This window comes from Catharus ustulatus, chromosome 4 (assembly GCF_009819885.2).
Source record: "Catharus ustulatus isolate bCatUst1 chromosome 4, bCatUst1.pri.v2, whole genome shotgun sequence".
NCBI classification, from domain to species: Eukaryota; Metazoa; Chordata; class Aves; order Passeriformes; family Turdidae; genus Catharus; species Catharus ustulatus.
The window spans coordinates 43,899,065-43,971,153 of NC_046224.1; the positions used below are offsets into that span (position 1 = coordinate 43,899,065).

General features: G+C 36.7%; 1 protein-coding gene across 1 annotated transcript; it reads left to right on the plus strand.

Moving 5' to 3' along the window:
- Positions 1 to 8,228: 8,228 nt before the first annotated feature.
- Positions 8,229 to 44,399, plus strand: SLC6A15 (solute carrier family 6 member 15). The gene is made up of 12 exons (XM_033058223.2): positions 8,229 to 8,430; positions 18,432 to 18,899; positions 27,519 to 27,676; positions 28,148 to 28,274; positions 30,065 to 30,246; positions 31,459 to 31,569; positions 35,020 to 35,261; positions 35,365 to 35,557; positions 36,415 to 36,607; positions 39,085 to 39,244; positions 41,492 to 41,654; positions 43,038 to 44,399. Exons 2-12 carry the CDS (start codon positions 18,611 to 18,613, stop codon positions 43,407 to 43,409), a joined length of 2,190 nt encoding a protein of 729 aa, XP_032914114.1. The 5' UTR covers positions 8,229 to 8,430; positions 18,432 to 18,610; the 3' UTR covers positions 43,410 to 44,399.
- Positions 44,400 to 72,089: the final 27,690 nt, after the last annotated feature.

A 72,089-nucleotide genomic window follows, 5' to 3' on the forward strand; every position in this document is an offset into this window, starting at 1 on the left:
CTAGAATCCAAAGTCAATTTTTCTACAGCCTGTTATTTTTAAACTAGCATTTGTACATAGCCTAAGAAGTAAGTTGTCGTTCAAACACTGTCATTTTCAAACATTTATTCATCACAGATTCTAATAATATAGATTTAGGCAAAGTGTATAACTAGTTAGCTTGAATCTCAAACTTATGTCAAAATATTTCTGTCATAATGTGACCAATTTAATAAGTTGGGATCTCATATCTCTACCTAAGTAAAATGCCTGGGCAAGAAATGGAATTCTTTCAGCTGCCTCAAAATTAGGAGTCTGGATTAAACTAAGGTTCTTTCCAGATGCTGGACAGAACAAATGGCCAGAAACAAACTTATCACATCCCCCTAAAGAAATCTAATTAACAATTGTGTTGGGCTGGATGACACTGTGTTAGGTAAATCATGTCTGTGAAGTAACTGTGATACACCAATATGTATTTTCGCATTTAGTATAGCTAAACCAACCAACCAACCAAACCCCCTAAAACCCAATCTAACAAAAAAAAACCCCAAAACAAACAAACAAACAAACAAACAAACAAACAAACAAACAAACAAACAAACAAACAAACAAACAAAACCAAGCTGAATTTCATAAGTGCGTTAGTTTGGTATTTGAAGGAATTATTAATTTTTCTAGTCCAAACTAAAGGCACCATTGCAAATTTGAACCTGGTCTACATAAACATAGAGGTTAAGTAATTCTGTAAATAGCATTTTTGGTTTCAGAGGAACCTAGACTAAGAAGTTAGGAAACTTATTACAGAAGTTTGTGGACTTATGCAATAAGTAATTACGGAATGTCCTTAAGTAAAATATGCAAAAATTTAGAGAGCTTGTTAGAGCCTTCTCTAGAGTCTTCAAGCAAAATTGGTAGTGCAAGTCTTGGTGACAGAGGCAGTTTCGCTAATGAGAATTATTAAAATTGATCAAATCTCAATAATAAAACTTCAATTTCTGAAAGTGTAGCTGGAGACAGTCAAGAGAGGAAAAAGTCATATGATTTCCATCCCAGAATACCAAGAAGTACTACAGATTATAAATTCTAATACATGTTTCTAAGATGTTCCTTAATAATTTTTGACAATGAATAAATTAAATCAAGAATTGTAAATATGTCTGAAAATAAATATATTTAAGATGAACAGTGGGACTACTCATTTGACTTCAGTCATATGCTGATTTTTCAATCAAATTGAAATAAAAAGTAGCCAAAGAAAAATAAAAATTGGTAAGCTCTGTATGGATTTGCTAATGATAATTCATGCATAGTAGCTATTTTTATTGAAAAAACTAGTATTTTCTCTTAATTATAGGAAATGTAGGAAAATAATTAAACATTTGCTATAATAACAGAAGTCATACTTGCACTGTTCATCATGATTTTCTGTAAACCTCTAGTATATAGCACTGCTGAAGATAGATACTGTCCAGCTGGAACTTTGTTCTGGTCCTGTATTTAACTGGAAACACTGTGTACTACATGGGCACTGTACTGTGCTACATGGGAGCTACTTCTTGTTTCACACAGATGTAACAGATTAACTCAGGAAAAACGGTTCTCTAGCACAATATTGGATTAAACTGTCACATGCCTGCTCCTTTTAAGACTCAAGCTAATATATTTTCATGATGTGCAGGATTAATATGCATGAGGTTAGTTTGTATTATCTTTCGCTGCTCTAAAAACCCTCAGTTTTATACCCTACTAAAACAAAGGGAGGGAATGATGGAGAAACCCTCCAAAATTACGTAATGATACATAAAATAGAAAGGCAGAAAGCAGAAAGGCAGAAAGTTTTAAAACCTTTTGGCACAAGAAAAAATAATGATGTGACTGTGGCTGTGACTGTTCAAAGGAGGTTTTAAACAATCACAGAAGGGAAGTTCCAGAGAAACTTCAGCAAGATGCAGTGGTGAAACCTACTTAGCTTTAAGAATGAACATGATAAATATAGGGACAAGTGTATACAGGCAGGTTAACTAGGATATCACAGAGCTAGATTTGCTAATGCCAGTTGTCCCCTCCCGTCTCTTATTCCTGTGAATGCAACACACATCCTGATCCTCACTCCCTGGCCTTAAATGATGGCTGACAACTAAATTCTAATTCTATCAATGCACTATAAGCTTACATATCCTCATTTCTTTACAATTGCAATGTATTAAAATAAAACTATTTCACATTAATTGTTTGTGAGTTTTGACACAAGGGTCAAGTTGTGGTTGATTCTTAAGGGTTTCAGCTTGAAGCATGTGGGATATACCAGTCCCTTGTACACATATTTTAGAGAAAATTGCATGTAGGAGAGAAAAAAGTAATTTCTACCCTTGACACAGCATATGTAAGACATGGGCAAAATCTAACATGGATTTCATGTTATTCTAGAATAACCCAGTTATTAGGCTGCAAGTAGAGAATGATAGCTTCTGTGGGCAGTGATGACTCACAGGATTGCATACATTAGTGGAGCCTTACATTTGCCCTTGCCAGTCCCGGGATTAAGAAATACGCTTGGATTTTCTCAGACCAGAAGCCTGTCATCTCAGGACATATGTTAAAATACACTGGCAAACTGTCTTGCTCTGAAATCTCATGAGACAAGAGAGTCAGAGACATTGTGTAACTTTTCTTTAAACCACTTTTCTTCATGCAATGTACAGATTAACACAGCTCATGTTATCCTAGAGCCATGAATTTTAGAATTAATTTTGAGGAGACTAGGGTTCCATTTTGGCTCACTTCTTTAAACAATGATAAAAAACCCCCAAAGCATAGTAAAACTTTATAATTCTCCTAGCTCAAACATAAGGAACAATTCTGAGTATCATGTGCACTTTCAGGTAGGAGCTTAACATGAAGGCTATTCTGTACTGAGACTTCAGTATAATATTTAAAATGTGACACATTGTTCTACACACAAAAATAATTTTTAGATGACTACTCTGCAAGCTTTGAAAAAAAGAACAAACTTCCATTTTATCGTCATTCAGGACATAGTACATCTATGAAGAAATCACTGAGTGCAGCTGTATGTTGAACTATTATGTGATGCCTATGTGTCCATATATATAATGGTTTATATCAATATAAAATGTTCAAAAGCTGAGTATATGACAATTTGAAAATATTAGACTTCTATGTAAACATTTTATTTTTTGAATGCTATGTTGCAATACAGATCTATTTTTGATGTAAAGAAAACAACTCAGTAAACTACTGGCTTCTTAATTTTCAAATTAAGTATTTTTTAGCAAAGCTGTAGCAGTGATAACCACACCTGAGACCTTTTTTCTTTGAGCAGAGTACTTGTTATTTTCCCTGTGTCCTGGAGGCCACATAGAGCAGCCTTCCTTATGTTAGGACTTCAGATCTGGATGCAGCACTCCAGGTTAGGTCTCATGAGAACTCAGTAGAGGGTCAGAACCACTTCCCTCACCCTGCTGGGCACTGCTTTTGATGCAGTCTGGGATGCAGTTGGCCTTCTGGGCTGCAAAACTCACATTGCCAATTTGTGTCACTCTCCTCATCCACAAACGGCCCAAAGTTCTTTCTCTGGGGCTCTTCTTGATCCATTCTCCACTCAGCCTGTACTTGTGCTTTGGATTGCCCTGACTTCGCGAGGTTTGCATTGGCCCACTAGTCACACCTGTTCAGGTCCCTCTGGATGGCATCCCTTCCAACATGTCCATCACACCTCACAGTTTGCTGTCATCTGCAAATTTGCTGAGGGTCCACTTGATCCCACTGTCCATGCCACCAGCAAAAATGTAAAGCAGTGCCAGTCCCAATACCAGCCCCTGAAGGGAACACTCGCCACTGGTCTCCACTTGGACTTCCAGCTGTAACTCTGGGCAGCCAATTCCATATCCACTGAGTGTTCCATCACCAAATCTATGTCTCTCCAGTCTGGAGACTAGACTACATGCAGGACAGTGTCAAATATTTTGTACAGTTCTAACAGGAATACTAGCTCCAGGTAGGTGATTTCAGGCACAATTTGCCTTTAGTGAAGTCATATTGGCAATACCCATCACCTCCTTATTTTTCATGTGCCTTAGCACAGTTCCAGACGTTCCTTTGATAGTCTCAAACACGCTATAGAAATGTCCATTTTACATGCCTAAATACATTTAAGTATTTCTCATGCATGGCTTGCAATTGAACATCTTATGCTTTTTATTCCTTGCTGCCAGAGAAATTATTTTGTCATTGATTAAATCTGTAAAAGTCTTTTGGGGATTTCTGAAAATAAATGCTCTTCTTTTGTCTCTATATTAGATTCTGTTATTTATATGGTATTATGAATTGTAGTAATTGAAATAACAATTCATACTTGCTTCATTCTATCATAGAAGTATTAATTTATTTAAAAAATATATCCCCAACAATTTTCTGGAAAATGCAGCATCTCAGATAGAATATATCATGAGAGGAAATTATTTTTAACTTATGCAGCATTTTGAGTTGATATAATCTTTTTTTTTCTAGTCTCAGTGAATTTTGGGGATCAGAAAGAACTTTCCCTGGGTATGATTTTATTGCTATGACTTTATGATAAGCGCTGGATTTCAGAGGAGAATATAGCTTCTGAGGCTCTCAATGTGTTACATAGATGAACATAACACATAGAAGCATTCCTTAATGAACAGTAAGTTCTGTATTTCAAATACCAAAATTCATAGGTTTATGGCTACACTTATACTTTACATGATACTCTGTATCTATCTGAATATTTTGAATGTTAATTCTTTCTCCTCTGCTAATGAAATTATGGTCACTATAACATTCCATCAATAACATCTACACTTTCAATTTAGGGAAAATTAAACTTCAAACACATATCTCAAACCCTAACTAGCCATACCCTCAACTGACAGTGTTCCTGGAACTCAGTATTTTACTCTCTGTGCTGGTCCAAAGCTTGCAATATGCTCTGATTTGCCCCAGTCTGGAAGAATAAGGCGCCTTTCTCAGTGTCTCCAGAACATAAAAACAGGTGCTGCAGTCAGAAAATCCATGTTTAGTGTGCTTGCTATGTCCAAAGGGACAATTTGTGTCTTGAGCAATAAGGTAAAATCTCCTTCAGAATCTTGACCAGATGCATCTCCTGAAGAACTAAGAGCAGCCAGAATGATGCAGCAATAAGATGGTACAGTGACTTGTCAGTGGTTCTGTTCAGCTGAAGTTCCCCAACTTCAGAAGTATTCATAATCATAAAATCAGTGCTAATAGGCAGCTTTTATAAAACATTTTTACTCTTTTTTTTTAATTAATCCTACTGCTTCTGTTGGAAACAAATCGTATATTTGTTTTCCTGAATAGATTACCACAGTTCTTAAACAAAGAGGCTACATTTAATAAAATAAAAATAAAATAATTATGTTGAAAAGGATCATAGAATTACTAGATCATGAAGTGGAAAAAATAGGAATGGCTGTTTCTTACACAAACTGGTATAGCTGGTAATTACTGCTATCACTTAGTTTATAATCCACAATATTCTGGAGTGCAATATCTTAAGGTAAAATTCAGTGCTGAGCTAACATTAAGACAAAGAGTGAATATTAACAAAAGTGACAGATTCAAAGGGTGTAAAATGCAATACTAATTCTACTTTTACCCAGCATGTGAAAAAGTGTCATTTATATGTACTGAGAATATTAATGATACTTGGATGCATAAGGCCTAAGTGTCAGATTCTGTACCTGGGATGGGGCAACCTTGGATGTATGGACAGACTGGGAAATGAGAAACTGGAAAGCACCACCACAGAAAAGGAGACGTGGGGGCCCTGGTCCATGGCAAGTTGAACATGAGCCAGCAGCGCTCTGGTAGCCAGGAGGAACAACCTGGCGTGTCCTGGGGTACATCAGGCACAGCACTGTCCCCTCTGCTCTGAGCTGGGGCAGCCTAACCTCGAGTGCTGGGGGCAGTTTGGGTGCCACCATCTAGGAAAGACATCAAGCTCTTAGAGAGCATCCGGAGTAAGGATATGAGGATGGTGAAGGGCTTTGAGGAGAAGCCATCTGAGGAGTGGCTGAGGTCAGTTGGTCTGTTCAGCCTGGAGGAGACTGAGGGGATACCCCACTGCAGTCTGCAACTTCCTTGTGAGGGGAAGAGGAGAGGCAAGCACTGATCTCTTCTCTGTGCTGTTCAGTGACAGGACCTGAAGTTGTGTCAGGGGAGATTTAGGTTGGATATTATGAGAAGACTCTTCACCCAAAGGGTGGCTGGGCACTGGAACAGCCTTTCCAGGGTAGTGGTCACAGCATCAAGCCTGACAGAGTTTGTGAAGTGTTCAGTGCTCTCATACACACAGTGTGGTGAGGGGTTGTCCTGTGCAGAGCCAGGACTTTGGACTTTGATGATGCTTGTGGGTCTCTTCCAACTGACAATATTTAAAAATCTCTGCAAGTGACAAGACAGCAAAACATAGCAGAAAAAATAAAATTGGCATAACTGTTTTTCTTCCAGTTGTTTTCTCTCCTTCAGCATTTTTTTTTTCTTAAGGTTTGATGGTGTAGAGCTTTTTACATCAGCATTTAGGCTTTGCTTTTTAGGATAACAACTTTTGTTATGCTGGCATTTCTTGCTTTCCACTTAGATTTTTTTCTCTCTATCCTCAAATCTCCTGAGTCACAAGCAGCGACACTTGGATAGTTTGACCAGCAAATGAGGTTTTCTCTATGTCTGTGCATGTGTAGCTCCCTACCTCAGATCTAAGCTCACCATTAACAGTACAAAGAATTAAAAGGGATCCAGAAATGACTTCTTCCTGTTTCAATTAACAATGCAGTCATCTGATAACATTACTAGTTAATTTACTAAATAAAAAGTATCACTCATGATCTGGCAAATGAAAGCAAAAATTCTTCACAGTTAGAAACTTATTCGAGGCAAGTTAATTTTTCCTGAGTTGCAGACAATATTCAATCAGTGAGTGGAAAATCTATTTTGTCTACAGGGTTGTTTTTATACATAATTGAAATAAATTGTGGAAATTATTAGTTAAGTGAACTATCACCAATATCAAGAAATGCACAATGTTGCGATGAATTACTTTTAATAATGAAGCAGAAATGAAAATAAGTTTATATCACAGGTTTCTCAGTAAAAGATGAAGGAAGTGCAAATCATCTAGGCAGACTATCTTCTGTATTCTGAAGGAAAATCTCTCCTTGATTCACGAGGTGTAATAAGGTAATAAGTATGGTAAAGAAGGTAATAAGGTGTAATAAGGTATGTTAATACTGAAGCTATTGCAATAACTGTTCACACAGCGAGCATTAAAACCAGTTCATTCTCCATTCGATCGTGCCTATCCTCAGCAAAGCCAGCGCACCTCTCCCACCTGGCTGCCGGACATTTGAACAGCTCACTTCCTCATCTTTACTGCAAGTCTTCCTTGCTAGGCAGGATCGATCTGCATTTTTCTTTTTTTCCTATTATTTTCTTTTTTTTTTTTTTTTCCCAAAGAGAAATGCAACAGAGAAAAAACTGACAGAAGGGCAGTGAACACTTAATGACAGGATGTTAAGGGGAGGCGTTGAAGCAAAGCATCTCCTTCCTGCGACTGAAGCAGCTGTAGGAGTCGGGGCTACAAGACCTGTGCACCATCACCACGGGGATGGTCGGTGCCTTCCACTCTTTACCCCCACTCTCTCCATCCCTTCTGCCCCCAAGCTCACTCCCAGCCGCCTGCCCACCTCCAGCAGGTGTACTCGCTGCGGCTGCCCCCCTGCCTCCTCTCTTCCTTCCGATCTCTCTTCCTTCCTAGGTCCCACACACCTCATACCTACTAATCCCCTTCTTTTGGAAAACCTACGTGTTGCCCAAGGAAGCTCCCACCTGTGCACCTGCTTCCCTTCTGCAGGCCGCCCCGGAGGCCGCCCCCCGCCCGTGTGCCGCTACCGCACCGACAGGAAGGGCAGGGCGGGCCGCTGGCAGCCCGAGAGAGCGGCACAAGGGACCTGGGGACCGTCAGGAGCCTGGCGCAGAGGCGGCAGGGGATGGGGATGAGGACAGAAATGAGGCATCCGCCGTGCCTAAGCGTGGCCGCGGGGATGCTGGCGGTGCGGACGGGCCCCCTCCCTGCCGGTCCTCCCGCTGCCGCGTCTGCCTCCTCCCGCCCGCCTCCGGCAGAGAGATGCTGCTGCAGGCGGGTGGGTGGGCGCTCCTCCCTGCGTCAGGAGGTGCGGCTCCCCCGGCCCGGCGCTGCCCTCCCCTTTCCTCTCCCCCCGCCGCTTTTATGTCTGTCTTTAAACGCCGTCGCAGTGAGGGTTGGGCACATGTGGCTGCCACCGCCTGCCCGCCGCTGAGCCCCGCGCCCACACGGCCCCGCTCGCCATCCTCGCCCCTGGGGGCAGCCGGGACCCCCTTTCGGCAGCTGGCGCCCGGCGGGTGGAGGTAAGGCACGGCCCGGCCCGGCCCGGCACGGCAGGGCAGAGCATGGCACGGAGCGGTGCTGAGCGTGGGTGCGCGGGGCGGCCGCGCTTCCCCAGCCCTGCCATGCGGTCGGGGCCGCGGCCGCCCCGCGTGTGCCGCCGGGCGGGAAGGGGCAGGATGTGTGCGGGGTTCCTTTCCTCCCGGTGTCCGCCCTCCTGCGGGTCGGGGTCCCCCCAGCCCACCCGGGGAGGCTGCTTTCGCCCTGGCGCCAGCCTCTCGCTGGCGGGGAGAGAGCTGGCCCCCCGGGAAACAATAGCGAGCGCCGGGTAGAAGCCGCCCATGTGCTTTAACTGCGCCGTAGGTTAAAAGGATGCACGGGGCTGCTTTAATAGGCGTTATTATTATTATTGCTATTGTGAAGGGCGAGGAACTTCTATCCTTTTCCGAGTGAAAGAAGTCTCATTCATCTCCCGCGTGTTGCGTAAAACATCTCAGATTCGTGTGTAGCGCGTGTTCCGCGAGCAGCGGGGCTGCCTCCCCGCCGGAGCTCCGCGGTGATGTGCCGCGCCGCACGGACGAGCCCTCTCGGGGAGAGCGGGGCGAGCCGGCTGCCCAGGGAGCCGGGTACCACCGGGAGCGGCCCGCGGGGCGCATCCCCAGCGTGTGCCGCGGGGCGAGGCCGGGCCCGGCGCTGCATTGTTGCTGCGGAGCGTGGGCGGCGCCCGGCGGGGCCGCTCGGTGCCGCGCCTCGGTGCCTCGCAGCGCCGCTCGCGTCTCTCGCCCCGCGGAGGCGGGGGCAGCCCGGCGGCCGGGGGCTGGTGCGCCCCGGTGTCAGCCATGTTTGGGTGGGTATGGTAATGAGGACCTTCTGCCGACCTTTGCGCCTCTTGCATTTATTTTCTGTGCGGGATTTTAGTGGTTGCAGCCCGCCGTGTGCTACGGCGTGTCCACAGAGTAGATTCATACCTAGTTTTTTTCTAGAGTGATTCTTGTCTTCCTTATTAATCCTTCTAATTTTCTATGTCCGTATTGCCTATTTTTGTTCTCATTCTGCTAGTGTTAGAGCGAACTGGAATTTCTTCGCAAGGTTTTGCTTTTGTTGTGGAAGTAAATGAGATGATTGTAATATGTCTGCACAGTCACACTGACCTGGCATGCATGAGAGTTGTGATGGGGTTTCATCCATTTAAGTAAATTACTCTTTGTTTTACTTGTAAAGACCACATTATCATCGACTATTTTATTTTCAGTGTGATGCTGCTACATAACAAGCTCACTGCTGTAGTGTTGTTTTCTAAGATATGCCTAATAATTTTTAGATAGTATGTTACTATCTGTGTGTCACTGTGCCATACTATAGGATATGGACCCAATTTCCCCCCTGCAAAGAAAACTGTAAATGAAGTAAAGATTTTGTTATCTGATGTCATTTAAAGGTACGCTGAATGTATTATGCAGGCAGCTTTCTCCATTTGATTATGAACCAATGACAACATAATCACTTTCTTTCTATTTAGCAGTATATTTCCCATTATATCAGCATCACATTAGAAAGGAAACCATGAAAAATACTTAGGAAAGATTGCTTAATTTTGTTTTCGCTACTATACAAGTTTTTTGTTTACCCACTCTCCATATTAAGATAACCATAGAATCACAGCCTGCATGCAGTGCATATCAGACACTCCCTTTGGGCTCAGCTCTGCACTTCAGACTCAAGAACAAAAACTCCCATTGGTTTTGATCTGTGCATGAAAAACCAAACCGTTTCATAGCTGTTCAGATGTGTCACCAGTACAGAAAACTGAGCGTGTGAAACTGCCAAGGCATCCTGAAGCTAGTTTTATAGCATAATCTGATTCCTGTTGACCTTTCATGTCTTGTCATTCTTACAGTTGTCTTCTTTCCACATTGCAAAAGCCCGTATGCACAAAACTTTCCAAACGCTGAATTAGTGAGACCAAAAATCACATTCAGAAGCACAATCTACTCATTGCAGCTATTCCTTTTGATTTATATTACATTGTTAAGGAGTAGTCACTGCTCAAGTGGTATGGAATTACCGTTTGAAGTATTTGTGGTAGAATTTTTCTTGGAAGATTTTTTTTGGAAATTCTCTAAGTTAGTGTACCAGAAGTATACACAACATAAAGGACATTTTTACCTGCTTTCCCAACTACTCTCCATTGTGCTGACCATTTCACTTATGTCCGTGAGTAATGTTCTTAAATAAAAGAAAATACCTGTTGATTGGAAGAACAGTTTTCAGTCCCAAATTTTATAGATCAGCATAGCAATAGCAGCAGCTTTTCCATATGACTTTAGAGGTCTCTGAATTCTCAGTTGCAGAATAACTTTGATATATCAGCCGGTGGCTGGTTAAAACTCCAGCAACCCCATTTGACCTTGAAAATTGATTCAAGGTAACCTTGCTCAGGAAATGTATCGAAATTATTTGGGAAAATGGCAGCCAAATGCTATTCCACTGAAGAGCCAGAAGCACAAATCCTGGCGACACGGTGTACAAGGTGGTGTGAAAATGCTGTGGTAACTGCCGGAGCGGTTGCATCAGGCAGTGGCAGTAACTGGACTGAGCTTCCTGTAAGCCTACACTGAAATAGAGCTGTACATTCTTATCCTTTGCTCCTGAGGCTAGGGATTCCTTGTTTGTATGGGAGAAAGCAAAGAAAAGGTTTGTGTAATGCTGTGGACAGCAATGCCTCGAGTCATGGTGCCAGTAGTCTATTTCCCACTTTGGGAAAAGAGTTTCTTGCTGCTGCCAAATGATAGTTTTGCATTTCAAGTGTCAGAAATGTGTACTGCAATATTTATAGTTCAGCATGCTCTCCTTAAACCAAAATGGAGAAGGAATGAAAACTGTAATAGGAAATTTACAGTGTTTGATTTTTTATAGTGGAATTAGTATTAATAATTTTCTTTTTAAAGACATAGGCATTCTTTGGAACATAACTTGTGAGCTGATTCTTATAATGAAATCTAATAATTAGATATGATGAGAAGTCAGATTTCCACTAACCTGTGTGTTCAGTTCAGCTTTTTGCTTGTATATAAAAAACACAGAGGAAGGAGTAATCACATAAATTCTTCCCAAGGACAACTTCATTTACTTATTGATCTGTTCTAAAATATCTGGTAATATCTAACTTTCAGTAATTGATTTTGCAACTTAAATAACTTTGATACTTAATTGAAATATTAAATATAATTTTATAGCTTCTCACTTCTGAGAAGTGATAAAATTGTGCAATAAACTCATGTTTCTTTTGTATTTTGTATGGTGAGCTTAGAATATGGATATTTTGTTTCAAGTTGCCAGAGTTGCACCTTTTGAGTTTGACCAAGCAGGGGTAATGTTTCTTCATAATTGCTGAGATTACTTCATTTGAAGTAGTGCTTACTACTGAATTTGTTCTTCAATAAAGTACAAATAAGAAAAGACAACTGAATAAGTGATATATTTTTTCCATTTGAATAGGAGGTTACAATTAACTCATCCTGTAAGTCTCTGAAGTATTTCAGTGAGGTTGATTTGTGAGAAGAAAATACTGAGAAACCTGTGAAAGCAGAAGTGAGAAACTAGAGTGAGGCAAATTAATTCTTTAGAGATTATGTGCAATGTAAAGAAACCTGACATTTAAGAGCTCTAGGTTGTAACATTCTGTCTGTAGATGTTTCTGTTGGGCCAGTGATTTGGCAGTAGTCATACAAGCTGTTAAGATCAAGTCTATTGATAATGAATAATTCTGAGAAAGAAACTATGCTGGTTTTGTTAATTTATTGTGTTTGTTCTATAACAGTAGGAAATGTTCTCCTGTAACTAAAATTTAAGGAAACTAATCTGGACCAGATTTTTTTTTTTGCATTTGAGTCTGTGCAAAGTTTTGTTGTAGGAAAAAGGGATGACCAAAATATTGTAGGAATGGAGAACAGACTTCCCAGCAATATGGAACAGATGCAGTGTCACTGAAGTCTGTAGAACTACCTGTATCTGCAGCACGTGTGAATTTAGTCTTGTATTTTTAAATAGTTTTGATATAGTATAAATGATTCTGTTGTAGACAAATAATAAAATCTTTTTCTAATGTGTTGAGGTATCCTATGGCTCACAAAGCTCTTATTTTTTTACAGTGTCATGAATGTGTAACAGATTTCTTTACATTCTTCAGTAATGTTTTCTGAGACATGCTAGTACAAGTATAACGGTATAGAATATATAATAATCTTTAATTACAACTGAGTTAAGCACCTATTGTATCTTACAGGCTGTATTAAACTAGGTAGGTAAAAATGCTAGATCATGCAGTTTATGCTGAAGAACAGCATAATGGTTGCTTCAGTTCATAGACAGAGATGGGCTTGACTAGGCAAGAAGGTTATGGTGTGTATTCCTATTTCCGCCAAAGAACACAATGCTGCATTGCAGCAGTAATTCAGTCTGTGCAATGAGTACTGTAACACAGTGTAACTCTCCTGAAATAATTATCTGTACACAGATCCCCCCAGCGATAGCCATTCTTCACAATCACGGTACTCCCATGAAACCTGGTTTGCTGCTGCAGTCTTCTTCTTCTCTTTTTCACTCAAATATGATGGTCACTAGGTATTCCCAGTATTCCCCTCATCTCGTCTGCCCAGATATTTATTTTTTGCAGACTTACAGCAGTCCCTTGCTCCTAAAACTTCGGTTTTCATTTTCTGTATTGGTTGTTCCCAACGTACTTTTTCTTCCCAGCTTGTAGACACGTATTTAAGATGCATGTTGGGGATTTCCTTTTGGTGCAAAAGGCTCCTCTTCTTCACTTTCGTGTATGATTCTCCTCCAGTGATTTCATACAGACTGAAACATTTGTCATGCATATCAATAAAGATCTTTTATGGACATGTGTAATGGTGAAAATCCTCACTTATTGTTCCATGTCCTCTGCTTAACCATACTGGTTTCTTCACTGGGAGTCAAATAGAAGATTTGGTGAACAGGAACATAAGACACAAGCTTGTGGTACACCGCAGTGGCACAATCCACTGTCAAAGCTGAAATTATCATGATGTGAACTGGCTGTAGCTTTTTATTGCATTTTTCCACCCTCACAGCAGCCTGTTGGTATGTAACTGCTCCCTTAGGGAAGAACGCAGTGCTCTAAAGAATAGAATGTTCATCTCTTTAATCCCTTCAATGGCAAAAGGTATTGAAGCTAAAAAGGTATTGAGGATTCTTTGTAATGCATTACAAATGAAATGTAAATAATTTTGTCAAATTACTGTGTTTCCATTAGAAGTGAAAATAAGATTATAAAAGAAAGGAAAAAGTATTTTTTGCTTTCTTTTTCAGAGGGGAGTGCTGGTTTTAAGAAGAAATGCAATGTAAGAATTATTGTATTGTAATGTATGTTGGAAAAACACTGCTAGAAGTTCCTTAATACTTAGTTATATCAGTCATTGCAATAGTATTGTGGGATGTTTTAAACATGAAATTGCCTTACAAATGGCTTTTTATAGAAGTTTGTGCTGAATTTCCAAGAACATGGGGCAGCTGTACTCATTATACTTTCAAATCTGTGAAGGGTTTTTTTTGTGCCTGTTTTTCTGTATGTGTTGGGAAAATCTCCAGCCTTGTAACTTTTAAATGCTTGTTGATATTACTGAGAGAATCAGGAGCATGGTGTTCTTATAGTGGTACCTATGAGTGGTACATTGATTGGCCTGCAGATCTGTCTGATACAGGTGCATTGAAGGAGCCCGACATAAGATTCATTGCCAGTGTAATGGTGAAGAGGAGCAGCAGAGTTGAACAGAACCAGGACAACTCCCTTACTACGCATTCCATACAAAAAAGGACATGCAGCAAAGTTTTTCAATGTGCCTTTTGGTGCTTTGACTAATGAAGTTGCTTTGGGTCTTACTGCAAATGCTTGCAAGTTTGGTCAGTGAAGGCATTGCAAATCTTATCTCCCTGTGCCAACATTTCTGAATGCAGACCTGAAGCTGAAGTAAAAGTTCTATAGTGAGCCTGAGTCTCCCAGGGAGCTAATTTGGATCTGAATTCCCTGTTGCAAGGGATTATTATTGCTTAATCTGCTAGTAATGTGGAGGTCTAATCAGGTTACTTTACTTCTGCATGCTGGTGCATTGAGTTGATCCTTTTTCCATGGAAAAAAAACCAACAACTCAATAAAATTCCCACTGTGTTCTGAGACAGAATGTTGGGGTCTGCAGTTTGCATGATATCAAAAAACGTCAGAAAAAACTTGCTGTTTTATCTTTCAGTGTGTGAAAGAAATAGATTTTAGCATATCAAGGACAATGTTAGTAAGACATAATTAAAATCTGGCTCATATGTTTGATTTTTTTGCAAAAGTTTGCTTATGCCAACTCAGATTGTTGATTGCTCTTATTTCAGTGACAGAATAATTTTCTAAATGTTCTTATAACTGAACCGTGTACTGTTCATCAATTTCCATTCTGTTAAATTCCATCAAATAATGCAGACTCTTGTCAGGTCAGTTTAAGAGTAATTTTACATTTCTTTATAAATGGAATTTTACATAAAAAAAGGAAAACCACTCTTATTTGCTCATTTCAGTCATGGAAAAGTCCAGAAAAATATTATGCTCTCCAATAAATGTGATAATAAAAATTTCCCTTCAGTGTTTTCATCTGAGAGGTTAAATTATATTTTAGACATTTTACTTTTTAATCCAAGGTACTGGTAATACCATAGTAATGTTTAAAATACCTGACAAGATTTAGGACTTGGAGTCCTAATATAATGATAGTTTCTCCTAAGTATCCTTAAAAAATCTACATAACAGATCACCATTTTACCAAAGATTTACAAAATTGACTGTCTCATCACATAGTGCTGTGTTTCTGTACAAGGCAGTGTAGATGGTAACAAGTACTGGAACTAACTGCAGATGTTTAACAGAATTTGGTGTGATATTTCTTAGTTTAATGCTGATGAACTTCAATACTGGACTACATCCAAATGATGTGGGAACACAGAATAGCATTTTATATGGTGAAGTGCTCTAGTTCAGTACTCTGATGAGGTAAAAGAAAAAAAGCTTGTTCAGTGGTTCATGTTTAGCTAAACAGTGCTGGTGGGTAACTCTGCTTTTTCCCTATGCAGACTTCATGCAGAAGCATTCATATCTAGACCTAGCTTGATCTGAGTAGTTTGATATCAGTCTTGTGTGCAGGTTTGCTCTGAATCAAAGAGAGGCTTCTGTGCTTGTCACTGACTGCATTCTGGGAGTGCCGAGCATGGACCAGTAGACTCCTTGCACAAACCAGCTGGAACCACGCTTCAAATATTTGTACCTGATGGTAATATCTCTTAAGAGATGACTGCTTATTTGCTTTAGTACCTGCTCCTTTAATACAGAGAAAAGTAGTTAAATCTGTCAGCTGGAGAGTGCCTTTGAATTTGTGATGTTTCCGGAAGGACTGTTCTCTATCCTTGGTGCAGTCTGGCCAGTGATAATGAATTAGGAAAGCAGTACTGTTAGGACCATGCTCAGTCTGCTGAGTGTCCCTCCCACATTTTCTCAAGCCCTGCACATGTTGCAAGTCTATACAGTGATATTTCTGTGGATAATATACTTCTTAATGGAAGGTTAATAAAAGGGAAGTTATTATGATACTGTGCTAGGAGTAAAAGCCTCAAGCCCAGTTTGTCCTGAATTGTAGCAGTGCAATGTTTAATGCATGACAGGACAGAGTGATGCAATTTTTGTTGGATTTGAGTCATCAGTGAGAGCTCCAGATTAATCATATTGCTGCCGTGCAAGTTAGTCTATCTAAAATAATTAAAACAGGTATGACCTTTTAAAACATTTCAGTAAATACTGATGGATGGCTTGTGTCTTTTTGATTGAAAATCTCTTTTTGGTTTTACAAATAGAGAAGAATTTCAGACTTACAGACAAATACTGATGTAGTTTCACGTGTGCAGCTGTTTCATTTTAATGTAATCCCTGAATTTATTACTAGTTACTGGAACTGAGAAGCTGCTCTAATTTACATCAGTGGAACAAAGGGGAAAAAAAAGTTTGAAATGTGACTGAAAGTAATGTTTGAAGTACCAGATGCTGTGGCTTATAGTTCCAAAGCTCCATTAGGACTGCTTAAATGCTGCAATGTAATGTATTAAGTTTGCATTTTGGTTCTACATAGGTATCTCAGAACTAAGTGCCACTGAATCATGTATGAACTAGAAGAGGGTGTAGTCCTTTGAAGACTGCAATGCAAAAGACAGAACAGATGAAGAGAGGCCCACACAGACATTAATTTAACCCAGATATACAGGGTAGAGTGTTAGGATTTCTCTCTTGTATAAACAACTTTTTCCCTATTCTACTGTTCTCTATATAGCTCATACACTTAATTTTTTTTTTTTTTTTCTGGAAGAACTGGTATCAGTCAAAGTAAAACCTGGTGCTAGTCCCACTGTCCCACTTCATGTCATAAGCAAGGTTTATAGAACCCTGAACCCTTCAGTAACAGTGGTGAACGTGAAGCAGATCACAAGCCAAGTAGGTTCTACTATGCTTAAAAAAATTGGGCTGACTGCCAGTGCTAGAGTTGCTGAGAGGAGACAGTAACAGAAGGGAAAGTGAGAAGACAGTGACCGGATTCTGGGGAATCAATGAAAAGGGGTTACGATGGAGTTCAGTAGGCAACTGAGTGAACTTCAACTTCCAAATCCTTGGAAGTTTTTGGGAAAAGTAATTGTCCTGTTGGCTAGGAGGTTGTTGATAGTACTTGTGGTGGCAGAGGTTTTATTTCTGGTGCTGTGAAGTCTCATCTTGATAAGCTGTGGGCTGGGTTCCAGTGGCTTAACGTCTTCCCTTTGCTTCTGGCATGGCAGCAGGCGCGAGGTGCTTGATCTCCCAGTGTGAACAGTACCTTACAGTTCTCCACTGCCTTGGATTTTGTCAGGACATGATGCAGTCTTCATACTATGGACCAGATGTAGCAGCAAGTCCATAAACAAGAGCTGTAAGGTCTCATGTTTCCTGAAGTAATTTCTGATTCTCATCACTTGGCAGTTCTTGATTAGACTTCTTGTGTATTCTTTTCAGAAGCCCTCTTTAGAGCTTTCATGAAGCTTAACTCATAATCTAAATCCCTTCTAAGACTCTTAATTGTGCAGATGGCTTTGCACACACTAGTTTTATCCCATGTGATTAGTGAAGAATTTATTGAAAAACATTCCTCCCCAAAATCTTATGGTTACCTTTTATATGGCAGCTGCAAGCAAGTCTGCCTGCCTTTTTAAATGGTTGTATTTAAGAAAAACATCTATTCAATTGCAGGCATTTTTTTTCTGTACATACACATTTGAAACAGTAGGCTTTTGAAAGGGATTTGGCATTTCAAATATTTCAGATAATTTATTAGAAACAGGAAATAATTAAAAATATCTAAATCATCAAAGCCTATGAGAGATAAGCATCTCTCCTTTCAAACTATGATTGTGATTATATATTCCAGGATGAAGAATAATAAGTCACCATTGCTTTTGAATTACTAGGTGCATCCTCTCTATCAAAATTTTAATTGCTGCATGACTTTCTGAAATGGTCTGAACAATTTTATTTACTTTGTTTGAAATATACTTTTAATACATTCAAATACAGCTATTAAACCAGGAAGTAATGGAGTTGGGTTCCTACATTTTATGTAAAGTACATACCCATTATGCTTGATAAGAAGAATCTTGTTATGGTATTAAAATATGAGCAGTTAGCCTATTAGTCCTTAGGAACTAAACCAAAACAAAACCCTTAACAAATGAATGAAATGTATTTTATAAAATCTTTTAGACCAAATAGTGGGCTAATTTCCTACAATTGGAAAGTGGTTTAACATCCCTTTCTTCTTGTTTTCTCCTCTTTCAAGTCACTGAGATATGCATAAATGGGTAAAACAAAGCACATTATTTCAAAATATTTTTTCTGCATAATAATATAATATCCTTTTAAATTTTTTTTCCACAGATACTTTCAGTAGAACAAGTGCTAGAAGCAGAAGTCCTTACTCTTGATTCCCTGGTATCAAGGACTCATCAGGCACCATCTTCAGTCTTTTTTTCAGTATTTTTTCCCAAGCAGAGGGCGAGTCTGCTTCATCTGTCTCAGCTGATCATCATCTCCCTGCTGTTTGTTTCAAATTACAAATGCCTAAGAACAGCAAGGTAGTGAAAAGAGAACTAGATGATGAGGTCATTGAGTCAGTTAAGGACCTGCTCTCTAATGAGGACTCTTCAGATGATGCCTTCAAGAAGAGTGAACTTATGGTTGATGATCAGGAAGAAAAAGATGTAGATGTTGAAGAAGGCTCAGATGTAGAAGATGAAAGACCTGCTTGGAACAGCAAACTCCAATATATTCTGGCACAAGTTGGATTTTCTGTGGGATTGGGGAATGTGTGGCGATTCCCCTATCTGTGTCAGAAGAATGGTGGAGGTAAGTTTCATGATACAGCTAGTTGTACCTAGATAAAGATGCTAACCTTTCAGATCTCAAAGTTTGCAGAGAGAGCCACAGTCAAACCTGCTTCAATGTGTCAGGTTTTTCTTTTAGTTTTTGCCAGAGCCTATGAGGGAAAACCCACATTGTTTTTATTTAGAAAAATTTCTTAAAGTAGCAGATTCTTCTAATATGACATTTCCTCATTTTAGGGTAGAAAGCTCTTGATACAACATAACTACTGCTCAAACCAGTGGCTTCCCATAATACATAATTATGGAGGGTTGCATTGTTTAGGACCTGGTTACTGTGCTAAGTGTTCTTTATAGTACTTTCACAATAAATCAAAGCGTTAAAACTACACCCACTTTAAGGACCAAAGTGCATTAGGTCTTTTAGTATTAGTATGTTTCACACCTTTAATCTCTAATTGCTTTTAGCTCCTGGCCATTTGATCGTGATTTACTTCTGGCAGGAACTTCAAAATACTCTGGGAGGGAAAAACTTCTGGGATGTTTTAATTTTTTGTTTTTGTTTTTTTAACTGATGATAAATAATTTAAGTCATATTAAGGGATCGCATCTTAGGTTGTTAGACAGTTTACTGCTTTTGTAAATAACAAGGTACCTTTCACTTAAAAGAATAGCATCAAGCTGTTTGTTAGTTGACCATCTGTGGTCTTGAATGCAGTTTGAAGTATGAGGCTGGAGACTTTCCCTCCTCTATGAATGCAGGATTAGTATTTAATCCAAATCTATACCATACCCAAATGTACTACCTTAATGCATATTCTATTGTAGCTAATTACTAAGCTAATTCAAAACAAACCTGTTGCTTTTTATGGTACAGAGTGCATGTGTACAGAAAATGAAGAATAACATTCTACTGGTGCTTTTTTAAAAGCTGAATGATACAACTGATGTAATTGACGAGTATAGAAATAAGCCTAGAATATGATACAAATGCAATTTTTTTTCTTTGTTTTCTCTCAATTCAAGCACTAAAAATTTAAATTTATGCTTTCAAATATTCTATCTTCAGGATAAAGTTAAATTCTTTTATATCTAGTTACTGTTTTTTTTTTTACTATCATTTAAGTTTCTCTTTTTCTCTTTTATTCTGGAGACAAAGTCATTAAATGATTCATTTAAAGTATGGTGTGAAGATGTAGTCTCAAGGATAATGACTACAGCAATTTATTTTGTATTGTTTTGTCCCTTTGAAAGTCTGTGTCTAATATAGTTAGGAATTTTGCAAGCCAATTGGATTCTCCTTTGAACCAAAAGAAGGGATCCATTAGTGTGCTCCTTGGGCTGTTGGTTTCATGTTCTCTGGTGCTTTTAAAGTTACTCTCTCAGTGAGGGTAAATTCAATTCTGGTCAAATATAAATGAATTAACTTAGTTAATAATTTCATATTTCAGAAAAAGAAAAATAAAAAAACAAAAACCCTAAAACAGTGAACTAGCCAATCTTCAAGGATTATGACACTTTGTTAATCAAACTTGAAAAACTAGCTATGGTGTCACGTGAGGTTGTAGTTAAGTGTTTTCTCCTGTGCTGTGATTGCAGTAAATTGGATGTTTAACATAGTCTGTGGAGATACAATGCTCTTTCTGCACGTGCTGAGACAAGGGTGTATTTGGCTTTTAACAATAATTTTGCACCATTTTAGCAATTGGCAGCTTTCTGAACAACAGAGAAAAGGAATTGATCATTAGAGCTGAAGCTTGCTTGGTTTTCAAGTTAATCATAATGCAAGATGGAGAAGGTGACACAAAACTTGGAAATATGTAAAGTACATTGGTGCCTGTATGTGTGTGCAGATGGATAGATAATTGTTGCAAATGCATAGAAGAATAGGGGGAGGGAGTGAAAACTTCAAACACATGGTAAGAAAACCTACACAGATTTTATATGAGGTTCTGTTTTCTGCTACGCATATTATTTCAAATAAGTATTCTAGGTAAAATTAGAGTGGTTTTATGTAACCCATGTAAATATCTGTTTTAGAACTGTTCTGTAATCTTCTGCTGATAAAGCTTTACTATAAATACCTGTTGAAGTCTCTTGGTATAAGGTAAACTTTCTCTGAATATTTGTTAGAACTGTTTCAGTGAAGTGTATGACTACATCCCTACCTTCAGTTTAGACCTTAATATTCTTCTCTCTGTTTAAGGAACTTGTAACTGGAAAATACCATGTGAGGGGAGGGAAGTATTTTAAAAAGTAGTAAACCAATACATCCAGTTCCAATTTAAACCAAGAAGAAGTAAAAACCATAGTTACTCAGTAGTTTCCTTCACAATCTTCTTACAACACTGTATTCTAGAGCTACCAGTAAAAGGCAAATCCTAACTGTGTAGTCATCTTCACTTCAATCTTTTTTTTAAACTTCTGTGACAAGAACAAAATAAACATAGATAAGACACAGCAAGGTTAGCCCAAATAGATGCATGTTATTGGAGAATTTTGTGGAGAAAATGTGTGTGTTTCCCACCCTCTTTTCAATAGAGATTTAGTTTGTTTATGGCTGTGGCTTCTGGTATAATGACACTCCTAATGTCAGAGCTCTCTACTACTTCAATGAGATACCAGTGATACCATCTTTAAAAGCAGCTTGAGTAGCACCAGGCTGCAGTGAGAATTTGGATGCCTGTAGATATCTTTGCAATCTCTGTTTCTGGGTCTGGTCTGTTTCACCAAACCAACTTCCTTCAATTTGCTTCTTGTGATTATTTAACACTTACTCCCATTGCTTTAATTGATAGCAACTCACAAATATCTGGTATTTTTTTATAGTAAATGAAGTTACAGCTAGACAGGGTGGCTGTTTGCTGACTTTTACACTTGTTTTATTCCCAGAAAAGTATTTGTTGGGAGAGGTGAGAGAAAAGGCTGGTATACAGCTGGGATGTACTTGGACCCACATTGGAGATGTAGCTGTGATGTCAGATGTATGGAGTGGAAAGAAGAGTCTGGGAGAAACCTCAGAGCACTTTGGGGTGCTGGTTTTCTTGACTTTAAAAGGGATGGCACAAAGGAGTTTTAGGCTCTGTGAAATAGGGGCTGAAGATGTTCAGTAAAGTCTTGAGGAGCTGACTGTAGATCTCTCTGAACTTAATACAGGCCCTTCTTACCCCTGACTGGCAATGCCCAGACCCCATCTGGCACCTAGGGCACCTCTTCTGCTCTTTGGAGCCTAGCAGATAAAAAAGCTGTTTCGTCCCTGATTCTTGATAAAGGTGTTTTGCACTGGAGCTGAGTATGCTCAATTTAATTTTTGCACTGTAGGATTTGTTTATTCCTCCTCTATTACATGAAGGTAAATGTGTGTTTGTTCAGATAAGCACAGTTTCTATATAACAAATTTCATAACCTCTGTTAGCATAACATAGGTTCAGAGCTGCCTCAGCTTCCTATGTTTGATAACCTTAAAAACTGCTCAGGTCTACCCAGTCTTGCCAAGATGCTCATGAATAGTGACAAACTAGATTTATAATTTCCTACTGCTCATAACTGTCATCTGAAGGACAGTTGGCACACCTTTCACTATTTTCAAACAAAGGAAATATTTAAAGTTTGTTCTGTTTGGTTGTCATTTCCCTTTAGGATTAACAGCAGTATAATGATACTGTTTCACAATTAGAAGTAACAAAATTAAATTAAATTAGCCATTCTGCTGAAATGACTGAGTGTTACAAGAAAAGTGAGGAGTCTATGAAGTACTACATGCCCAAAGATTTTGTGTTGCATTTTTGTGAGCATTAACTTAATTTTTGCATTTTTTTTTTAAAAGGCAAGTTTTTTATTTTTTCTGTGATATAAAAAGTCAAAAGAACAACTAAACAGTTATAGATAAAAACTGTGAGCAAAATAGGAAAAATTGTAGCAGATGATAGTGTCGTTATGTTTTGAAAATACTCACCTGGGTAGAGTCACATTGTGAGTTGTTACAGTTAAGTTTTTTAAGTTTTTACTGAAATACCAGCAGATTGACATTAAAGTTCTGTGGTCTAATGAAAAAGCACAGCAGTTGTGCTTTTTCGTCTTCAGTGCTCTGGGGAAATGAGAGCAAAGGCAGTAATCACTTGTATTCCAACACTTGAGTATGGATTCAGAGGCTTTATTATTAGCTTTAGGTCAATAATTTACATTCAGTGCCTTGAGTTCACTGATGACTACAGTATAATTTTAGTTTAGTATTATCAGACTCAAAATTTAGTTGTACTTTAGTATACTGAAAATGTCTTGTTTCTGTTTTGCAAGTGTAGTTCTCCATTGAAGCTAATTGTCTAAGGTGATATTTACCCATTCAGCACAGTTTTGTAAAAAGTGACACCTGAACATACTGAAACTGAAACTAGTGACAGGAAGACTATTCTATCAGTATAGACTATAAACCTACAGATAAAACATAAAACCATTTAGCAGAGTTTTCCTGACAAAAGCAGTTTCTGTTTTGTAATAGTAAATAATTTTACCTAGTGAGGCTTAGTATACAGTTAACTTATAGTGTTTTGTTGCTCACTTGCCATAACTTCAAAAATTTTAGCATTTGACATCTTTGAAAATAAATTTAACTTCACCTGAACATCAGCTTCTTTCTTGCATTCTGTTAGTAAGTATCTAGCAAGCTGTAAGAGCTGGGATCTCTCTTAAAGACAGTAATAAACTTCACCTTGATTGAATAAGAATTAAATCAGCTACCAGACACTTAATTAAAATCTAGCACAACAGCAGCTGAAACAAATGTGGAAAATTAATACTTTTTTCAGGTTACATTAAGAATTTCTAGGAGAAGAAAATTCTTCTGTAGTATCAAGGTAGTAGTGGTTATGTTGCCTTGTGTTACTGCTTTTGAAAGTGTTTTCCAGCTCTTTAATCACTAATGAATCATGTAAATTCATGAATTTTTTTGAGCATTTTTAAGAGCTTAAATCAAAACCAATGTCATTATTCCACTTCTATCTATCTATGTTGCCAAATGCAATGGTAATCTCGAGAAAGACAATTCATCAGCTATCCCATTCTGGCACTTGATTAAATTAAAAAAATAGGAAATTAAAGGAGTGCTGTGCTCTTTAACAATCAACGCAGTGCTGTTTTAACAATCACGGACTCTTCATGAAATCTCTTATATCTTTGTCATTCATTCTAGTGAAGAAGGAAGAAGGTGATGTGTTATTGAAGATGTTATTGAGATGTGTTTTCTCAGTATGAAAGCCAATGTTTATGACCAAAACAGGCAAAAAAAAAAAAAAAAAAAGTGACTTCACATTTGCACATTTGAATAATTTTGCAAATGTAGAAAGGAGACTCGGGGATCCTGAATTACATAGAATTGCAATATTCAAAAGGCAGCTTATCTGACAGGTGTAGCAGACAACTGGTTGCAGGATGTTGTTTGAGGACAATTTATTATTCAAATTCAAATTACAGTGGTCCTTATCCAATATTGTAGCTGCAAGGACCCATGTTTTCATGCACAGGGAAATAAGAGACATGCTGAGATGTTTCCATAGTGGTTCTTTTTTAGGATGAAATGAGGATGTCTAGAGTTCTTTGAAGTATGTCTAGCTTCAAAGGGAGACTTCAGCAAATTACTTGCCCAAAGATGCAGTGGTTTCATGTTGACTATGGGACACAGAAGCCCTTTGCAGCTGTGATACAGTTGTATAATCCAGCTATGTCCAAGCTCCATCGTACTGAGACACACATGCACGATTTCCCGTTATATCTGTTTTGGTGATAGGAACAAAACCAGAGGGAAGCTCAGGAGATTTGAATAATCAGAAGAACCAGCACTTCAGGTGCTTTGTACAAACCTAGCAGTATAGAGGTGAACTCTGCTGTCTGGCTACCCACTGAATTACAGGGTTGTCATGTCTAATGCAATGTGGATTTAACACCACACTTATTTAAATCATTTAGTAGAATCTAACTGGTAAATCTTGCAATTTACGTTGATACTGCACCATAAAACAACCACATCAGCCCAGTCTTTAAACATGTGCTTAACTTTGCAGCCTTGTGATTAAGGTTGTGGACTGGGACACTGAAGAGCTGGGTTCAGTTCCTGCTCTAGTACAGTCATCCAGTGGGATACAGGGTAAGTCACTAGGCCCCAATTTTTTTGAGCTGTTTGTCTTGCTCAGCTATGCCACATCTGTCTAATTAAGATCTAAGGTATCATTTACAGTAGCATGATATAACACCTGTATACTGTTGGCTTTCAATGAGCAGATTTTTTAAAGATAGTGATGCCAAAGCTTCTCACTTGCCATGTAAATTATGTCTTGCAGAAAATGAGAGTCAGTCAGGGGAATTTAAAGGTTTCTGTGTTGTATGTTTTTAAGACAGATAACTCTAATTTTTGAGTGTGGTTGTTGCTCTGTTCCTCAGTTTTCCTCACATTTATTTATTTCTGTCTCTTAATAGAAAGTAAGTCCTTTGCATTCTTTCCATTACATGCACATAGTAGACACTGTCAGACAATATCATTGCACAGCATATTATCAAGTAATGATAGGAGCTACTTCATTGATAACATAGCCTATGGACTGTAAGGTACATGAGAATAATACTCTTTTTCTGGTGCTGCAGTAGTTTTTCATAGAATCGCAGAACGGTTTGGTTTGGAAAGGACCTTAAAGATCTAAGTCAAACTACCCTGTCATAGTCAAGAAACCTTCCACTAGACCAGGTTACTCAAAACCTCATCCAATTGACCTTGAACTGTTCTAGGAATGGGGAGTTCACAACCTCCCTGGGCAGCCTGTTCCAGTGCCTAATCAACCTTATAGTAAAGAATTTCATCTTAATGTCTAATCTAAATCTGCCCTCCTTCTTCTAAAGGCCATTCTCCCTTATCCTGTCACTACATACCCTCATTAAAGGTCTCCAGTTTTCTTGTAGGTCCCCTTTAGGTACGGCTATAAGGTTCTGTAAGGTCTCTCCAGAACCTTCTTTTCTCCAGACTGAATAACCCCAACTTTCCCAGGTCTGTTTTCCAGTCCTGCGACCAAGTTAGTTCCTCTGTGCTCATTCCAGGAGGTCAATATCTTGTGTTGGGGCTTCCATTTTTCTCAGATTTTATTTCTTCTTTTTTCCCCCCTTAGTCTTGAACTCAAGACTGCATTACTCCATGATTAATGTCTTTGTAAGATCTTTGTATTGGAAGGGGATGTCCAGTTAGTGTGTACTTCATGAGGAGCAAAATAGCAAGTGGACCTAACTACAAGGGAACTAATGCTACCAGAACATCTGAGACCTCCTGCATAGCCTAGAAAAGTTCAGCTTTTCTAGCATAAACTGTATTCCATGAGATAAATTGCCCACTAACAATATGAAATGCCAGTGCATTTTGATAGATTCCTAAAAAAGCCCTAGAAAACTGACCCGGCATGAGGGAACTTGAAGTAGGACTTAGCTGGAGTTGAGAAGAAATGCCAAATTGGTTTCTGAACTTCATTCAACTTCTCTTTTATCACAGGATGAAGACATTGATTATACAAGTTAGCAGCTCTGAATCTAAGCTTCTGAGATCTTTAGATCTTTGCTTTGTAACCTGCTTCAACAGACTGCAGTCGGCATCTGTCGAATGTTTTTCCTTAGCCTTGTAATAGTTTCAAACTGAAGTTCCAAGGCCTTTGAGTTAGTTGTCCTGCACAGTGTAAGAGCCACACAAAGTCAGGTCCCACCTTGCTTATGTTGATGCCTGTGTGTTTTGTTAGCTCTGGTACTAAATACGCCATAACACCAAGGAGGAAGCTGGGCTTGGAACTTATCAGTGCACTTAGTGAGTGTATGGATATATTTGCTTGCAGTCAGACTTCCCTAAATATATGGGGATGCATCCTTAAGTTAGAATTGTGTGTGATCATTCAAGAGGAATTGCTCTTTATACATAAGGTTTATGTAAAGGTGAAGTGACAGTTGCATTTTGAAATACGACTTGGAGAAGAGAGTTGGGGAGTACTGCAAGATGCAAATCTACAACACTCCATTTCACTTTCACCTCATGTTTCTGTTTTCTGTCCGCAGCCTTGTAGCAACAGGCTGATAGTTTTCTTGCTTAGCTGGGTAACATCATTATTATGTACAGTATGAAATCGCCTTTTAGAGCATCTCCATGAGAAATGGAAAAATCCAGAGAGATCTTCTGAACTTCTTATGATTGAAACTCACTCAGAATGTTGTATACAGTGTTTTCTATATTTTCTTTATATTCAGTCTTGCTGCTCTGTTACAAGTCAAGCTGTAAGGTTTTCTAAGAAGTGTTGATTCAGCTCCGATGATTCTGTATCTCGAAAAAGTTTGATTGAATGTCCAAATTGTCAAACAAATAACTCCTTTCAATAATATCTCCCTTGCAGTAAGGCTTGCCTCAAATATGTTACAGTGCTTTATAAATTAGGTGTCTTTGGGTTTTTGATATCTTACAAGACTTATGATCAAGGTTCAGCTAAAATTATTCTTGCATTCTTGCATCAAAAAAGCTTTGCAATGAAGGACATTAATTCAAATTTGAAGCTATTAGAAATTTTCATGTTTGAACTGTCAAGTTCTGACTCTTCTTCCATTTACTCTGATTTATACTTTGTTCCCCTCACAGGTGCCTATCTTGTGCCATACTTAATCTTGCTACTGATAATAGGGATTCCACTCTTTTTCTTGGAGCTTGCTGTCGGGCAGAGGATCCGTCGAGGAAGTATTGGTGTGTGGAATTATATCAGCCCCAAACTTGGAGGAATTGGATTTGCAAGCTGTGTAGTAAGTTTTTTTAACATTGTGTCATTTGCTTTCAGATGTTATGATATAGATTTCCTGCTTTGCTGCAGGGAAAGGCCATTGATTGACAGTTGGGCATCAAGGTCAGTTTACAGTGTTTTCAAAGATCTTAGGACTTGAATTGATCCATTAAAACTGTTGGTATATATGAGTCTGTTAAGTCAGTCAACTTGTATCTAGACGTTCTTTTGAAGTTAGGAACTGTGGACCAGAGTAGTCTTCTGAAGGAAAAATGCCTATAAAAGTATAGGTGTGACATGATAAATATGGAGAAAAATGAAAATTTAGAAAATGTCTAAATGGGACAAGTCCTCCCCTTCTTCTTCTGATTTAGTTGAATTAAACTTAGGTTCATTAACTGATATGCAGAAATATGCAGAAGTTCAGCAGGGAATTTTTTATTTATTTCATAAATGTAACATTTTGGTTGTGTTTTTTTTTCCTTCTCACTAGGTATGCTTCTTTGTGGCCCTATACTACAATGTCATTATTGGATGGAGCCTGTTTTACTTTTCCCAATCTTTTCAACATCCATTACCATGGGACCAATGTCCTTTAGTTAAAAATGCATCTCACACCTGTAAGTCTATGTTAAATAAGGTTCTTGTGTGCAAAAATGCTCCATGCAAAAGTGTTTTTCTATCTTATTAGGATGTCACATTATAATACTTGAAAAAATACAACAAAAACCTAATCTAAGACAAATATACCATATTTGGAAAGAAGCATCACTGTCAGCAGCATTTTAAAGAGTAATGAAATTAGGAGAATGCTATTTAGCATGCTGCAGGAAAAAAAAAATCTTTTTTTTTTTTTCTGATGTTGATACTGCTTTTTATACTTACTTGGTGAAAAACATAGGTGAAAGAAGGATATTTTCACATTTAAACTGATAGGATACTTCCTGGCAAAAAGTTGTTGGTTTATTAACAAAGGAGAAAATGGAAAACTTAAATATCAATTAAATACCAGTGATAAGAGTACTGTTTTCTTTGTAAATTAATAGAAATTATATAATCAATCCTTTGAGTTTTGCTGTAATGACATAATCTCTTTTGGACATATTCTATAACAACCTGAAAAATTCCTTGTCCCTTGGGTTTGGTTATCTTGTAGCAGTACACACTTTGTATTATTATTGCTATTGAAATATTAATTATTTCTTCTTTTAATTTCCTTTTATTTCAGATCCTAAATTTTCTTTAATTATCTTTTGTGGGTTTATTTACCACTTGAATAAAGAACAACCAGGGGTGTTTGAAAAGTTGTACCTTTTTGTGGCGTCTCTTCCAGAGCTACTTGCTTCAGTTATTATACAGAAATAGTCAGCAGTTAGAAGTGTTGACACACAGTCAAATTCACTGTATTCCACAAGTTACTGTCCATTAATTGAGCAGCAGTGGTTGTTTATGTACTCTTATCCTTCTGAAATATAAGGTACAGCATGTCAGCCTAACCTGAGCAGAGGCCATCTGAACTAAGCTTAAAAAAAAATATTATATTTGATAATATTTTACCATTTTTAATAGGTTATTTCAGTGAAGATCTGTCATTTATGTTAGGTTTCTTAAAAAGAGTGTATTTCCCCCTTTTTTCCATTAATTATCTTGACTCAACATGTACTTATATGTATGGTTGATTGTGAGGTATAAATAATTTATAAAGAACTTAAGTAAATATTTCCTCTGAAGAAATCTTCCTGTTTATGTGTTACATGTCTAGATACACACAGTTGCTGAAACTGTTTGGTAACATGACTATAACGGAATTACAGTATGATCCAAAGAATCACTTCTGGAATATGCATAGCAACTTTCATTAAATATATCTGTGTAGCAAACATTCATTTTCTTTACTCTTCACTTTGATATCATTATGTTATTATTTTATTGCTCATAATGGTAGTCAAGTCCCTGTTTATTTGAGTGTCATATCAAAGCAGACACAATCAACAATTTGTTTTCTGTATGTCATCAAAGTTGTGTTCATTGCAAAGAGATCATTTTCATTGTATGTAATTCATAGTATCATATGCAGATAATGTAATATTGTGTCTGATAAATGGAATATATGTCTTCATCTAAACCTGCCTACTATTTAGTTCTGAAGTGAGAAATAAGTTCTGCCTTGGAGTAGGATTAAGCATAATGCAGAGGAATACATTATCCCAAAAGAGTTTAAAAAGATATACCCAGAAGTTTTCACCAATAGCAGTCACTTTTTCTTTTAAACAATGTCTTAAGACTGTTTTGTGAGTTTTGTTCTTAATAAGTGATGATGACACAATTAGAAATATTGAGAAGTGCTAGAACACTGTTACGAAATATCTCTCCTGAATCCATTCTTTACTTGCTAACATCTCTTTGACAGTTGTGGAGCCAGAGTGTGAAAAAAGTTCTGCAACCACTTATTACTGGTACAGAGAAGCACTGAATATTTCCAGCTCTCTGTCAGAGAGTGGGGGTTTAAATTGGAAGATGACTATCTGCTTGCTGGCTGCCTGGGTCATGGTATGCTTAGCCATGATCAAAGGCATTCAGTCTTCAGGCAAAGTGAGTATACTGTTTTACCTGCATGACATTGTTTTATTTTGAAGCATTTCAGGACATTTCTGTTCACCAAACCCTGTTTATGTGAAACATAAACTGAAATCTGTAGGAGCAGATTAAGTACTTTGACTCACCCCCGCATTTGTATAGTCTCAAGTAGAGGAATATTAGTAGTTAAGCATTAAATTCTAGCCATTTTATTGGAAATGGCAGTAACTTAGTGACAATTGCGATCTGAAGAAGAATAATTTTGCTTCTCATCAGTGTAATTGTTGCATGTAACTGTACCTCAGCTTTATTGTGCAGCATAAGTCTGTGTTTTGAGTATTTAAGGAAATAAATTTCCATGTGTATTCACCGTATGACTGCAGTGCATCGACATATGCATGCTTCTGGCATTAACACAGCTGCTTTCCAGGAGTCTGGATTGCTTCTTTTGACTAATGACTTACTGTCCCTTTGCATCTGAGTACTGTTACCTTGTCTTCTTTCCTCTGCATGCAGCTAGCTGGATTTGCTGGTGAAAGATTTGCTAGATCTGTTGATCTCAGTGGGATTTTCAGAGGAAAAAGAATTTGTCCCAGTAGCAAATTTCTTTGCTATTAAAAAGTTTGGCACTGACATGGCAATTTCTGTAACCTCCTTGGGGCATTTCAGTTAAAGAAATAAGTAGCAAGTTTTACTAGCGAATCATTTTACTAAACTTTACAGGACAAATACTCAGTTATGGGTAATGAAAGATCAGATTTGATTACCATTTGTTGTTTAGATGGTAAGTATTACTTAGTGATTGAATTCATTGGTTATGTACTTTCTATTGATTCTTGTGCCCTTCTCTTCTGAAGACAAAATTAGTTTCTATTCACACTGCATAATTTTGCCATATCCAAAGTGCTGTTGTAAAGAGAAGTATTTCTGCAACAGTTTACTTCTGTCTTTGTTTTCATCTCATTAAATTAATACTGAATTTCCCTGGAAGTCCAGTGGCTCTATTGGTGAATACATCAGGCAATTGTATTGCTTTTGTACAGTACAGAATTTAATTTCTTTTGCAATCATGTGATTTTGCTTTCTTCTGCAGAGACAAGGGGAATGGCAAGTGTTCTGCATATTTCCTGATGATTATCAATTCAGTATCCAAAGGATACTGTGTAGTGATTGAACCTATTGAAAGAAAGTCCATGTTAAATGTCATGTCACCTTCTTGTATTTCAGATCATGTATTTTAGTTCCCTTTTTCCATATGTGGTACTTTTATGCTTTCTGATCAGAGGACTGCTCCTTAATGGGTCGGTGGATGGAATTCGTCACATGTTCACCCCTAAGGTATGTACTTAATTTCTGTTTGCAGGGTATTAAAGTTTCAGTGGCAATTTGACCATTTATGAATGCTCTCATTTAAGCTTATTGTTTCATGGAACATTTGGCTGTATTTCTGTTTGCTTAAATTGCAAAATTTTTGTTTATCTCAGTGGCACAATACCAAGCCCTAAAGTTCAAAGGCTCTAGGTGTTCCAAAGGTCTGTAGGTGAGGGTTACCTCTCTTAGGTGAGGATTCCCAGAGTTATATGTCCCTACAAAGCTAAACAACTGAGATATAATTTAGAGGATTCAGGAAGTTTAGAGATCTCTAAATACTGAAAAGAGAACTTAGCAGTTTTTTAAAATGAAATGTCTAGTTCTAGGTTGTCAGTGCCATACTTTGAACTATCTAGGCATACATAATTAACTTGTCCCTTTTGAAAAAGAACATTTTCCCCCCTCCTTTTTGAAAAAAAATTAAAGCTGTTTACATAGTAGCCCAAAGTACAGGAGACCTGTATTTAATAGTAAAGTAGTGTAAGTACTTGCCACTCAGCTTTCCTTATCAATTTTCTTATGACATTCCAAGATAGCAGCAATTCTAACAATATATTTTTTACTGCCAATATTTTTGCCAGGAATGTACTTTACACAGCTTTAGATTTTCTAACTACGGAGGTGATAAGAGATGTTATGAGTCATTGTTTAGCTTGAAGATCTAAATTCTCCCCACACCTATCTCAGATGCTTGCAACTACAGCATGTTTGAATAGTCAGAGCCATACACAGGAATATATAAGTCTGGGCTTCACATTGTATTGTGAAATGGGCTTTCCTTAAAGTCCACTTCGCAATACAGTTGAGAAGAACAGGACTATTATTACAAAAATGAAAGCTAAATAATAGGATGATCAAAATCAATGCACATAGTGGCTAATGCCAGATGACAGGATGTTGTCAGTTGTTTTGATTCCAGGTGTTTTGAGTCTGGAGAACTGTCATCCCATAAAAATGACCTTTGTCAGCTCTCATATTGATGTAGTCATGTTCCACTTCACTCACTGTCACTGTTTTAGAGAGTCATGCTTGTGCAGGAACTTGGAGGCTGCTCAGGCAAATTTGGGAAACCTGAGGAAGAGAGAAATGTAATGCCTACTTATGAGAGGAAGTCTGAAGTGGAGGTGAAATACAGACGTCTATAAGATATAACTTGGTTTCTCAATCACGGTGTTAATACTTTCTTTGGCTGGAGAAGTACCACTAGATACTGAGGGAAAATAAATATAAAAATTTCCCTTGGATACTAACACCTCTTCAGTATTCACAACTTCATGAGACTTAAAATAAGTTGCAGCTGGTGCTTACTTTACAGTTACATTTGTACTTAATTATGCAATTGTTTCAATTGTTCATATAAATCATATCAAAAGGAAAATGATTCCTAATTTATTCTGACAGTTACTGGTTCTGTATCAAAATTCGAGTTGTGGCTTAAATTTGAAGTTAGGAGGCCTGTATGTCACATGTATTATATGTGAATATAAACCTTACAAAATATTTCCATTATAATTTTTGTGCTCGACTGCTAATTTGGACTGTAGATTCATGAGACTACCTGAAGAAATTCAGGCTCCCCCACCTGTTGTTTCATTCACTCCACTATGCTGATAGTTTATTTAGGTGTCCAGGCTATAAAAAGGAGTGTTAAACCAATCTAGCATGAAAATTATCCAGGTAGATAGATGTGAGAGGGAAAGGGAGAAGCATCTCTTTAGCCCAATTAGCTGAGCAAATGACCACATTTTGAGCACAGACGATTGCAGCAGATTCCCATGAGTTATGCCAGCGCCGGAGAGGACTGGCAGACTCTGGTGCAGGTGTGAGAGTGCAAGACTAATGTAGAAGGGGAGAATTTCTCTGTTTGGCATGGCTGTTAAACAAAGCAGAAATTCTAAATAAGAAACTTAATGGAAAACCTAAAGAAAGGTATGTGAAAAGACTACTTAAATCAACAACTGCAGCTAAACTGTAGGTTAATATGAAGCTGAAGTACAGAGACTCCAAAATTTCACATACAATACCCAATAGAAAATCAATCTAGAGTTTATTTTGGAAGTCTGGGCAACATGTATCTGAAAACACACTACTTTTGATGATACCAAAGGATATATTTTAGGAAGTGAGAAGTGTTTTGACATTTCAACTGATTAAGGATTTGGTGCAGTTAAGAATGTTCCTCATGCTCCCTCTGGCGGGAAAGCTCTGGCACGACAGTGTGATATGAGTTAGAACCACGTGCAATAGCCACATGTGCATTGTAATTATAATCTAAACTGTAAGTCAGGAATATGTTTATTGTCATAAACACCTTTTCTTTCCCAACTATATTGTATTTCAGCTATATATAAATGAATAAAAATCTTTCTGCTGCCTATCTGTAATAAATATATCTCCATAGGAAATGGACATTTTATTCAAAATCTTGTAACAATATCATATTTATTTCTCCTCAGAGTAAGACAGTCAGTCTAATAATGCTGGCATCTATGCTGATGCTTTTTAGTTTTACTTTTATGAAGAAACCAAGGGCTTGAAGGAAATAAAAGTCACTTGCATTAATGGGGGCCCTGAATCAGCCTCAGCAAATCTGGTCTTTAAATTTTACATGTACTTCTTTAATTCTTGTTTTGTGATTCAGTATCTAGAAGAATTTGAGATAGCCAGGTAATGACGCATAACTTTGTTACAAAGTTGGTTTGTTTTTTTTCAAGGAGCAATGCAGTTGATCCAAGTGAGCAATACTGTTAATTTTTTTGATAAAAGCCTTAGTTGCCTCTGAAGTACATGACCCATTTAACATAGGGTTAAGTTCAAGGCATCTGACTTAAGAGATTTAAATCATGCACTATTCAGGTTGTGGTGGCAAGCATTCATTTCATATATTTCATTTTGCTTTGCATATTTGCATGTAATGGAATTCCGTATAAGCATGTGTATCTCATGTTCAACTTTTTTTGTTTGTTTGAAAAGTAAAAACAAAGCAAGTTTAATCATACTCATTGCATTTATTAAGAGATCTATTTAGATCTATCTAAAATACATCGTAAGTCTAAGAGAAGTCAGTACATATACTATAAATAAAAGACAACTAAGACTGTAAAAAAAAAAAAAGTTCTCATTTCTCAGTACAACTAGTTGTTATTTCAGTTATATAGCTCCAGTAGTGTCTTGCTGTTGGGAACACGCTGTATAGCATGTTCCTCTTTGATGTTTAGATAACATAAAATAAATAGAAATTCTGGCCCATAAGTTCGCCAGCTTCAGGGGGTCGCATTCTGCTTTCATTTTATCATAATGAATATACAGTTGTAGTGGAGTATTAGCATTGTATGATGTAGGGTTTATTCTGTTGTTTTTTTCATATAATAGAAATGCATTTTATAGCTGACATATATTATATCTAATTTCAAACAGCTTGAAATAATGCTGGAGCCCAAGGTCTGGAGAGAAGCTGCTACTCAGGTGTTCTTTGCCTTAGGGCTTGGATTTGGTGGAGTCATTGCCTTTTCAAGCTACAACAAGAGAGACAACAACTGCCATTTTGATGCTGTACTGGTGTCCTTCATCAATTTTTTCACTTCTGTGCTGGCAACTTTGGTGGTGTTTGCAGTTCTGGGCTTCAAAGCCAATATCATAAATGAAAAATGTGTTACCCAGTATGAATATCCATTTCTTTTTTAAAAATTATTTTTACTGTTTATATCTATGAACTAACGCAGACCACTGAATTTGTTCTCTCTGTTCTATTGTGTTTTGCAGAAATTCAGAGAAGATTTTAAAACTTTTGAAAATGGGCAATCTCAGCCAAGATATGATCCCACATCATATCAATTTCTCAAGCATTACAGCAGAAGATTACAATTTAGTTTATGACATTATCCAGAAAGTCAAAGAAGAACAGTTTGAGTCTCTTGGTCTGAAATCTTGTCAAATTGAAGATGAACTTGACAAGGTGAGATTAAGTCTTGAATACAGAGATTATGACCAGATGAATATTTGCAAGCCTGAAGTAAGGTGTGAAGTGTACCTGCACAGAGTACCAGTACAGTTTATCTGTGAGCCGTGCACCTAGAAAGACCTGGATGAAAACGTAGCTGCATTCCAACTTGCTTGAAGACTTTTGGGTCTGATGTCTTAATACAGACTTCACTGATTTATAGTATGTTTTGGTCATTATATCATTCTTCTCGGGAGGTGATAAGTTTTTTAAGCTCTGTTTTTCAGAAGACTGAAGGTTTTCCAAAGACTAAGCAGAGGTGTTACCTATTCAGTGTCTCAGACTGCAAAATATTCTAGTGTTAAGATACAAATATTAGATATAAATACTAAAGCTAAAAAAAAATCTGCTATTAGGCAGTTGTTTAATGAGTATCATCCTGTTTTGAAATATTACAGTAAGCCAAATCTGTAACAGAAATTATAGTTTTATAGCTTTAGAGAGGCAATTGCAGATTGAAACATTTTAAGGTTTAACATTTTAAAAATTTAAGATGCAGCTGGACATCTTGTTTAGACTGCTTTTGCCAAGAAAGTTTGGTGGAGATGATCCATGAGACACCTTCAAGCATAGTAATCTATGGTTCTATGAAAGAATTGTGTTAATGCCGATCAACTTACAAATTCTCATGTTTCAGTAAATGGTATTAACTGGAAGAATTATATATTAGATAGCAACTTCCCACTCTGCCTTCAAGATGTAATCAATGACTCTGTATGAACATAAAGTCAGACTTGTCAGGCTATCACACTACTGAAAAAACAACAACAAAAAAGAGTAATGATATAATATGTTTTTTTCTTCACTGACAGGCAGTTCAAGGAACTGGCTTAGCTTTTATTGCATTTACAGAAGCAATGACCCACTTCCCTGCTTCTCCCTTCTGGTCAGTCATGTTCTTTCTCATGTTAGTAAATTTGGGACTTGGAAGTATGTTTGGAACCATTGAAGGCATTATCACACCTATTGTTGATACATTCAAGGTCAGGAAAGAAATTCTTACTGGTGAGTTAGACTGTTTTTCTTTTCTCCATACAGCAGTAAGCTGAATTTGTTTTGAGACTATGAATTCCTTTTTTTTCCCCTTTTTTCTTTTTTTGACATGAAAGTTTACAGAGCATTTTGCAGAGCAGTAAATCACTGTTATTCCAGACTGTACTTCCATGCACAGGGACATTAATATCTGCCAGTAAAATATTTTCCTGAATGTTACAGTAGTATAAACACCCTAAAACTTAAATCTTAATTTAATTTCTGTTACAAGTTTCTGTAACAGTCTTTTTAGGCTCTTTCAGAATACTTTCCATTCCAACCTGTGTCACACAGTGGAGAAACAAAAGTAAAGAGTAAAAATACATTGCAAATTACTACAAATTATTCCTGAATAGACCAGAAGAAATCTTAATTTATGGTGAAGTTTTTATTATGCTAAAATGAGTACAGTTACTCTCTAGAGAAACATATTTTTCCCTGTTAAATGTTTATATAGTCTTAAACAAGAGATCAAGTTGTTTAGTTTGGGTTTTTTTTTTTTAATTGCTTAAGTACCCTAAGTTGTTTGTGGTGTATCATGTTCACGTAGCTTTGACTTGTAGGGATTTCTCTTTTTTATGCAAAACACCAGCAAGGGTGAGAAAGTTAGGTTTCTGAAAAACTTCGGGGCAGCTGCAAGAGACTTGGTGTGCTATGCACAAATTCAGCTTTCATATCAATGTCTGTAAAAGATGGGATAGAAAATAAATTTTAAAAGAGATACTTTAACATTATTGAACTCTATGAAGAAAATAATAAACTCTGTGAGAAAAATAATAAAATAATAAATAATAAAACATTTTATAAGAGTTAACTCCTGATGCTGCAGAGCACTGCTTTTCCCCCAACTACTTTCTTTACTTTACTGAGATAATAAGTAATATTTGATAGATAAAAAAAATCAAATTCTTAAAAAAAAAATGATTTTTCAGAAGTCCTAAGTTATTGAGCACTTTTTGATCTATTTGGTTTTTTTTTAATTAGATCTCAACTTCTTGCTGAACAATCAGTATAACAATTAGAAATTAGCTGTTCTTCCTAAGTGATGATATATAGTCATTACACTGGGGTAATGGAGCAATTTCTTGTCACTCTGTTAAAAAAAATAATTAAGATCAATAAATATTCAAGAACTACCTTTGTCTTGTAACTTTTTAAGGTGGTTTACATGCATGATTTTGGCTAAACTCAGTTGTACTCAAAAGATTACAACTTGATGTGGTGTTTTGTTAATTACCTGAGAAAAATGAAATATCTGGATTATTTTTCATGTTGTTCTGGTGGCTCTTAAGAAGAATTATGGCTGCAGTAGATTTTGTGCTTACAAGACAAAAACTTTCAATTTTCAGAGAATTGTTAGCACATTTGCAACTCTGAGTGCAGGAAAACCAACTCAAATGCTTATATTTATTTTGCATTCAACAATGTCGTGCCTCATGCTGAGTGGTGGAAAGTTCAGAAAGTCATTATAATAATAGCTCCTACAAGGTTTAAGAAAGTGATTAGACATCTACCATTGTCATTTACCAGTGTATTTGAAAGAGTGTCACTGTCTTACTTTCAGTACTAAAATCAATAATAATTATCTTGGATTCTTGCAATGAGTGTATTCTGTAAATATATTTTATATTTTGTCCCAGATTAATTTCACCTAATTTTCGACTACTTAGGTGCATCCTTAGCCTAAATTCTCTGTGAGAAAACCAAAAAAGAGCACTTTAGCTGTAAGAATCAGTCTTACTGATGCTCAGCCCAAGACTGGTTTCACGATTTATTTAAATTTTACTTATTTAAACATTAAGTCCTATTACTGACAAATTTAGTTGGAGAAAATTGTATTGAGATCCGTTATGCAGGATCAGCCTTTCAAGAAATATATTTTGAGTTTTCCCTAAAGAAGGGACAGAAATATTTCTGAATATACAAATACATTTAGACACATCCTAACAGAACTTTATGCCATGAATGATCTTTTAGGGTAAGTCTATTCAGCCTTTGTACTTTTTAGAATTATAGTTTTTTTTGAATCATAGAAACTTTTTCCTATTATTTTTTCCCATATTTTCACTTTGAAGTTATTTTCACTTCTTAATTCCAAAAAGTGAGCTGGTGACCAATTAACATGATGTATGATGTTTTGCCTGCAGATTAATTTTTTTTTACCCCTGCATTAGGTTTTATGGTGACAAATAGTCACTTGATTAATCTCTGCTGCTTAATCAGGATTGCTGTGATATGGTAATTAATAATTCTAATTTTGTAACCTCTCCATTTTGTATGAAAGAGGTAGGATTACTAATATTCTTAAAATTGAAATCCCCCCCAAACAGCAAAATGTTATTGACTTTACTTTTAAGAAATAAAAGTACTTTTATTAAATAATGCATTTGTTACTCTTTGTCCATGGAACTTCGTTGTAGTTACAGCTCACATTTCTCACTTTATTCCAGTCATCTGCTGCTTGGTTGCATTTTTTATTGGCCTCATCTTTGTGCAGCGCTCTGGAAATTATTTTGTGACAATGTTTGATGACTACTCAGCTACTCTACCCCTGCTTATTGTGGTCATTTTGGAGAATATTGCAGTCATCCGAATTTATGGAATAGACAAGTAAGTGAAGGGAATGTATCTCCCTGTCCATATCAACACCATTCTTTACAATAATTACTGCTATTTTAATTTTATTGTATTAAACATTTGCAATATACACAGAAATGCAAGTAATTAGAAAGCATGTCAGTGTCTGGTCAAGAATCTAGTCTGTTATTAAGAACAGGTTTGGAGCAAGATGCATTGCATCAGAACAGTGTGCTGAAACCCAAAACTGATTGCAAGAGGTCTAAGAAGAGGAGAATGCAGTAAAAGAGACAAAAGTGGAGATTTAGAAATGAGGCTGCATGTGAAACTATAGGGAATTTGCCTCAACAAGACATCAAGAGAAAGATTTCAAAAATAACCACGCAACAGATGAGGATGAGTATTTCAATGTAGTATTCCTGGAAAGCCTGAGAAACAAACAAAGCAAACTCTAATGTCAGTAAAAAGAAAAACTTTGAATTTGTGAGCTAAATTTAGTTTAGGGTGTTATAACAATTATTTTTTCTTTGCATTAGGTATAAGACAGGAGCTGATAGCAAAATCAGGGTCAAAGCTTGCAAAACTATAAGAAGAAAATTTCATTTTATGGTTTTCAGACATTGTTTCTGGTCTGTGCAAGTACTTCCTGGTCTACTTGCTCATTAAGGGAGAATTCCATCTTGGACCTATAATTGGTCATTTAGATGTAAAAACACCATGTAGATTGTTTTACACTTGCAGCCAAAAGATAAAATAGATGATCTGGTTATAGATATAAAACTGATGACCTTATAACAGATGTTATAAGGTTAGTGATGTACAGGCTCCACTGTGAATAGAGGTAGATATGCCAAAAGTCAGCAGCGTACCTGTGAGGAAGTTGATGTTTAGGCATAGCTAAAATATGGTAATCCTGTGCTTATGACTCACAGGGCATGTTTTCAGAAGGGGTTCTGACAGGATACAGTGAAAAGTTAACAACCAAGTTTCTCATTTGCAACGACCACCGGAGTATTCCCTCTGGAGTATTCCTAGTATTTCTTCTGATGTATGTTTCTCCAGAATATCCTTCAGGAACCTAGCAGTTCTGTTTGCAAAATCTGTCGCTATCAACAGCCTCAGGTTGCCATTGGCTGTGATAGTACCAAGGGTTTCTGGTAGGTGAAGTTCCATGTAAACGTCTTATTAGACATAAAGTCTTTGATCACATAGTAGAAAACCAAAGCATAACATCCAAAGGGTGCTGTAGAAAAGAGACAGTATGTGAATCTCTATAACTAAGAAGGAAAATCTCCCATGCTGGAATCAGTGCTATAAGGAACTTGAGTTAAGGAGACTTTTAGAAGAGGATGAAAAGTAGGATGGAGACAACGAAACACTTTAAAGTAAAGATAACAGATCCATGTTCAACTGAAAGAAGAACTGGAAATCTCAGAAAGAGAAGGCTATTTATAGAGGGTGCAATCAATTCAGATCAATTCAATTATAAATTCAGCTTCCTTTTAATGATGTGTTTTATTTCAGTGTAAACAAACAATAGAATGTCTCAAGTTGTGCAGTTAAAGTTTTTTTTCTGAGGGTTTACATGACAGAAGCTTCATATGTGTAACTGCTTGGAAAACATCCTTTTTTGACAAAAAGCTTTTTTGAGATGCACATTTCAAAAGGGAGTGGGTCCATAAGGGAGTTAAAACAATCATTTCTTGTGCACACTCCAAAATAATTATTTCTAAAAGCATTCTCTGTTTCTGCTGGCTCTGGAACCATGTACTCCATCATGAGTACAAAAATAGGAGTTTCGTTCATGTCTTAACTTATAATTTTGAGGAGAAAGGAGGCAGTTTTATAGCTTGGCAGTTTTATTTCAGCAGCTTATATGATGCAAACCATAGCTTATGCATAAATTTGGTTTTTTAGACTGCAGCACATGTGTGGGTTCAAAATTAATATTACACAATCTCTAAGATGTGCTGGTAAACAACCCAGTAGACAGTACAAGGAAATGCTAAAAAGAATCTTATAAAAAAATATAGGTTTATCTTCCAGCACAATCCAGCAAGCAGCTTACTAAGTCACTGCACTGTGCAGGATTTCCTTTTGTTCATCTGGTCTGAACTAGCAGTATAAGATTTTTCAACCCATCAAGTAATGTAAACTACAACTGTTTCTCTAAATGCATTTTTTCCAGTGTGTTCATTCCCTCAGACTAGGTGCTATGTATCAATTATAGCATTCAAAATCTATGTCTAAAATAACAATAACATTTTAATCCCTTCACAGATTTATGGAGGACCTGAAGGACATGCTGGGGTTTTCTCCGAGCCAGTATTATTACTACATGTGGAAGTATGTTTCACCATTTGTATTGTTGTGTTTGCTGGTAGCTAGCATTGTCCAAATGGGATTAAGTCCTCCTGGTTACAATGCTTGGATTGAAGATACGGTAAGTATACAGTGTGTATGTGTATATGTAGGGTTTGTATGTATATATGATACTGTCACCATCATCATAGTGATTGTATCTGAAGCATTTGAGAAACACATGAACAGACAAAAAAAAATAGGACTTCAAAATCAGTATAAATAATAACATGGTTGCTTTTATCTCAAGTAACTTTGATGTAAAACCAACAATTTTTTAATTTTAGAGTAGTTGGGCTTTAAAATACAGCTGATTGACACAAACTCTGGGTGACATTTATTTTGTGATGTATGTTGAAGAAACTCTTAATGATGGGAGAGGATGTTCACATTCATTAAGTGTTATTTTACTGCAGAAAACAGGTGATTGCTGTATAAATCATTTCAGATATCTCATCAGTGGAATTAAATATTGAGATTTAGCCATGTCATGTTGTTTTCCCTTTGCGAACACATATCACAATGTAGGTAGCAGCTGTATTAGAATCTGTCTGATAAGAACTTGTCAGGGTGAGTGGCAAGACAATTCTGATCTTTGACCTCAAAAAGAGATTCAGTCAAAGTAATTCTGAAGACTTTGGCTAGTTGTAGGGTCAAGTGCCTCAGCTATTTCTACAGACTTTTTTATGCATGAGAGAGAAAATGGCAGAGAAATTAATCTAATGAATCTTTCCCAAATTGGTGGTGGGAGAAGTCACAGCAAAGACAGGTAAAGAATAAACACAAGAGGTTGGCTTTATTATAGGTAAACTACATAAGTAGTATGTCTGCCTCTATCCAGACAACTACATGATTCTCAGAAAAATGCTCATTACATTTGATTCTTGCCCTCAAAAATTAGAAAGAGAAGTACATTAGAATACCAAATATTCTGTTCCTTTCCATGTACAAAATTAGGCAAGTGGATCCTGTTGGCCATTGATGCATGGATGCAGTAGAGGTTTGGGGTATAGTCAGTGTCCCAGCATTATAGTTACCTGAAGTTTGTGCGAAGTGCAGTAATGAGATGGTTCCTGTCTAGACCAGCTATTAGCCTACAGAAAAAGGGCTAATTTTCCAGGCATATTTACAGACACCACTGCATACTTGTCTGTTCTGGACACCCTTTAAAGAATTAAGGAACAACTACAGAGAAATGTAACAGAAACCCTAAAGTGAAAATCTTGATTTGTGTGCTGCTGAAGTGCTCTCAGAAACTGTTCAACAGTGTTTTAGTCCTGTTCTCTGGCTGAAAGATAGCAATGCTACTTCTCCACAACTCTTCAAATTTGAGATCTGTAGTGGCATCCACATTGTGAGTGCAGTGGAATATGTGCTTGAAAACTACAGATCGCAGTGAGAGCTGCAGGTTTTTGTTGTTTTTCTGGTAAAGATGTATTAATAGTTTTTCTGTTGTTTTTCTCAGGCTACGGAAGAGTTCCACAGCTATCCAACATGGGGAATGATTGTCTGTATATCTTTGATGGTGTTGGCCATACTGCCAGTCCCAATAGTCTTCATGGTACGCCGTTGCAACCTTATCGATGACAGTTCTGGTAGTTTGGCATCTGTATCCTACAAAAGAGGTCGTATAATAAAGGAACCTGTCAACCTGGAGGGAGATAATACAAGTCTGATCCATGGGAAGAGTCCAAGTGAGGTACCATCTCCAAATTTTGGCAAAAACATCTATAGAAAACAGACTGGATCACCGACTCTGGACACAGCTCCCAATGGACGTTATGGTATCGGCTACCTGATGGCAGATATGCCTGACATGCCAGAGTCTGATTTGTAACCACAGGAAAAAAAAAGTGTTGTTTGTTTCTTCTCTCACTGATCACTGCCCTGCTAGGAGAAGTGGTCAGCATCACTTACTAGGGGGCGATCTCAGGTGCTCCATAGTGACAGTCTTTAAGATGTCATGACTGTACGTACTGGTTGAGGAAACTTCCTTTGGATTAATTCTCTGAGTTTTTATTTGCACTGAAGGAAACATTTAAATTCAATGGCAGCCTACATCAGCCAAGAATTTGATTTTTTAATTAACTTCTAAATTTAAAGCTTTCTATTTCTGAAGCCCAGTTCTCACTCAAATGATAAAATATTTCTGAAGCTATATCATTGAAAATCCTTTTTTTCCTTGCTGAATTTCAGGTTCATTTCCAAGTATTAATGGTGAGCTCAGTAATAGTTCACCAGACCTGTGTTTATGTAAACACCTGTATATACCTTATGTAGATATGCTGTACTTATTTTATTAGCACTGATAACTACTTAGGCTATTAGCTGAGTAAAAAACAAACCTGCAAACTATTTTCTTATGTAATAGCTGTATAGAGCAATAGTATTAGAAAATCAAGGAGTAGACTTATAGGAAGGCGATCAAAGATTCCCTGTTCACTGGGGACTGCATAAACTGTGGCTGTATATTTTGTGTAAAATATTTGCTTTTTCAGTGTGAAAACAATGTTAGAGTGAGTCACTCCAAGAATCTTAAGGATTGTGCAGATTCTGCATTTTTTTCTATGCTGTGTGCCTAAAAAAGACCTTGATATTTATTGTGGTTACAAGATTACATATATATTATATTTATATAATATACTTGTAATGTAAATATGTATATTATTCTGTATGTAATCGTTTCAGAAGTTAAAACAAGATGGCTTTTTTTATTAGTCTCCTTCAGTTTTGCTCTGTTTTATGCAGATAATTTTTTTCAGTCAGTAATTGTTAAGAACTGTATGGCATTACATTTTAACCTACAAATAAAAAGATTGATAAAGTATTTTTCTGTGATATCCTATTACACTTATTATAATGCAGCCTGCTTTTTCCTCATCTGGGCTACCTGAAAGAATGACATTTACTAGATGACTATTGATGCTAAAAAACTTTAAAACAAAAAACCGGTCATCTCAATAAACTATTGGACAGGGCCACTTACTGTGAACACAGGAGGTGATGTAGTGTTATAAAGTAGCAAGAAGCTGGTACTCTGGAAGCTGGTACATGATCTACTCCTTGTCTTAAAACATTTTAAAATTAGGCATAAATTCTGACTTTTTTACCTCAAATCAGCAAAGGGCAGAACCTGCTTACATTGTCCCAGAATCAAAGAACCAGAATAATTTATTGGAGGTAAATGCAAGTCTCTGAATCTCTGTGTCTCAAGACTACAATTTTGAGCATGTCAGTACAGAAAAGCTATGTCAAATAATTGGAAAAGAGCAGAATCTTAAAGCACTTTAGCAACTTGATTAAATTCCTTATGGATAACTCTTTCGTCATAGGAGAATAATCTCAGATAATTTTCCACTTTTAACCTGAGAACTTTTGAAATAATTTCCAATCATCAGAAAGTTGAACTAGTAGCATTAGTTGCCAAAAAGCTATATTTAATTGTCAGGCTTATTTTACTTGTTACAGAAACTGGGCACCTAATAAGGCATTTAAAGAAGTCCTCTGGAATGCACGTATTGGAACATAGGGTGTAAAGCTGGCATAATTTAAGCAGCTTGTTTTTGATAACTGATGTATTGGCAATATTAGCATGTGTGTGATGGCTTATCATTAGACACAGAGCAAGCATGTACAAAGTATTCTTACTGTGGCAGAGCAACAGCAAATTTCCACTATTATACCACATCAGGCTTCTAAAGTGACTCTTCAGGGTAGTTTCCATGCATTCCTGTTCCCAGTCCACAGTTTAGAATTCTCTTCTTACAGAAGAACCTGTACTGACACATGCTTTTACTTATATATACCCTAGTTTTCAGTGTAGAGTCATGATCAAATGTTTGCTAGTACAGAAGAGCTCTTAAAATGGATGTGAACAAGATCTTTGTATTAAAGTGCAATAGCTACTTCTGTTTAATGCATCACAAAGGGGACTAATCCTGCTTTAGTTGACTGCTGAAGATTATTCTGCTGGGAAATATATGTCTGCCCTTTTGCTCTTTATTTCAACACTTTTAATGAGTATTAAGATTTTCCACTCATTTAAGCCACTAGTTCTCAATTGGTTGCTTCCTATTAACTCCAGTTAGTGCATCACCTTGGCTTCATTAAATGTTTCAGGCTTGAGAAAGCCCGGAATGTATGTTCTGTCTACTGTCAGATGTTAACTTCAAAATTTGATAATAACTATGACTGAGCACCCTTAAGTGCAGGAGTTCTTTATCTCTGGTTTAGTATGATGGTATCTTAAAAAGGCACAGACTGCCCAGCCTAAAGAAGCAATACTGGTCAAAAAATATAGACAGATGGGAAGATTTAAAATATCTAAAAGTAATTACTATAAAGTGTGACATCCAGGTTCTTACATATTAATGAAAGAACAACTGAAGCAAAGAAAGAAATTGTATGTACATTTTCTGTGAAAGCCAAGGGAGTTTACACTGCTTTGTTGCTACAGCTTTGGGAGCAAAGTAGTAAAATTAGAGGGCAGAAGAGAGGTTTCGGTTTTCTCCTTAAAAACCAGAATGTCTGTGTGTCATGTCAGTCATAACTGCAATTAATCTGGGGAGTGAGGGAGGTGGTTTAAGGGAGAGATCATTGCAAAAGTCAGTCGTGCTTAAAATTAAAGAAAATCCTAATTGAGTCTTACATAATTTTGCTCTTAGGAAATGGCCTAAGAGCAAAATCGTCCATGTGGAAAGTGAAAATAGATTTCTAATATAATTATTGCAGAAGGCATAAAGTTCCTCTAACCAATATTATTTCTGGGGTCTGATTTTGCTACAGAAATCTGAAAGAATCAGTTACAATTAATACGGCACAAATGAAGGCCACATAATCACCTCCATACTCTTCAGTGGAGGTTACCAAATTCAGTGAAGTGCAGTATAGACATACACTCTTTATGCCTATTTTTAGTCTTTTTTGACGGATCAAAATTTATTGATACCTTACAGATTATCATGCAGTGAAGAAAATAAAGTGGCGGGGGGGCAAGAAAAATATGTAAGCATGAAAAGGTGGAGGGGGAAAAGTTGAAAAATCATAACTCTATTCTCAGGAAGCAGCAGATACAATTTAGCTGATGAATCCTTATCCTGCCATAAGGGTCTTGTCACACCAGGGAGGAATCAGTTATGATTGTGACAGCGGTAGCAGAGAAAAAAAAGGATATGTTTGCTGAAGAATTCTATATACTCTGAAAGTCCTTGTCTGTATTAATGACCATGGAACACTCAAATGCCCTGTTCAGGTGACATGCAGAGTATTCCAAAAAAGCTTTCTACTTCTACCACATCTTTGAGAAGTTAGCAGAAAGACAGTTTAGCGATTTTTTTTTAAATGCAGGAAATTTAATATAAACATCTAAATGCCTAGTTAGATTCTATGATTTGTGGAAAAAGGAAGTTGAAATACTAGCTGTAATTTGCATATCTTGCCACTTGATGGTGCTCATATGTCATGTCCGTTGGTGAAATGGATGCTCAGGAGTTTTGAAAAGGGCAGAATAATGTATTTTTATTCTCTATCAAGACAAGACTTCTGAATGATCATGGTGTTGCTAAAGCTCAGAACTTTCAATAATCTGTTCCTTCAGCAGCTTTCATACATATTTGGGTTTTTATTTTCAAAGTCCCCAAATGTTTATGCTGTCAAAAGCAAAACCAAGCTGTCAGTATCTCATGGCTAAGTAGTACACTTTTAGGTCTTGAGAGCAGGCAGTAGGTTCTTGAATCAATATTTTGAAACAGTACCTTCTAACATGCTTTTTTTATTATTATTTTTAAAATATCTTATTGCTTGTAATTTTTATTTCTTTAATTAGTAAAGTAATTAGTTGACAAATCAGTGGAATAAGAGAATCTCTGACTTTAATATTACTACTAACACTGCTAATTATATCAGAAACGTCAATGCATCTCACTGCCATCATCAGTAAATGATTAAAGTTACCAAGAGCTAGATGAAAATTGAGGAGGTAGCAAGGAACACTGAGAAGAGGCAGCAGCTGAAGGAGTAACTCTAGCCTGCAACATTGCTTCTGAGGAAAGCAGCTACTGAGATATCTGGTACCATTTTAAGAGTAGTGCAGCTGGTAAATGTGCCTTGGGTGGCTGTTTAGCCCTTTTGGTAAGGAAGATGTAAGGTATTTCTCACTAGCTGTGACAAAACCACCATGTGTTCCATCTATACTGTATTCATCATTACTGACAAGTAAATAAGTGAAAAAGATAACCAAGACAACCTTGTCTGAAATCAGCATCAGTACATGTCTTCAGTGATTTTTTATCTAGCAAAGTACACAGAATGGCAATGACAGTTCCCATGGCATAGTGTTTAAATTAGGGTGCTAAGATAACGAATACATTCAGTGAACAAATATATGTAGACAATCTCCCTTTTTATTCCTATTTATATAATTTTCTGTTTTTGTGATGCCCTCTGAATCTTTCATGTCCAACCCAAACTCAACAGGTGGAAAAAGGACAATGTGTTTTCCAGCACTACAAGTTCAAAGATGTGAGATACTCTCTTAACTGAAAGAAGTTGAACTGATTAGTGAAAAGAAGAATGGTGTGAAAAGATAAAAGATATTTCCTTCAAAGCAAGTCTAGTTTTTCAGATTTTTTATTCAAGAAAAAGGAAACACATACAAAGAAAGAGTCAGGTTTGCAATCCTTTAAATAAAGAATTAAAAAACATGTCAAAAGATTGATGAAAGGGGGTGGAACTGAAATGGAACACATTAAAAGAGGAAAGAAAAAGATACTGAGGAAATAAGACTCATTCAATTAATGACGAAGTGTAAATTGAACAGGTACTAGTTGATCAAAATGATAAAGGGGTATGGGGAGGAAAAAAAGACTTCAGAAGCAAAACAGGTTTTGGTGGCTGGTGAAGTATGGTGTAATCAAGCCTTTAGAAGAAATAGTCTGCAGTAAGATATAGCTGTTAAACAGAGGTATGAATCAAAGGTAGTTGAAGTTTTGTTAGCATAGGAGGAGGAGAGAGGAGGAATGAATCAGGACAGGAGAGCACTCGGCTGGGAAGAAAAACTTGAGCTGTGCCAGAATTAATTTCCTTTCAAGTATTCAAGTGTCTCTGACATACCGAGGAGCTTGATTATTTTTCATAATGCATTTTGAGATGTTCTGGGGAAAGATGTTAAGGAAATGCAGCCTTCCAAAATTACTTCATTTTAACTGTCTGATCTGAAGACAAAACTGTCAGGGCAAAATAACAGTGAAATTTTGCCATGTATTTAAGGTTTAAGGAGAAAAATAATTACTTAAAAGCAGAGAACACCCAGTGTATGAGAATATGAGGTGAAGAAAAATTAATTTGTGACTAAAAGCACTGAGTTGAAGACCACTGTGTTACTGTGATTTAACATTTTAGTAAATCTCTTGGGGATTTGCCTAGCATCAAGGATATGAATAGTTCCAACCATTAATCACAGACTTGAAATTATCCAAAATCTCAAAGCACCTAAATGATATGCATTTTACTGCCTGGTCCCTGGAATGGAAACCAGATACCCAGCCTCCCATATGCAAAGCATCTGGACAGTGAACTGCTCCAAAGTTATATGCCTGTAAATGGGCAACATTTGGTGGGAGACTTAAGTGTGACAGAACCCCTTGTTATCAAAAAAAAAAGGAGCTGAGGAGCTCTGGAGAAACTGCCCAACAGATGGGTGAGACATCAATGTCTGTGGGTCACTGCAGAAATTAAATGTTCAGCTTTGTTAAAATATAAAATATTTTAAGTAAAACTGTGTTTAATTGTACGGCTATTGTATTTAAGAAGGTTGTCTTGAATGTTCTGCTCTCCCATAGGCAGCAAAACCAAATTGCTAACTCGACACACACACAAAAAAAAAAAAAAAATAGAATGTCTTTCGAAAATGTTGCAAAGATTATATGTATGTATTCCCTTTACCTATATGTATACCTAAACATATATCTAGCTACAATTCATCTTACTTTGATTGAAGGGCAAAAAGGATATGGAACAGTTGACACTTAAGGATCAGTCTTAACTCCTCAGGAAGGTATATTTTTGAGTACGTTTAATATTCCTGCACAAGGAATCTTCAAAGCAGCCAACAGCTAAAGAAGAAGGTCATTAGATGGAGAAAGAGGTTCTGAATGAGATAAATTAGAGGGTTATTTAGACATATTTTGAAATTTCATAAGAGACTAAAAGTTTCCCTAGATCTCAGATCCTTTAGGGTCAACTTAACAAGGCTTCCATAGACCTCATAGATGTCACAATGCAAGGTTAACCTCTCATACATCTTAATTCACACATTGTTATAAGCTTCCTTTTGATTTTGATTCCTCTCTGCTGACTTGGGATTTATCAGATGGTTCCCATTTTCACCACAAGCTGCATAAACAGCTGTGCTGGCACAATGAATGTGGTGGTGTGGAGACAGGAAGGAAGGGCTGAGAGCAGAAATTGTTTAAACCTGCACTGCCATCAAAGAAAGAAACATAGAATTTTACTTTCAGCTTTAGAAATATTCATTACTGTCTATGAAAACTACATTATGAACAAGTGAGCAATTGCAAAAGTATCCAGCCTCTAAAGTATCCAGCCTCTTAAGGGTTTTACATAATTTACAGTTGTCAGGTAGCTGAAATTTAGACAGCACATGGAGCCATACAACCATCTAAGAAACACCAGAGGCACTAAATAATGGTTTTATAGCAATCATTAAAACCAAAACAGAATCAGAATTCTTAAGCTTCATTATACAGCCTTTTTCTTGTTTTCAGGGATTATGTTTTATATCCTTCCATATCTGTCTTTTACCTCTTACAGAATCAGCAATCTTCAGGACTCAACAGTTTGTTGAAGTATCTGGAGTTTGCAGAAGTAATCTCACACAAAATCACTGTTGAATTATCTACATTTGTTTTCTTAATTGTGTTTGCAGTCTGAATGCAGAGAAGCTGAGCCTTTGCTGCTGTGCTGGACAGAAAACACTTGCACAGGTCAGAAGGAGTCTGGTCCAGAACACACTCTGACTGTGTACACATCCTGCATCTTTGTTTTGTCTGTGTAAAGGACACGGGGATTTAATTCTCATTCTCTGCAACACTTCAAACCATTCTTAGCTGAAACACCTGTTATGGGATGTGCTGAACAAGCAACTGAACAAATCTAGCAATTTGGTGAAGGGGAGGAGGAGGAGGAGATTCTTTTAATCTTCCTACTCTCTCTCCTACCCACTTTCGTATTCATCAGACCTTCATGGACAGATACATTTCATTAGCCCAGAAAACTGCTTCACCTGTTATTCCAATTTCTTTTTCTTAAGCTGTAAATCAACCTGATTCATTACAGGATGAAATGAGTGCAAGCATAGATGCAGGAGGGAGGAGGCGCTGTACAGTCAGGAAAGGAATAGACTGCTGGAGTGGGATAGGGAATGGACATCTCTCGTTTATTAGTAATGAAATTATTACATCTGCTCAATCATGTAGCATTACACCAAGACAGAGATGTATGACTGGATAATCTAAATTTTGGCCTAGAAGAAGCAGTTCTCAAATCCCCTACATCAAGAAAAAACCTATCTTATATGCACATGAACTTTCACAATATGCATTAAATTCAAAAAGTACATTCTTATTAAATCATGTTAATAATATCTGGAAAAATTGTGAGGGAAATATTAGAGCCATATCCTGCCTTCAAAGTGAATATAATAATTTCCCACTCTTTTAGTTTTTAACTCCACTTGCTTGCTACTGCTGCTGAACTAATTCAGGAAGTTTCCTTGTCTTGAAGTGGGATTTTTCTTTCATCATCATAGTCATAATACTGAATAGCTAATTTTATTTAACAGTATCTAATTACTTAGCTGTGCAAGCCATTTCTTCAAAGACTGCAAATGTATCCAAAGTCATATCTGAGATTTGACTCGTAGCATATTTACAGACATATATGAAGTTTTGAGTGCTGCTGAGGCAAAATATTTCAGAAATTCAGCATGTGGGGCAGCAGATTTTAAGACTGTGGTTAGAAATGAAGAAAATTTGGGTTTGCTTCAGACAAGGTATTGACAGGCAGTAGTATAGATAAACATATTCAGTGGGAGATACCTACTGTTCCCTCACGACAATGTTTTGCTGAGAAACGACAAATGAATACTGATTTTTAGTGAGACATGAATATAATTCTTTAATGCAAATAGAACAAGAACCAAGCTTAGAGATCTTGAACAGTCTTACAGTTGCTCTTTTGGACAGAAGTAGCTTGTGGGGTAGTATCACTCTTTCCCAGTCTGCATCTCTCTAAACCCAGATTTATTATAATTGTTAAAATGGGGAGAAAAATGCAACAGCAACAAAATGAGATACTAACTGTGATGCTCACTTTTATTCCTCTTCACTTGCCTTTCATAAAAGATAAAATAACAAGTAAATCACTCCAAAAACTGACAAAATAATGCCTCTTTTAATCTTCTTTTTTTTTTTGTGTGTGTGTATGTGTGTATGGTGCTAAGGAGGTGAGGTAGTGCCTCAATAAACTAAGGGGATTAACCCCTCATTTTGCTGACTTCAGGTTTTAAGGGGAAAATATGATATTTCATACTCTGATGAAGCAAGTCACACTACAATGTGGAAAGTCTTGAATGTGGGACAGAAGATTTAAGCTTTAAACCTCTGTTTAATTGGTGTCACACAGCTTAACCCTTTGAAGACATGTCCCTGTTCAATCATTAGGAATGAAGATTTGATTTTTGAATCTTTCATGTACTACACTTCCTGGCTCACACATCATGTAATTATCCCAAACTGTGCAGTGTATGCCAGTTTCTTTTTGATTTACAGTGCTCTGGCTCCTAATTTAAATTGACAGTCTAGCCTTGAACTAATATAGCTGCATCATCACCAGCATTAGAAAGATTTAATCTCTGCTGGCAAGTACTTGCTTTCAATATGGAGGAGACAGTTCTACTCATTGATAGGTGCCATTAAAAATAATTATTTGAGTTGTAAAAAAATCCTTTCCCAGGATGATATTTTCCATGGGAGGGAAGAGTATGCTTGTAGGTGCTTGTGTAACTTGGTATTTCCCCACCTTTAACTTTTCATCTCTTTTCATAAAAAAATAAAGAATAAAGGATAAAGAAGGAGAAGGAGAAGGAGAAGGAGAAGGAGAAGAAAAGAATAAAAAGAGATTACAGATTTGGGAATTGATTCTGGTGAGGTAGGTTTGTTACAAAACCTGCGAGATTGTCATCTGTGTCATGAGTAATGCTTGGTAACCTGTAAAAACCTCCAAATCAACAAGTGGGAGGATTCTTCTTGTGCAGGTAGAGCTGTGTGCAATTTGCATGGGATACACCTCTTTCCCAGCCACTACACTTCCCCTGGAAAGAGGCAGGTACCAATCTGCAGGAGACTGGATGTTGTCAGCAACTGGGAATGGGTTGGGTTGTTGTTGCTGCTCAAAGCCACAGGCAGTGTGCAGAGTGTGCACAGCATACACAGGACTTGCCTCTTTGCTGATGTTACAATAACACTGATTCTCCAACAGTTTTAAGCCTATGAGAATGCAAGAATAATTTGGATCGTTTTAGCCCCTCCCTAGTACTATGATACCCATGATGCATGCCTTTTATTTTTAACTTTTTTTTTTGGTTTAAATCTGTGCTTACACAAAGATCCCATGAAATAGGATGTTTGATCTCCATTGTGCAGGGAAAAAAAAAACCAACCAAAAAGTAGAAAGGACACAAATGAAATCTGTGACAGATTTAGAAAAAAAGATAAGATCACAATTACTGGAAGTGAGAGAAAGATGCCGACACTTTCCTTATGAAGACAAAGAAAGAGATGTGTAATTACTTTAAAATGTATTTTGTGGGATTAGGAGACACTGCATACTGATACAATTTCAAATACCTAGTGCAGTGCTGGCAGTTTAATTGAGGGGTTTAGTTATCTTTTCCTATTACTTTTTTTCAAAGTGAAAAAAATTAATTGGGGATTTTTGATTTAAAAGTAGAAAATTCAAATGCATGTTGACATTTCCTGACAATGTGCTTTTATACATAGCACACGAGTGTGCTTTGGGTCAATGGGATTGTCTGGCAGCAGGTGCTGTACAGAGAAGGCACATCTGGAGCCTGAGGACGTAGAGTGGAACTGTGACATAGAGTGCACGAATGTCCAAACAGTTGAGCACCAAGAATGTCAGGACAGGTATACAAAGTGAGCTTGAAACCTGTTCTGCATATACAACACGAAGCTGACGAGAACGTTTCTTGAAGTCCAAGTACAGAGTTATGCATCAGAGAATACTAGTTCTAAACCTAATTCTGACAGAGATTTCTTGTGTGATTTTGTTTAATTCAACTCTCTTCTACCTGTCATTTCCTATATAAAGTCTGACTATGTTGCCACCCTTATCTTAATATTTATTCTTAAATTTTTCACTGTTACATTGAAGACAGTCAAAATAGCAGGGTGAATATTCTTTCTCTAGTTAATAATTAGTATGCTTTTTTTATATATAGAGTTTCTTTTAAAGAAGGCACAAGGAATTCTAGGTGCATCTGAGTGAAGGAAAATTGTATCAGATTAGTTATATTGAATTAGCAGTGATAAAGTCCTAGGTCTCCTGCAGTCAGTATTAGACTCAGCCAGCTCCACTGGGCAGTAGAGAATCCCTTGACTTTTCCTTTCCACCAAAACTAATCATCACCATGTAACTTAGCTAAAGCATAGATTTTTCATGGCCTGGGATCTCAGGTTGCTTGTATCTTAAGCCATATATGCTGAGGCTACTTTGAGACATAAATATCTGTTCACATTTCCTCTGAAGGAAGTTGGCTTAGCATTTTCATAGTTAGGTTCACAAGTAATTTCATTTTTTGTTAGGCTGTAGCTGGTCAGGACAGAAATTGTCTTTGTAAAGGCAAGAGTCATTGATCTACTGATTCAATTTTCTACCAGTATGATTTATGACTACACTGGGAGTGAAATAGTACAACAGTGAATTTGGTCATTGAAATAACAATAACAATTGCAATAAAATTGTGCATCTCCCAAGTCAGAATGAGATTCAGGTTAATTTTTAGCATTTCAGTCAAAAGTTTGCTCACAAATTCAAACCAAAATCATAAAATACCATCTAAGATTAACAGATTTGTAAACAAATGTAGATTTTAATTTCTTGTGGGTCCTTCATTGTACACTGCTAAAGTGCTTTGGGCCAAAAGATTTGCTGATAAGAGCACAGATTCCAATCTTGAGAAACACTACATATCTCTTGCTAAATAGATTAATGAAGACAGAAATATGGATTGGTACAGAGATAGATAGATTGGTCAATCCTCATGAAAACCATTCTTCTCAATGACGGAAATGCCTGAGAGTTTTCTGTGACACTCTATTTTGTTTCCTCCTTTATGGCAGTATAGAGCACTGTATTCTGGGCAGAGTGTCTACCCATTTCAATTTCAAGTGAAATCCTAAGTGTGCATCCAGCCCATTTAATACAGTGCTGTGCATAATATTTCAGCTTTATGGACAGAGGCATGAGGTAATCAATTATGAATGGGTTAGACAGCATGATGCCCCCACACAGAATGGAACTTGAAAAAGCATCCAGCAGCGACATCAGCTGGACCTCTTCTCAAGAAGTTCAACATTGTAATTTGCACTCTTAATTCAGGCTTAATTCAGCCACACCACATACAGGGGGATGCAGGCAAGGCTGCTTTCACTCAGTGAACTGCAGGACAAAAAGAATGGTTTATGTGCAGGTTTCAAGGAGGGTTTGGGATTTTGTAATCATTTTAAGAAGTTAGCAAGCTGAAGTTTATAGTTGCTTGGAAATTCTTTGTGGTAGAAAGATGCCTATTTGGTACTGAAATTTTCTTGAAAATATCACATTTTCCCCAGTTATTTCCAGTAAAAAAAAATTAAAAATCGAAGAAACAGGGTGAGAAAAGCACATGTTGAAACCTTTTATTAATGCCTGATTTTGATTGTAATGGGAGGATATATTTAGCTTTTTCAGAAAAACTCTACCGTGTGTAGGCTGGTACAAAAAGTTTTGGTGGCTTTTGCATTAAGTAAAACACCTCTGTAGCTGATGTACATGCAGCTTCTCCTAGAAATCCAGGCTGTATGAGACCTGGATTTCTTATTAGGACTATTGCGTAATGGGGATCTGTGAGTACTCAGCTCTCAAAATCAAAGCAGTTTTCCTTTTTTTAGCGTTGTGGTTAATAGTCTTATTTAGATGCTGGCAGGTTATACAGTCATAAAAATGAGACTATTTTTGGCAGCAGGGATGCTCTGATGCTCATGGGAATGAGGTGTTTTGCTGATAGTTTTCCTCAACCAACTACAGAAACTCCTGGTGATGAATAGGTCATCCACTTGGAGACACTTGCCAGAGCTGTGGATTTCATGAGGCCAAGTTCTATTTCAAAGAAAATTTTCACTGTCCTCATAAAATGTGTTTGTTCTTTGGCATGATCTAATTCTAACTGATAGGCTTGGACTTCAAATAAAAGTATCAGTGTATTAGTAATATACATCCCTGCAGATAACTTGTCAAGTGACCACCCACACAAAATAAGAGGAGGCAGAAGTCGTGGCTCCCATCCATCGTGAACCACAGAAGATATTGTAGGTTGTCATTTCTGCTGCCTGTGAATTTTCATAGTTTCTTTGAATCAGACTTCTGAGCTTTGGAAACATACTGCTCATAGACACAAAAAGACACAGTGCAGCATAGCCATGTAGCTGCTGAAAGTGTACAGTACTGCCGGCCAAAGAAGCAGAAAAAAATTATATGAGGTGTTGTAGTGTCTCATTCTGTCTAGTAACAAGGGACTACAGAAATCCTCAAAAAGGCAGAAAAAGCCAGTTTATCACTAGATCTTCAATTTCTTTTTCTCTATATACAGAAAATAAATTTCATTTTAAAATATGAAGGGAGACATATCTCTAAAGGTGAAAAACATCCCTGCTTTGAGATCTTTGCACCTATTTGTTTCAATCCCCAAGTATGAGTCAGGAAGAAATTTCATTATCTCTGCTACTGGAAAGAAATGCCTGCTTACCAGGTAGTCACATTTTAGTGTGAGTAAAGCTCAATTTTTCTAAATCAACTGCATGATCTGTTTTACAACTTTTCTAGGGAAATAGCTTTTTGTTTTCATGGATAGAGATTAATTATTTGATAAAATAAATGGTGTGGGTTCATACCTGGAAAGTACTCTTTATCCTCAGGTAAAACAGGAACCAGACAATAGATAACTTGAAACAAACCAATTGAATGCATCATAATTTCATAAAACCACACAAAGAGAACCTTGCTGTATCTTCTAAAATTTTACAAATAGTGACATACCTTCCCCCAGTGACTCACACATAGTCAATACCCTATTAGAAGAAGAGATTTCTAACTTTTTTTGAAGGGTAAATGATAGTAGAAATCAGCTGATATATATGGAATACTAAAAGATTTAATGATGTAGGATTACTGTTGATAAATATTGTTTAGAAGCAGGATATAATATTGGAATGTGTCAGTGGCTGCCACACCACCTATTGCACAAGGAAAGTATCAGCTCGTTAAAATTCCTAGATTCTAAGAGATACGGTGATGGAGTTTAGTATCAGTTTAGTTAAGAGTGAGTGAGTGAGTGAGTGAGTGAGTGAGTGAGTGAGTGAGTGAGTGAGTGAGTGAGTTAGTGAGTTAGTAAGTTAGTGAACTGAAGGGCCCCACAAGACGGGAATGAATCAAAGGATACATATCATAAAATTATTCGAAACTCTGCCTGTATTTGAATCTACATTGCTGTAGTTTAACACCATGCTTTTCCCTGCAGTCAAGGAGAAAATAAAAAAAAAGTTTAAGGTTGCTGCACCCGTGCATCTTAGTTTAGTACAGCAAGACATCCTGATCAGTATCCAACCCTGTCTCTTCTTAAGAGACCATCCAAAATCTATTTAGCAAAGGCTCTAAGAACATTTGAGCTGTCATACTCAATTCTAAGAAAGAAGAACTACTTCAGGAAAACTCTGTTCCAGTGTGGAGGTGAAAAATGAGCTGCCTGTGAATGCCATCCAGAAAAGGAGAGAGCGCAGTTGGCTGGATCAGGTAGGCTACTAAAGCCAAGGGGAAGAATCAAACCAGAACATAAAATGGACTTCATACTAAATAATTTTCTCTGTACGTGACTCCCAAATCTGAACAACCCTCATATGAACTGGGAAAAAACCCTAATTTCTATTTGTCATATGAGGAAGTGCATAGCACAATGTCCAATTTCAGACATTACTTTTCCACAAGACGCACAAAAGAAAAGGGAGCGATACTGATCAACTCAGTCTGCCCTCTGATGAACTAGGGATGTGCAGCTCTTGTTCACACAGGTGCTACATGAAAGGTTTGGCCTTCCTTTGGCATTTTCCTTGCTATTCCTACTCTGTAAACACAATCATGGAGGGATGTAGAACAAAGCAGTTGGCAATAAAGCTTGCATTTAAATTGAAGTATAGCAAGAACCACATGGTAAAGTACAGAACAATGGCAAATCAGTCATTAATCATCTTATATTTTATTGTTAATAAAATAAAAGTGTATGGTTACTCTGATAAAATACACAGACTGGAAAGCAAAAAACACATTTGCGTGGTGTCAGCCATAACAATTTTACACTTATTTGCTTAATTGTAAGTTTGCTTCAGGTTTAATGGTAGACAACTTGTTTTTGCTGGTTTATCCTTCTGCTGTCAGCAGCTGTGTGAAAGTCAGATTCTGGTTGTTGACAAGTTCAGGAAGCAATGCTATATAGTGGTTCCAAGGTGGAAAAATTTATGAGCAATTTCTTCTTCTTTGCCTTCAAGTATTCTCTAAACACCTCCAAAAATCAGGGAAATTTTCAGCCTGAATGGAGGTACGTGGCTATAGGCATAACAAATGATCTGTGACTATGTATGCAATATGATTCGTGATAAACACCTGGCTTCACCCTATTTTAGAGCTGTTTCTCCAGAAAATATAACTTGAATCATGAAAATTGAAAGCATCAAAAATCAGGATGTGATGGAATGCTAGAGATCCTACGTTTAAACCAGGTGTTTTTTAGGGGTAAGTATACAGAAAGATGAGCATCCTGCACCATGTTCTCTTTGCTTTCTTTGCCACTTGTACCCATTGACTAAAATGTTACAATTAGGACATGAAATGTACATAATTAAATACAAATACCTCTGTCCTATAAAGTTGTTGATTTTCTCCAAAATCTTTCCAGTTTGTTTTACAAGATAATACTCACTGTAAGACGCATTAAAATGAAATCACTAGTCGTACGCTGAATCCACACATCTTTTTTGGATGCAGACCTTTGTGCTTATAAAATAAGTCTGTGTTTTTCACCTCTACAAGCACTTCACTAAATTTGAGCCTGAGTTTCCTTGTGGTTTTTGGCAATTACTTTTCCAACCTATCGTTCACATTTAATATAATTCTTAAGAATTTACAGATTTTAAGTCTATAAGGAATCATCATAGTTTGACCTACTTGTAGGAGCTGTAGACTTTAAACTGATAAGTGATCTATCCATTTTGCAACTTCTGAGCTAGAGATGTTTTAGAAAAATGATCTAGCCTTTATTGAAAGACTGCAGATGATATAAAATTCAATGCTTGAATAGGAAAGCTATTTCAATGGCTAGCTACTCTTTGTTAAAAAGGAATTCCTCAATATTAGTCTGAATTTGTCTTGTATAAACATCCAGCCACTATATATTGTGAAATTTCTGCCTGTTAAAGATGTCTGCACTTAAAGAAATTTATTCCACACTTACCTAAAGAAATTAATGCAATCGTCTTATTTTCCTCTTGAATAAACACCAGAAGTGGAAATCATAATCAAAAAATTATTTCACAAGTTCCACACAGAGAAAGGCAGTAGGAAATAATGATATCTACACTTGCACCATCCAATCCTTATGCTCTGCTTACAATATAAGAAATTAACCATGATATTCCCAAAAATTGCACTTACCAGAAAGCAATTTCAACCAATTATCCTTCATCTGGTCTCAATACCTTTTGGTTATTCACTGCTTTTTAAAAGTTACCCTCCAGTTTGTGTATTATTGACTCTATTTTTAACTGCCTGGACTTTGCAGAGGACGGGGATATTGATAAGAAGCTACCCCTTCACTGTTCAGTACTGTAGTGGGTTGACCTTGGCTGGCTGTCAAGTGCCCACCCAGCCACTTTGTCACTTCTGCTCCTCAGCCAGACAAGGGAATAAAGATTAAAAGCTGATGGGTTGGTGAGGGAGATTTCTCACCAATTACTGTCACAGGCAAAAGAGATTTAAAATTGAAGAAGAATAATTTAGTTTACTTCCAATTGAAAATAGCATAGGATAGTGAGAAACAAAACCAAAACCAAACATACCTTCTCACCATTCTGATTTCTTTGCAGGCTCAGATTCTCCTGTACTCCTGCCCCCTACACCCTTGAGTGGGGCAGGGGGATGGGGAATGAGGTTGTGGTCAGTTCATAATGCTTCAGGTCTGCTGCTTCTTCCTCCTCATGTCCTTCCCCTGCTCCATTGTGGGGTCCCTCCCATGGGATACAATCCTTCATTAGCTTCTTCAACAAGGGACTTTCCCATGGGTTGCAACTCTTCCAGAGCTGCTCCAGTGTGGATCCCCCACTGGATGCAGCTTCCTTCAGGTTACAATCTATTCTGCCTGCACTGGGTCATCTGTCCCCCACCATCACCCCCTCACCTCGGTGAAGAACATATTTAAAATTTATCATTAAAATATACATTAATCACACAGTCTACACAAACCTTACATGGTGGATAAAGAGTATTATCCACCAAATTTGAACTGATACCATGACTGCACAGATGCTGGTGGACAAGACATGCACGCCATACCCTTTGTCCCTGCACCACATTACAACTACAAAACAGTCCTCATAAATATTCTTCTTTATGGTAATATTCAGATCCAAATTTGCCCATTACCTCTTTTGGTTACTACCCTTTTCTCAAATCCCTCCAGGGTCTGTGTATGGCACCAGAAAAGACTGTGGTAAATTAAGCTGATCTGATCTCACAACAGCTACCCCAGAAGCTCCCCTTCTTCCAAACCCTGCTAAATAAATGCCATAGAAATACCCTTTGTCTTTGTGTGTCATCTACAAATTTAATGAAGAACAATTTCATGTTTTCTCTCAGTAAATATACTAAAAATCATTAACCACAGACATATTAGAGTCCTCTGTATTCTTTATTCTTACACTTTAACTGTCCTCTCAGCTTAGTGACAAATGCACATTGTATTCATATCTGTTCATTCTCCCCAGATGACTAATAACTGTATTTAAAACTTCCAAATCATGCATCAGTTTTGTGACAAGAAGCAGCTAATCATCTTTCTGGAAATTCAATACATTTTGTCATAAAACTTTGATAGTGTTTCTTCAGACAGCTTTCATATAACATAATAACATTTGATACAGATTATTTAACTCAGTATGGATAACAAAGCACAATATTGAAAATTATGCTAATGTGTAGGGACATATTCTAACTGGGAGATTCATTAATTTTTTGAGATGGCAAACCACCTCTCTGGCACAGTAAGAATGAACAAAAATGCAAAGATTGGTTTTTCTACTTTTTTTTCCCCTCCCCTCCTCTCTTTAGGAAAAGTTCATTTTCACAAAGACTTTTCAGAAACTGCCTGAGGCAAACGAGGCTGCATAATGTCCATAGTAAACATTTCCTTCCTTTTTCAGTGAAGGGTCTTAGTAACATAGAATCCTTGGCTGAATGTATCAAAACCCAGCAGCATTGCCACTGTTGAAATAATAAGAATATGGCAAAAAGAAACCAAGAAAAATTTAATGACACCTAAGCTCATATCTTGTAGAATAGTTTGTAGGATTTTGTCCAGGAATCTTCAATAGTGTAGCCTTTGGCTACACTTAAAGATGTCCATCCTTCCTTTTGCTCATTTTAAGCATCATCTTCTCTTAGCTTGTTACTGTGTCAGTGTTCTTATTGCTGTGACCCTATATGTTAGCCTATGAATCATGAAGGATTTGCAATCCCAGTGCAGGCTGTCCTTGACATTTATCTTTTTCAACAATGTGAGACAGTACCATTTTTCTCCATCGTGAGTGTTTGTGCCAGCTGACCTGCAGAGAATAGGAAAGAAACTGTCTCTCAGTATGAAAATATTAGCCAAATCACCAGGGAACATTCATTTCTCCAATTTTAATGCTCAATGCCAGCTTTGAATATGCTACTATACTACTATATTAAAGGATACACTCATAAAGAACAGTTTAATATCCATTTTTTTAATACAAAATTAAAAAATATTTCTGTAGTATGGACAGCAGTTATCCTCTGTTCCATGTTGGATTAGGGAATGTTTCCTATTCAAGGATACTTTTAAAAATAGTTGCTTCTTCCATACATTTCAGAGTTTTTTAAAAGAAACACAATTTTATTGTTATTGGCATCAACTCCAGTTTCAAAAGCAACTTTAAAACCATTAAGGTTGCTTCTACAATTGTAACCAAAGGTAATAATGTGAAATAAAATACTCTATTCAGAAAGAGAATGGTGCATTATTATTCCAATAGTAGGAAATATAATAGTCATTAGTAAGATTTTATGTCTGGAAAGTCTCTTTGTCACGTGTATACTGTAAATGTGGATCAGAATAACTTCATGCTATAGTCTTAAAGGCGTGGGATTTTTTTTAAAGTAAATGAAGGTGACATGGTATTTTAATTTCAGAAGTGTTGATATTCCTTAGTTCTGATCCATATAAACTGGAAATTACACTGAAATAAGAAATAGAATTTTTTATTGTAGAGATGTTTAATATAGGCAGTAAATTCAGGGAGGCAGTACTATGAATAAAAACTGAGCAAATCTAGATCTTTAAAACCAGAATAAGTGTAAATATCCGAAATATACTCTGGCAGCCTCATTTCACCAGACTCACACTGCATTATTTGTTTTTTTCTGATTTCAAACTGAAGTTAGTAGACAGCTTAAGTGAAAAGAAAAAGTATTTAATCTTAGGTACCAGATCATCTTTAAGTCTTTGATGAGTTAAATATCTATTCTTTCTCTACAGAAACCAAATATGCAATCTTCAGAGCTCACTGTGAGTACAGAAAAAGAACAGGTTCCTACCTCAAGTATCCTGTAACAGTACGTAAAATAAAGATGCACTTGATCCTGACTAGTTGGTCAGTTTAATACTATTTTTCACTGGACTTCAGGAAAGCTGATGGAAACTTGATTTTTCTCTCTTATCCTTCCTCTCATTGAACAGAATATTAATTTTGCCTTCTGGTATAAAAATACATGCAAAGAAGTCAGCTTTTTTATGAACAAGCTTCTGTGTCCAGTTGTAGCCACTTATTAGTTGAGAGAGTGGCACATATCAAGCCTGCTGTTATGAGGTATCAGGGAAGAAAGACTATGATCTTAGCTTCTTTCAGGGTGTGGATTTGCCAATGTAATGTCAGTAAAATTAAAAAAAAAAAGAGATCTGTGTTTTTAGTGTTTTTCCAACTTCTGTGTTGAGAAATTGTAAGGAAAAACCCGAACATAACTGTGCTGCAAATAAAAAATGACAGCTTTTGGGTTTGCCTATGGAAAGGAATTGTTTCCCATTTTGATTTGTATATTTAAAATGAAGGTCAAGTGTCTTCCATTGGGGTAGGATTTAGAAATTAACAAACTGAAGTCCTGCAGCTTTTTGTGCCACATTATTTTCACACTCAGAATTAAATTCTATTTTATTTACTTTGAGTTTTATGTTTCAGTCAGCAGTATCAGTTTTTATTCTTTGGTTATTTTCAATTTTTAAGTATTCAAGGTTTTGTTCATAATAATATTTCCAACCACTTTACTTTTAATTATGTTTCCAGTTTTAACTGCACATCATTTCACTTAGGTCAACTTTCTTATACATTTTGGATTTCTTTGAAGGGCCTTTAGTTCTGAAATAATCCTGCTTCTTTTTATTTCTTTCTTCCCTTGTAAATTCTGCTCAATTTATTCTAGCCAGTCTGGTTCTGATTTATATTTCATTTATTTACATTTCATTATTTTCACCTTTTAAACTTTTTTCACCCTGTGATTTCTCATTTTCTGATTCTTTTCAACTGCTTACAAGTACCTCCCCAACACCTATTAAAAAGTCTTGGTTTTTACTGCTTTAGCTTTTTCCCCCATACTGAAAGAAGCCTTCCTTCAAATATATTTTTTTAACATACATTGTTTTATTTTCACCTTCTTTGCCTAGTCCTTGTAAAACCAGTTGAAAACCAATACTCTTTAAAACATGTCTTGTGATTTTCTTATTATGTTCAGCATTGAAGATAGCTAGATTTTCTGCAACTAACATTTTGAAATGATCTAGGGTTTTATTGATATCTCATTCTACAAAAAAGAAAAGAGAGGGTGGGAACACATCAGACTGGTACATTTCTTCTCACCATTAGACTACGTTAGAAATGAAAAAGGAAATTATGATCTGTTTTGCTTTGCAGTAAGATTGGCCCCAACATGGAAAGAGAAAAAAGGCCTCGTTATAAAGGGAGATGACCGATAAAAATCATGATGGAATATTGAAAATAACATAAAGGCAACATTTTGGCTCAAGTACTCCTTTTTCCAAGCTGTTAAAAATGAGACAAAAATGTAACCTTGTCCTCTGTTACATTTCACACTTTTTGGAAAAGTCCTCCTGATTGAGACAAAAGCCTTATCTCGTATTTCTGTTTTGCAAATCTATTTTCTGTTTCAAGACTGGATTTTATTAACTATTAACTATTTTCTTCTGCACATAATACATTACTATATTTCCTTTTACTTTTCAGTTTCACACCATTTGAAAAGTGTACAGCTTTTAAAACTGAACCTGGCAATGCAATGGTAAATACACATTGTGCAGCATGGTTCTGAGTAAAATGTTCAAAGGAAAGATTCCAATTTATTTTACAGGACGCTAAAGTGATCCCTGTTTTTTTTCAGATTATAATTACACAATGACATCTGGAGTATTCAGTGATTTTTACAGGAAATTCTTGTTCGCCTCCATATTCTGTTTGTTTTAGCTTGTTTTGTATTGTCAGAATCTGTCTTTCTTTGATGCAAAACTGGTGAATTATTTAAGCATTTTGATCTGTAATCTCTATTGGCATGACAAGGTTGGTACACAGGTGTTTCTAAGACTACAACATGCATTAAAGTTATATTGCTTGGGTGTGGAAACATGATTTATCCAGCCTTCATGCCATGAGGCGGAAGGGTAACTATATGTTACATTACATGAATACATTGCATGAACTGCTTATCTTTTGTAGCCTCCTGTAATAAAGTACATTGTTTTATATAGGATGAGTCCCAAATTGTTTCCACATTAACTGCCCTCCCAATTCACAACAAAAAGCAGAGATGAAATCTGACTCATTATTGTAATTTGATCAGAAGTACCTGTACAGACCACACAGTGAAATGTCTTAAGGTCAAAACAGAAAAGGCGGGTTTTGGTTTTTATATTGTAGGATTTAATATTTGTACTTTTATAAACTGAGTTACTGTTGACTTGTAAATGTTTGTTAAAGAACTAAATGAAATATTACTTCTTTTATAGCTGCAAAGTACAGGTGTCAGCCAATTCAGGCTTCTTCTGTGGACTTCAGATAATTACATAATCTAAACCCTCAGATATGTCATTGCTTTCGAAAGCAAAGTATTTATTTATAGTATTTACTTGTAAACAAAATGAAACATGAAATTAGTGTTTTTGTGCAATCGAAAATTTTAATATAATAACTTGCTTTTTTTCCCCCACTCCTTTTTGAACTCATATTTTCCCTGAAGTGCTTCAGCTGCAGAGAAATAAGGAGAATGGTTTAAAAGTACTTTAAAAATTAGGAAAAGGATTGCAGAGCATGAAAGCTTACTATCATGGCCACCACTGTCATTGAATCCTTTTAAAACTATGTTTGATAGCCGAAAGATGAATAAGTAGTTGCTTCTTTGGGTGGACAGCCTAAAATCACACAGTATTTGGCTTATTATTGGTGCTAAGAAATACTTTTTATTGATGTTTTTTAATTGCTAAACTAGTTTTCAGTTAAATAAAAGAGCATATAGCTTCCTCAAACTCTTTTGACAAACACATGATTTTGGCAAGAATGCTGACTCTTTAGCCAACACATACACAAATTTCTGAATTTTATGGACAAAAACTTTCAGATTTCAGTTTCCTAGAGAAGAAAAACCAGTTTTTGGGTTTTTAGGTTTGATCAAAAAAAAAAGTGAATTTCCCATTAAAAACCATAGAGAAAAGGGCAAAATATGCTTATGTGGAACCTTCTTTACTTTCCAATTAAATCTAGGGGTTTTTGTGAGCAGTTGAGTTTATAAAAGTCTGCAAGTAATGAAATTATACCCTGCAGACTGACATTTGAACTTGTTCAATTTCTCAGTTGTTTTAGCTGAAATCCTGAGACTTGCACATTTTTATTACTGATTCACATTATTTAATAAACATTTGCATTTTATTGACCAGCCTAAATTTGGTTCCTATACCATTATTAACAACTATGTAAACTTTACATTCTTCTGCTAATATATGTGAGTTCTATACTAAGAGAATAAATCATTACATGTGCAATTCTTTTCCTTTGGTATGGTCAGATTTACAGCGATTTCATAAGGGCAAGCCTTCTTCAAGAATAAGGACTTGCACAGGTCTGAGTTCACAGCCACCAGATGGTAAATAAATAAATAAAACAATATATGATTTCAAACTGAGAGATCTATTTCAGAAGGTTATTTAATAACAAATCTTTGTAAAAAATGCAATATAATAAAAAATATTAGTTGATCGCTTTGCCCTCATACTTCATCTGTTGGAATGCATGCAATTACACAGATTACACATAGGAATATTTTTACTCCTGAGGGTATCTATGTGAGGTTAGGGTATAAAATAAGCTTACCCTTCTGTGGCTATGCTTACTTCTTATTCATGTACTTTTTAGAAGTAACTGTGTACTAAACAGAAAGTATAAATCATAACAGATATGTAAACAACTGTCAACATCTTCAAAGGAATAAAAAATTTCCTCAAGATGACTAGGGACAAAAGATATTGAGGAAGAAATAATAGTGATTTACCAAAATATGAGTATTGGTCTAATACCGATACTCAACTGTGACGGACAGAAGACTCTCTAACCATCTAAAGTTAGAAAGGGTATGTTTATTCAGCGCTGGGCAGCAGCATGAGGTAGCCCCCTAATACACACTGCGAAATTACAGGTGGTCACAGAGTCTATTTAGTGACAAAAGGTGCAAACAAATACATATTCATAACACCAGCCCCTCCCATCCCCTGCTTCCTATGGTAAATAGCTTGAATGGCTATTAAGTATGTGTGGTTGGCTTCTTGAATTAAGTCTGGGGTCATTTTTGTGGGGAGGGGTCCTAAAAGGAGGAAGTAAGGCGAGTCTTCCTCGCCCTGAACTTTCGACTCTTTTCTATTAATGACAATACAAATGATTTCTGGGGATATTCCAATTTTTCAAAGAATGGGTTTCTGGTTGCGATTGTTTGTGCTTCTTCAGGCCTGCTTACCAGTTTCATCTTTTCCCATTGTAAGCACACCTGAGCAAACATGAGATGACAGACAATCAATCAATTATTTAAGTTTAACTAAAATCTTAATTTTTCTAAGATTAGTGTTTCAATAGTTTAAAAATTACTGTGTAGTTATAATAGTTCAGATACTTCTATAATTGATCAGACTAAAAGTTCTACCTGAAACCACTCATTTTCTTTATGCTATCTTAAGGTAACAAAAACCACATAATCAAATGTTTAAATTCAATATATTACACGAGAACTTAAGTTGAAAACTTTGGCTTATGTTTCTATATATCACATAGCCACAAACGTATAGCTAGATGGACAGAAAGATAAACAGAAGGATAAACCAGAGACTCTCAGTGAGGGAATAATCTAACATCTCAACAAGAGAGAGTTCAGTAGAAAAGGCAGTAAAAATATTAAAGAAGAAAAAAGCCTGGATAATGTGAAAACAGGAGTTTGAAGTTTAGTAAGGAGTTCCAGCAGAAATGGGAAACCCACTGTATTGCATTCTTGAAGAACAGTATTGCCTGTTCTTTTGCTGGTTGCTCTGGATTTCATTTACACTAAGAAATTAGAAAAAATAAGTTTTTGCTCAAGGGCAGATTTCTGAGCAACAAAGTGATAGGAAGTACTGTTAATTTTCTTCTTTGAGCAGCATCCCATTGTGCCAGAAATGCAGTATTAGAGTTTCATATAAAAAACAACAAAAACCCAACTATTTTGTTTTTAACAGGAACTTTTATTTTTTGCTGTTCACCGATCATGTGATGTTTATTTAAAGAGGGCATAAATATCTGCTTTGTTCTGAGGAAAGTAGCTGGGGCGTCCACATTATTTTTAAAATGAATTTACTAATTAAGAGTCATATTCTTAAACACTTCAAGATGCAAGTCACCACGAAGAAATTCAGCAGTGTTCTACCATCACTGGCTTCAAGGAGGTAAAACACCAGTGCTACAAGAAGATTCACTTTGAACAGTTGTCTAAAACCTGACTTGGAATCACTGCACCTGACCATTCTTCACACAGTGTACAAAGGACATACTGCCAGGATACACAGGGCAGCCCAGTCTTTACACTGCTGAAACTTTGTGCTGGGCAGGACTATCCAACAGATCACCCTTACCAGGTTAATTTCTAGCTAGGCAAGTCATCTCCCAATATCAAACCATCTGTGTCTGATGTGTTGCAACAAGGCCAACAGCAAACAAAAAAGGGACTTTCAAAGTCACTACTTTTTAAAATTGGTTTAGTATGAATGCCAGCTGAAAAGATGCTTAGCTGTATGTGATTAGGAGAGCAAGGTATTAATGTGTTTGTGGATAGAGGATAGATGCCATCACAGCTCTAGCATCAGATGTCTTGGTAAGTTTGTGAAAGAAGATTGTGCAACATCTGGGTTTGATAAGAGCTATTTACACAGAGGAGTAATACATGCATGGTTAAAAAAGTGAGACATGAATGACGTTGCAGAGGGTGCAAGAGTATACTATAATAAACATTTTATGGACTGGCATTTTACAGTGAACTTCTTGAATCTAAGCAGATGACACATAGTTCACATAGTTCATCCATTATTTTTTTGTGTGTCAAGAAAAAGAGCTAGAAAGATGTTAGTTATGCTGAGTTAATCAGTTGTGGGCAAGCCTTATATTTGTCTCGACTTTTTACTCTGAGACCTAGACACAGTATATCCAGGAAAAAAAATCTGTGGGAACTCTCTGTAGGTTTACCTTCAATTTCCACAGAAATCAGCATAAAAGTCAGATTTATGAGTAATGATCTATTGGAAGATTAGTGGAGAGGTAACACAAGAATGTCACAGCTGGACTTCAGTTGACAGTCATCAGACAGCTCTATAATGGTCACTGGATTTGCCTTTGACCCCTGGTCTTGCCCCTTCTCATTCAGTTGATTGAAGCAAACATTATGTTGTTTCAACCACATAGAAACAGATTTGGAAAGGGAAAAATAGGTTATTCAGATTTTATGAAAAGCAGCCTCATCTTAACTGCTCCATTCAAGTTAGCACCATTAGTGTCTCCTAGTTTTTCTACCAGTATCGATGGAATGTGCTCAGAAAAAGATTCATATCCAAACTTACGTTTACACCCCAAGAGTTTGTACACTCAGGTTTGCCTACCTGTTTTTCCTACTTAGCTACCTAGTCATAACATGCCACTTCATATAAATGTCAAATCATTCATACAGATCACTGGAGTTCGCATTATTTTGATTCACCCTGAGCTACCATCCCTCACAAGTTAATTAAAAAAAAAAAAGAACCACAACCAACCCACCTCAGCAAGGAGGCAAAGATAAAACCCCTTATCAGATAAGATATGAAAAAGAACCCCAGTAGATTCTCCTCCACCCCTAAAACAACCCAGAAAATTTAATTGAGCTTCATTACCTATTTAATAGCCATCTGCACTTTGGATCTTCATATGTATACGTGGAAACATTCCTCCAAGGACCAATCAAGCTGGCTTTTTGGATTACAATTTCCAGCAGCTGTACAGGGTATAACCTCTGAATCACCTGGTGCTGATTTGCAGTGACTCATCACATCAAACTTAATAGTAAAATGAAAAGAATTTTTTTTAGGAGGTCTCTAGCTACAACATCAGAGGCAAAAGATTACAGGTAAAATAAACATGAAACTCAGGGTTTTTCAAAATGCAATAATCAAATGGTTCCACGGTAATTTTGAAATAGCTTCCTTGAGACACTTTGGGAATTGTCACCTGCCTAAAGATCTCCATTGATTTTAAGACAAAACTGTCAAGAAGCTGCAAGATTTTGGGACTAATGACTGGGCATCCTCTTCTAAGTATTCCATAATCTTTTTTTCATTTTTAACCTGGTTGCATATCTTATACATGTATGCTTGAAGATTTGCATCTTTATCTCTTGATTACTTGCTAGATTTAGATTGTGGATATAAATTCAGATTTGATGGCTCAGCTCATTTGACAAAATGGTTATATTCTACTAGCTATAGAATCTATATAACTGCAGGTATTCTTTTTATTTTCCTGAGAGAGGTTTGGTTTTCTAACTGCTGGCTGACTACTTCCTGCCAAGCCTGGATGGTTTAATGATACCTCTAAGCCTTGTTAGAGCTACTATTAACATATATTAAATATATTATGTAAATCATTTACATAAGAAGCACTTAACCAAAGTTTTGATTATCTGGTTTTGACTTTTTTCTGTAAAAGCTTTAATACAGAAGCTTTTAATGTTATTACCAAACACTTTGTTCAGGCTACCTCACCGAACCTGCATCTCTAGGATTCACTTTCTATTTAACCTCACAGTATTCAACCAAGCCAACTGTTTCCTGCCTCTGGGTTGGGGCAATCCCCAATATTATTAGAGCCTGGGAAATAAAATGATTGAGAGAAGCCCTACAGAGGATTTGGAAATACTGGTGGACAAAACACTGGACATGAGCTAGCAATGTGTTTGCAGTCCAGAAAGCCAATAACATACTGGCTGCAAATAAGGAACAGACAATGGAGGTGATTCTGTCCCTCCCTCTCTTTTGAGACCAGACCTGGATAACTGCCTCCAGCAGTGGGGCCACCAACACAGAGCGACACAGCCCTCTTAAACCAAGTCAGAGGCTTTTCCATGGGTCTCTCCTACGAGAAAGGCTGAGAGTGTGGAAGCTGCTCAGCCTGGAGAAGAGAAGGCTATGAGGAGATGTTATTTTGGCCTTTCACTGTATAAAAGGGGCTTAGAAGAAAGATGGAGAAAGCCTTTTTTACCAAGGTATGTATTGACAACACAAGAGGCAATAGTTTAAACTGAGGGAGGGTAGATTTAAATGAGATATAAAGAAAGAAGAAAGAGCATACTGTTGTCTATCAGATATTCTATGGGAAGTTTATAGCAATTAATGTTCCTAGATCTGAGTTTCCACATTTTCAGAAGATGATTTTAGCAACACAAGTCTGTAGTTTCTTATCTACTCTTGCTGCTAATCTAAGAAATGGAAGTAGTTAAGCCCTGCTTTCCTTAGAATTGTTTCTGGCAATGTCTTAAAGCATCATTTGCTTTCTACAAAGAACTGATGATAATGCCTTCAAGAGTAGTAAAAAACATTTTCCAGAACAAGAGTAGATTATTGTGCAACGAGATGGGATTTATTAGCATTCTGTATGTAGTAAGCAACTATTTTCTTTTAATGAATAGACTAAGGGAAAAAAAACCCACCATGGTTTTCAGATGTGATAAAGTTTTTATTAGCAGATTTTCTGTGGAGATTGTGGGCTGTAGAGAGAATGACAGTAATATGACTGAGGAAGTACTAAAGGTAGTTTGTACAGCTATAGAGTACTATTGCTCTGTTCTCTGAGCACATAGTAAAGAGCCCACGGAGAGGAAATGTGGCAACAGGCAGAATTATAAATTATTCTCTACATTAATAGGCAGGCTTATAATTAAAAGAATCTGTAGTGAAGAGAAGAAAACATCCTGAATAAACATAAGTAAATATTTATATATAGATAAACAATTATGAATATAAAACCTAGAAGTTTTCATCCAGCTTCAAGGCAAATACTTTGCATGAAATTCTACAACTGAAGATTTGATTTAAGTCCAAAAACTGATGAGGAAAAACTTATGAAAGATAAACCAATCAACTGTTATTGAACCAGAACTACTACAATCTTGCTAAAGAAACCATGAGCTACAAATTACGATAGGCTAGGACATTATCAGAAAAATGTCTGTTTTTCTTTATATTGTCATTTTTTAAGCCTGACTTGTCCTGAAGAGGTCATTGCAA

Coding starts and splice junctions, on each gene's coding strand:
- SLC6A15 (XM_033058223.2), top strand. CDS start 18,611: ATGCCTAAGAACAGCAAGGTAGTGAAAAGAGAACTAGATGATGAGGTC. Junction 18,900..27,518: donor GTGTCAGAAGAATGGTGGAG/GTAAGTTTCATG, acceptor TTCCCCTCACAG/GTGCCTATCTTGTGCCATAC. Junction 31,570..35,019: donor GTCACATGTTCACCCCTAAG/GTATGTACTTAA, acceptor AATTTCAAACAG/CTTGAAATAATGCTGGAGCC.